This window comes from Mangifera indica, chromosome 2 (genome assembly GCF_011075055.1).
Source record: "Mangifera indica cultivar Alphonso chromosome 2, CATAS_Mindica_2.1, whole genome shotgun sequence".
Lineage (NCBI taxonomy): Eukaryota > Viridiplantae > Streptophyta > Magnoliopsida > Sapindales > Anacardiaceae > Mangifera > Mangifera indica.
The window spans coordinates 7,227,665-7,299,753 of record NC_058138.1 but is presented as its reverse complement, the minus strand read 5'-3'; the positions used below and the strand labels follow the sequence as shown (position 1 = coordinate 7,299,753).

Below are 72,089 nucleotides of genomic sequence, written 5' to 3'. Positions count from 1 at the left end.
GTGTTTTTTTCCCTAAAATTTAGCAACAACTTTTCCTGTATCTTTTCAACCTTCTAACTCTTACCTAATGGTTTTTATACAACATACCACATTCTCACAACATAAAAACACCACCATTCATTGCTAAAACACATAACATCATAAAATTGCAAGCAAAACCACCTATAACTCATTCTTTTATCAACACATCAACCCAAACCATTACCCCACAAATACAACCATAAAAGTCCTTCATTCATAAATCATTGAACTTTTAATTAGCAATAATAGCATAACTTCTCGGTGAAACAGGTATAATAATCCAATCCACTAAAATTATAACCTAATTTTAAAAAACTATAATTCATCCTTCAACCACACAATAACATGCTCTCACTAAGTGGTTATGTTCAATTTGTGTGTCATGAAATCACCTTTCCACCCATTATCAGAAAATTATTCACAATTGTAAAAGGCATTGACATCGAAATAAACTAAACTACATATTCATCTAAAAGAAGAAAGTCTCTTACCTTTCTCTGGCAAAACAAAAGTTCTTCATGTAACTTGATTACTTTCCTTCGACTTCCTTTTGCATCCTAAGCTACAAGACTTACCAAAATCCTTTCACATGTTATGCTCTTTCTAAAAATATTAGGGTAAAAAGTGAGTTAAACATATCTATGACCATTTTTATTTTCACTCTAGACAACGATACATAGGTGTGTGTGTCATTACACAGTAAAGCCATGTTTTGAAATTCCCATGAAACGTATCCTTATCCCAAATTAAAATTTTTTAACAATACATTGGTGTGCATACCCATTGCACGAGCATGTATAATGTCCAAACTTGGTCAAATAACATATCTCACCTGGAAAAGACCATTTTATGCTTTGCCATGTCACACATGGGCATGTAGCCTCCTTAGGTAATTTTGCATCCTAAACTTTACTCATAGTAAATAAATTCTTACACATAATTACTCAACTCGAGCAAAAGACAAAGATAACCTTGGTCATACCTACAACTGTTACATTGGCAGCAGAAGATAAAATGCTTGATAAGTTGGCCTCTCTATCTCTTACTAGTCTTTTAATCCTTTTCACAAATCTATCTTTGGGCAAAGAAAGGTTAGTGAAAATTCGATTGTTTCTTTCCATTCAAATTGTGTAAATAATGGCCCATAGACTAAGCTTACCTGTAAAAAAACTTTAACTAACATCCTTTCCAATCTGAAAAAGATTCCTTTAATAAAGGAGCTATAGTTGGGCAAAGAAAAAGGGCATACAACTTGTCAAAGACATTGCCTAATGTAGCATTGTAAAAACTAATGGAATATTTATCTATGAGATAAGCCTACCTAAGAAGATTAGTCAAGAAAAGATTGAGGATTTTTGATAGGCATTATTTGTATTGAAAGTGGTGTAAACGTATGTGTCTCAAATTATAAAGGTAATTCAAAAATATTATTATGAGGGCTAGCTTAATTATTAGAGAAAAGTTACAGGGGTAGCTTGGTCTTTTTAGAGATAAGATATTTACTTATCCTAACCCTAGATATATAAACTTATAACCAAAGGTGTCATTCTTTCTCACACAATTGCATTCTCACTTATTCTTTATGCATGTTAAAGCTTATTAGAGTTTAGTGATTTTGCCTCTTGAGTTTTATCGACAGTCTTTCTTTGATGGAAGTCAGGTTCTATTTGAATTTGTTAGGTGATTTCTCCTCTATTAGAGTTTGGTGATTTCGAATTAGTTGTATTTGGTTAAGAGTTGTGCTTTTGTATTTGTATTCAAACTTTGATATACTAGTGAATTTGACTAGAGGAATACCTCTATCTTGGATGTAAGATTTCTTTGTGAAATCCAAACTAAGTAAAATTGCCTCATTGTTCCTGTTTTCTTTCTCTTACTATAGTATTGCTCAAATTGAATAATCTTGGACTAGAAATTACAACAAGTGGTTTCAAAGCCACAAAAGATTCTTTGATCTATATTCTGTGATTTGTTTTTCGTTTATATTTGTTATGATATCTAATATCTTAAGAAGTGCCTTGAATTTATTCTTTTTATTGTTTGTTTTTGTTATATCTTAGTGCTCTTTAAGAGATATTTGAATATTTTCGAAAATAATTTTTGTTCTAGAAAGGTATCTTACTTTCTTGGTACTACTATTTTTTTCTTTTGGTATTTATAGGAATAAAGAAATTAACAAAATAAACTAAAGAATAAAATGGGATCATCTAGAGTAGAAATCGAGCAATTTACTGGTAAAAAAGATTTTAATATCGGGAGTGAAAAGAGAGGGTTATTCAGGTTTGTAAAAAATGTGTTAAAGTTTTAGAAGGCCTAAAGGTTTTGCCTTTTGAAATGATTGACTCATAGAAGGCTGAGGTAGTTGAAGCTGCCTATAGTTTACTTATTTTACATTTATTTGATAATATTCTTAGGTAAATAAACGATGTTGATACTACTGCAAAATTATGGTTGAAAGTAAAATCTCTTCATATGACTAAATCTTTGACTAATAAAATTTATGTGAAAGAGCAGACATTTGGCTTTAAAATGCATCCTAGTAAAAGTTTGGAAGAAAACTTAGGTGAGTTTAATAAGATTACTATTAATCTTGCTAATATAAAAGAAAAATTTTTTGATGGAAATCATACTATCATTAAATTGAGCTCACTACTTAAAACTTTTAGGGATGTAAAAACTATTATCAAATATGGTAAAGAGTCTCTTTCCATAGAGGATGTCCTAAGGGCTCTTAAGTCTAAAGATTTAAAAATAAAAATTGAAAAGAAAACCATAGGTGAAGGTTTGAGAAGAAATCTTAGCATAAAGATAAAAGGAATAATAGGTTTAAATCTAAATCTAAAAGGGTATGTTAGAATTGTCATAAAGAAGGTCACATGAAAAAGAACTATCCTGAAAGAAAGAAAACAAATTTTGCATCATGACAAACATGAAATTGTAAATGGTTATGACAATGTTGAAGTGCTTGTTTTAACTGAGGGATTACCAAGTGATGAATAGGTTATAGATTCAAGGTGCACTTTTCACATGACACCTAGAAAAGACTAGTTAATAGATTTAAAACACATAAATGGTGGTAAAGTCTTAATAGGTAATGATGAGTCATGTGAGGTTACTGGTATAAATGTAATAAAACAAAAACTGATATATGATTTCGTTAAAATTCGAAATGATGTTAGATTAGTTCCAAAATTAAGAAGAAATATGATATCTTTAGGATTGTTAGGTTCCTATGGTTACTCTTATAAATCTGAGAAAGGTGTGTTTAAAATAATGAGAGGGGTTTTAGTGGTAATGAGAGCAAAACTGATTAATGGGCTATACATCCTAGAGGAATATGCTATACTAGATTCATTGTAATCGAAATATGATAAATTAGATGAAACTGGATGGTGGCATAATAGATTATGACACATTAGTCTTATAGGGTTGCAAGAACTCTATAAACAAAATCTAATAAATGCTAACAGAATTAATACACTAGAGTTTTGTGAAATTGTGTCTCATAGATCAAAACATGTGTTGGATTATATTCATTCTGATCTACGAGGTTCTTCTCAGGTATAAGCTTTTTGTCTAATGTTTATTATTTTTAACCTTTTTAGATGATTATTCAAAAAAGGTTTGGGTTTATTTTCTAAAGAATAAAAACCAAGCTTTTGAATTTTTTAAGGAATGGAAAACTATTGTTGAAAATCAAACTAATAAAAGATTAAAAGTCCTAAGAATTGATAATGGGCTTGAATTCTATAATAATCGATTTACTGAATATTGTAAATAATCTGGAATCTTAAGACATAAGACTCGTATAAATACTTCTCAACAAAATGGTCTTGCTGAGACGATGAGCAAACCCATTCTATATAAAGTAAGATACATGTTAGCTGACTAGGTTTAAGTAAGAAATTTTGGGTAGAAGTTCTTACTATTGCCTATTATCTGATTAATAGATCACCCAATTATGCCATTAACTTTAATGCTCTTATAGAATTGTGGTCTAATAGGACACCTAAATTAAATCATTTAAGACCATTTTGTTGCCTAGCCTATATCCATGTAATCAAGATAAAACGAACCCTAGAGATTTAAGAACTATTTTCTTAGGATATCCTATGGGTACTAAGAGCTACAAAGTTTGGTTGATCGATGAATTGAAATGTATAATTAGTAGAGATATTGTGTTTAATGAATTTCCATTTTATAAAGATTTGTTTAAATCTAATAAATCACAGTCTAAACATGTTCACATTAAGGTGAAAAATATAGAGTAAATTTGATAGTGGTAAGTTAGGTGATAGACATGGTTTGGGCTCAGATCTAATTCATACGTCAAAGTATGAGGATAAAGGTTTGAAGCAACAACCATCACAGAGTCAGAGTTAGAATCAAAATAGTTTAGACATTGATAGACATTCTGATCTCTCTGATTATCAATTTATCTGGGATAAGTCTAGAAGAACTATTAAGTTGCCACCTAGATATGTTTATGCAAATTTTATTTCATATGCATTTCATATAGGTGATTCTATAGAGTTAAATAAGCCATTAAATTTTAAACAAGTTTGTATGAGTAAACATAAGCATGAATGGTTAAATGCTATAAAGCTTAAATGAATTCTCTACATAAGAATAACACTTGGTCTTTCATTAAAAGTGTTAGTGTATGTCTTAGGAACCATTCGTATTTTGTTTATGGTATTTCATCTTATATATATATGTGTGATAATTTATTAATAAAAGAAAAAGTATGTATACAAACTGTTCAGATAATTCACTTAGCAAATAAAACTAAATTACCAAAATATCACATATCAAGTATATTTAACGTTTCCATTGAATATCATGAGATGATATTAGTAGGGGTAATAATGATAGTCATGTCATTAAGACATTAGCATGGATTAACAATTAGTGAACCGTTTTTTTATGGTGACCAATAACGATAAGTCATATAGTTATTAAATTAAAGTTAATGACTTATCATATGATTGTACTAGTGTACAAATTAATCTTTTGACACAAGATATCATGGTCAGATATGTGTGGTTCATATGACAAATAAATATGAGGCTAATTATATTCTATATAAAAGCATGTTGGTCATACGTTGTTTATATTCGGAGACGAATGATAATCAAGATGAGATCCATTGACTCATAAATATTAGATTCTAAATATCTACTTATTCAATCTAGATCCAAGTTTTTGAACGAATGTCAATAAATATTTGAAACCAAAATCTTTTGCCAAAGTATATTGTTAGTCATACGAAGGGTGTTCGTGATGACATATTTTGAATATATCGACTGATGGCTCGTAGAGAATTGAAATTTGGGTTTTAATGAACTAAGAGCCCAAAATCAATCAAGATTAGACAACGAAAAGATCTTACGTATACAAAACGTATGATTAGAAATTTAGGTTTGATTGAGTGTATCTTTATCGTGGTTTAAGGGTTATAGCAGATTGCTAGATGTTTACTATAGTTGTTGAGTTTTTGGATCATTTGCAAAAGGTTCATATCTATACCACAGTGAACCTAAAGGGTTACATTAATAAACCAAGCATTTTCATAGTTAAGATTGATTATCAAGGATTGACTAGCACTTTCCAAAGGATAATAAAATAAAAATAATATAAAGTGTTATAAGGGTGCAAAAGTAACATTTAAAAGTTAAGATGTTAGTGAGATGAAATTAGGGCGACTAAAGTATATGATTGATATACATGCATGGTCATAGTTTAAATTGAGAATTTAAATGGACCAAATAACAATTTCATAATTGTTAATTATCCATCACTATATAAATGGGCATTTAACTCATTTTATATACAATTAGTTCATTTCAACTAAAACTTTCTCTCACAAATGCACAAAGCTCTCCCTTCTTTCTATATACCCTGGTAGCTTGGTAGCTTTTTGCTTGCTTGGTGCAATGTTTTAGAGGTCTTGCAATTGAAAAGTTTGTCTTCATAAAAGAAGAAAGCTAAAAGTAGGTAAAATCCTAAACTTTCCTTCTTACCTTTATCTATGCTTTGATTCTTGCTTGATTTTAACATGCATGTCATTTTTGCATCACTGTCTTCTTACCATTCTTTCAAAAAGGCCTATCAACCAAAAAGTTATTGGATGTAAATGGGTTTTCAAAAGAAAACCTATTGTTCTAGGGTTTGTAAATGGAAGGTTTAAGGCTAAGGTAGTTACAAAAGGTTTCCCCAAGTAGAAAGTATAGACTATTAGGAAATTTTTTCACCCCTTGTTAAACATTTATCAATGAAGACTTATGTTATCTATTGTAGTGTCATTTGACATAAAATTAGAATAATTAGATGTTACACTTATCTTTTTGCATGGTAACTTAAAAGAGTAAATTTTCATAGAATAACTAGAAGGTTTTGTAAAACCTGGAATATAAGGTATGGTTCTTTTTGCTTAAAAGATCTTTGTATGGCCTAAAACAGGGGCTAAGACATTGATATAAGAGGTTTGACGACTATATACTTTTTATTGGCTTTCCTAGATGTAGTTTTGATTAATGTGTTTATTTTTATAAAACTAAAAAAACAGCTATGTCTATTTGTTGATTTATGTTGATGATATGCTTATAATTTCAAAATAGATGGATGATTTCCTAAAATTAAAGAAGTTGTTAAAAGATAAGTTTGAAATGAAAGATTTAAGTCTAACTAAAAGACTTTTAGGCATGGACATTAACAGAGATAAGATTAAAGGTTTTTTTAACTCTATCACAATTTGTCTATGTGAAACAGGTCATATAATTGTATGGTAGACTTGACTCTAAAATTGTTAACACTCTTGTGAGAGCTTATTTCAAACTAAAGTTGTTTTGCATGATCTATCTATTGCTAAATCTGAATGCATGAAAAATATACCTTATTCAAATGTTGTAAGTAGTATAATGTATGTTATGATAGGATCTATACTTGATATTGCATATACAATCAGTCTAGTGAGTTGATTTGTTAGAAAACCTAGTAAAGAACACTGGAATGCTATAAAATAGGTGTTAAGGTACTTGAAAAGCTTATATGATTTTGGTCTTATATATTCCACTAATAAATCTAACAAATTTCTTGTTCAAGGATATTGTGACTTTGGTTATATTGTAGATTTAGACAAAAAGAGGTCCTTAATAAGTTATATCTTCACATTTAATGGTAGTGTGATAAGTTGGAAAAGTTGTCTTTAGCATAGTGTTGCTTGTCCAAAACAAAAGTTGAATTTGCAGCCTTGATAGAAGTAATCAAAGAAGTTTTATGGCTGAAATGAATAACTAAAAAGTAAGGACTGAGTAATGGCACACCTGTGGTGTATTGTGACTCCTAAAGTGCAATACATCTATCTAGAAATAGTCATTTCATGAAAGAACCAAACATATAAATGTTAAGTTGCATTTTGTGGGAGAGGTTTTGTCTAATGAATAGGTTGTGTTAGAGAAAATTTTATCTATAGTTAATCCTGTATATGTGTTAACTAAAACTATACTAATTAACAAGTTTAAGACAACCTTGAACTTGTTATATATTGGTAGTGTCTAGGTTTTAGGGATCTAGAAGTGTGTTTCTCTTTTTTAAGTCATGCATTAGTTTTCGACAATATGGAGTTTGTAAATGTATGTGTCTCAAACTATAAAGACAATTCAGTAATATTACTGTGAGGGTTAACTTAGTTATTATAGAAAAGTTATAGAGGCAATTTAATCTTTTCAAGGATGAGATATTTACCTATCCTAACCTAGATATATAAACTTACGTATAACTAAGGGTGTCATGCTTTCTCACACAATTGCATTCTCCCCTATTCTTTGCGTCTATCAAAGCTTTGCTAAGGTTTGGTGATTTTGCCTTTTAAGTTCAATTGGTAGTTTCTCTCTGGTGGAAGTCAAGTCTTATTTGACTTAGTTAAGCTTTGTATATTATTTATATATTATTAGTTGTATTTGGTTAAGAATTATGCTTCTGTATTTTGTATTTGAACTTTGATATACTAGTAGATTCGACTAGAGGAACACATATGCCTTTAATATAGGATTTCTTTGTAAAATCTAAACCAATTAAATTGTCTTGCTGTTATTTCTTTCTTTCTCTTGCTTTGATATTACTCAAAGCAAATAATCTTATACTAAAAATTACAACACATGGTAAAGATATATTAGACTAGCTTCTACAATGAAACTCAGTAAGCTTAGAAGAGATAGAAATGTAAGTATTATATTCATGAGCGAGTGAGTTTTTTATTTTAAGCCTTTTGTTGCTTAATGGAATAAATTTGGTCTTTAATCTTGAGATTTTGGTAAGAGATAGTACAACTTGAACTTGGTAATTTTTGATTTATTTGAAAATTGCATCGGTGGTCTAATTCATGGCTTTGTAACACAAGAACAACAAACTATGAAAACAAATTCATGACTAGACTTTGCTCCATTAAGAGCTATTATTGCACTAGCCAATGGAGATAAGTCCAGTTAAATTAAGTGTACTTTTGACTTTCGATTAAAAAAAGCAAAGAACATCTCATCAATTTAATTAATCTGTGGAAAGTTAAAACAAAGTGAAAAATTTTCTGGCAAAGTTGACTAAAAGAACTATAAAAAAAAAAAAAATACATAAACATGCACGAAATTGTTATTGTTGTTATCAATTATATGTTGGGCTTTTGAATCCCTTCCTATGTGAAGAAATCCAAATTTATTTGATAGAAAAAGTCTGCCCACTATATTTATAAATTAGGGCAAAATAAAGGCTTAATATATACATAAAAATAACACACAATAGTTAGGAAAAAAAAAAAGTAAAGAGAAAAAGAGAAATAAACATTATCTTGGGTTTTTAGTGCATATTTGTGGGAAATTTTCTTCTTCACTCAATTTCTCCGTCAAATTACTTTGAGTTTTTAACTATTATGGAAGACACATTATTCTATATTTTGAATGGTAGAGGTCATATTTTGTTTTTCAAATAAGTAGTTATCTATGTTGAAATGTGACTAGCTATCTGATGCAATTCTATTTAGATAGCTCTTAGAAAAACATCTCTTTATCTTTTGTCTATTGCTGGATTGCTTTAAAATTTTGTTAGTATTTTAGGAATGTTTGATTTGTTATTGATTCTTGTAATGTAAGATATAGGCTTTTGAGTTTACTATGATATTCCTTATTTTTCCTACAAGTGTGCTACTACTTTGTTTTGTTGTTTTAGAGATTTTTGTACTAATTCATAGGCTAAAAATAGTGTCCTATTATTTTGGATATAGTGGATTGGTTTATTTAGGTAAGGCCCCTTGATTTCACTCTTCACATTGAATAAGTTTCCATGTTAAATTATGGTGTCTTTTCTACTATATTTGCTTTTGATTGCTTGGTGTGATAAAATCATATTTTGGTGGATTTTTTGCTGTCATATAGTTCAATCAAGAAGGGGAGATTTTGATTTTAGTATTGTTAATTCAATTATTTTCGTTCCAACAAGTGGTATTAGAGCCTTGGTTTCCATTGTGATTGATTGACTTAGTTGAATGATGGAGTTGAACTTTAACAAGATGATTTATTTAAATGACACTAATTATCATGTTTAGAAGATTAAGATGAAAGATCTTTTATTATGAAAAATTTATATCTCCCAATATTTGCTTTTAAAATGCCTGAGTGTAAGAGTGATTTAGAGTAGACATTTGAACACGAACAAATGTGTAGTTTCATTAGGCAATATGTTGATGATAATGTTTACAACCATATTTGCTGTGAGACACTTGCTCGTCCTTTGTGGAATAAATTTGAATCGTTGTATGCTTCAAAATCAAGTAACAAGTTATTCTCTCTTAAGAAGATGATGCAATCGAACTATAATGAAGGAACCACTGTGGTGGATTACTTGAATAAGTTTCAAGGGATTGTTAATCAGTTGTCTGACATGAATATTAAATTTGATGGTGAAGTTATTAGGTTATTGCTACTTATGACTCTTTCGGATAGCTGGGAAACCTTTCATGTCTCACTTAACAATTTAGCTTTAAGTAGAGTTGGTTCCATGGAATCTGTTAAAAAGGAGGTGAAAAGAAAGTCTCAGGGTTCATCATTATAGTTAGATGTTTTAGTTTTCAAAAATAGGGAGAGAAAATTGAAGTCAAGATCAAAGTACAAGAATCTTAAGTGTCGTCATTGTGGCAAAAAATGACATATCAAGAAATTTTGCTATAAGTGGAAAAGAGAGAACAAAGACAACAAAGGTGATTAATGGCAAGAAAAGAAAAATGCACAGAATAATGATGAGTTGCTATTGATGGGTTTAATGATCTCATTATTATTTATGATAAGAATGTGGTTAATATTGTTTCCTAAAAGACTACTTAGGTGATAGACAGTGGTGTCTGTTTTCATTTTACATCCGAAAATCAATTCCTCATTTTTTATACTTTTGGTGACTTTGGAATGTTGAAGATGAGCAATAATGGCCAAGCACATGTTATTGGTACAAGAGATGTTTGCTTGGAAACTAGCGTTAGGACACGGTTGATACTTAAGAATGTTTGACATTTAGTTGAGATTCATCTGAATTTGATTTTGATTGGTAAGGTTGATGATGAGGGTTGTTATAACACTTTTAACGAGGTCAATGGAAGCTCAAGAAAGGTTCTCTTATTGTGGCTCGAGGTAAGAAATTTTCTAGTTTGTACTTGATGTAAGCTTTCATTGCTAGAGGCATGATGAGTGTGATGGAAGATGAAAATTTGTCAAGATTATGACATTAGAGACTTAGTCACGTGAGTAAAAAAAAGGGTTAGTTATTTGACAAAGAAGAATCTATTACTTAGAGTGAAACGTCTAAGGCTTGATAGGTATGCACATTGTTTTGTTAGGAAACAAAGAAAGGTCTTATTCAAAAGTCATTCACCTTCCAAAAAATCTGATTTACTTAAGCTTATTCATTTAGATGTTTATGGTCCATTGTATTTTGTCACCTTTATTGATGATTGCTCAAGAAAGGTATATGTTTACGCCTAAGTGACAAAAAACTAGTATTTGATAAGTATTATTGATCACAGGGTATCAGACAACAAGAGACACCATTTAAGATTCTTCAGTTGAATGACCTAACAAAAAGGATGAATAAAACACTAATTGATAAGGTAAGATGTTTGCTTTAAAAGCAAAATTACCATGGTCTTTTTGGGGTGAATACAATTGTATATGTGAAGAATCTATCTCATAGCATTTCTTTGAAAGGTGATGTCCCTAATAAAGTTTGGTTTGGCAAGGATATTTCTTATGACCTATTAAGTGTTTTTAGTTATAAGACAATTGTGCATGTTCAAAAAATGAAAGGTTAAAGCAAGATTCCGAGACTTGCCAATGCATTTTTCTTAGTTATGACCAAGATGAGTTTCGGTATTGATTATATGATCTAGTTGAGAAAAAACTTGTTAAAAGCAGAAATGTGATATTTGTTGAGGATCAGACTATTAAAGACATTGAGAAGATAGACAATATAGTTCCTCAAGGTAGTGGCAAGATAGTTAATGTGGATCTAATACCTTATTATCTTCTCTAGGTTCAGTTATTGGTGGCATTTAGTATGGTATACATGATGATGCTCCTGCAAGTGAGGTTGATGATTTGCAACACGCACCTATTATTTCTCGAGCCGATTCACTTCAAAGGTTAACTAGGCAAAGGATAATATCTACAAGATATTCTTCTAGTAAGTATATGTTTCTTACTAATGGGGGAGAAGTAGAATATTATGAAAAAACTATAGAGAGTGAGTAAAAGAGACATTGGATTGGTGTCACGAATGATGAGATGAAATCCTTATATGACAACAACACATTTGAGTTAGTAAAGCTTCCTCAAAGTGAAAGAGTTTTGAAGAACTAGTGGGTTTATAGGTTGAAACAAGATATACATACTTTAGTTTCACAATACAAAGCCAGATTGGATGTCAAAGGCTTTAGTCAGAATAAAGGGATTGACTTTAAGGAAATCTTTTCTCTAGTTGTGAAAATGTCTTCCATCAAAATTGTTTTAAGTTTACTTCTAGTCTTGATTTGGAGATTGAGCAAATGAATGTGAAGACTATTTTTCTTCATGGTGATTTGGAAGAAGAAATTTGCATGGTGTAGCCTGAAAGTTTTTAGGCACTAAGAAAAGAGAACTATGTTACAACTTAAAAAAGAATTTGTATGGCTTAAAGTAGGCGTTGAGACAATGATACAAGTAGGTTGATTCTATTGTAGGAGAACAAGGCTTTGTGAAGACTACTTGTGATCACTATGTCTTTGTGTAGAAGTTCTCAGACAATAATTTTATCATATTGTTGTTATATATTGATTACATGTTAATTGTTGGTCATAGTGCTTCTTGTATTGATAGGTTAAAGTGTGAGTTGTGTAAAAGTCTTTTGCCATGAAAGACTTAGGGCTAGCAAAACAAATTTTTGACATGCAAATAATTTGTGATAGGAATAGAAAGAAGTTATGGCTATCATAAGAGAAGTATATTAAGAAAATGTTTCAAAGGTTCAACATGGACAAGTCGAAGTCTATAAGCATTACTTTGCTACTCATTTTAAGTTGAGTACTAATCATAGTCCCTCCACAGAGAAATAAAAGGAAGATATGCATAAAGTTCCTTATACTTAATTGGTTGGTAATTTGTTGTATGCGATGGTTTGCACACGTCCAAATATAACTAATGCAATTAGTATAGTTAGTCAATTCCTCTTCAATCCTGGTAAAGAACATTGGAATATAATGAAGTGGTTTATAAGATATCTCTGAGGCACTTTTGATTTAAAGTTTTGCTTTGGGAGTGAGAAACCTATTTTTGTTAGGTATAAATATTCATATATGGCAAGGGATATTGATTCTAGAAAGTCTACTTTTGGTTATTTGATTACTTTTATAGGTAGAGCAGTATCTTGGCAATCCATATTGCAAAAGTGTGTTACATTGTCTACCATTGAGTTAGAGTTCATTGTTATAACTGAATCATGTAAAGAGATGTTATGGATGCAGTGATTCTTGCAAGAGTTTGACTTCGTGCATAAAAGATATGTGTTGCTTTATGACAACCAAAGCGTTATTTATCTTAGTAAGAATTCAACTTTTCATGCGAGGTCAAAACATATCAATGTGAGATATCATTGAATACGTAATGTCCTTAATGACAAGTTGATTGAAATGGTTCCAACTTGTTGATGAAGTCATTACCAAGAGAGAAGTTTGAGACTTGTCGTATGATCGTTAGATTGACATCTTCTTCCACATAGTCAAGAAAGGGATAATTGTTAGGTTTTTGGGTTTCTTCCTATATGGAAATAACCAAATTTATTTAATAGAAAAAGCTCGACCCATTATATTCATAAATTAGGCAAAATAAGGGTTCAACATATACATATAAATAACACATAAAAGTCAGAAAAAAAAAATAAAGAGAGGAAGAGACAAAAATGCTATCTTAGGTTTTTAATACTTGTCTGTGGGAGATTTTCTTGCTCTTTCAATTTCATAGTTGGATCATGTTGCCAATGGCTCACAAGTATATGAGTCAGCCAAGTAATATAGAAAGATGTCAGTACTACAGAGATTGGTTGTCGAATACTAGCTTGTTTTGTAGTTTAAATTAGCTAGAGAAATAAAAATACTATGGATTATGATTGAATTAAAGATAATAAAATAAAACAACTAACTAAATCGAAATTAACAAAGGAAAATAATTCCCTAGCAAATTAAAAGTGAAATATCAATTATAGAGAAGCCTAGAATTTATGATTTCACTATCAATTACTCAAAAATCAATAACGAATCCAATTAAAATCGATAATAAGATGAATTGTTGATGGTTGATTATTTTATTTTACCCAATTCCTCTCTCAAGGTTAATTAGGACTGTTAAGATTAAAAGCTTACCTACTTTCGTGGTATGATGTTAATCAAAACCCATTAATTTCTATGACAATCAATTTGCCCACAAAAGATTTTTATTTATCTCTAAATAAAACCCTAGGTTTAGTAAATGCATGAACTAATTAGGTATGTATTTCTCAATATCACACTCCAATCTACAAACAACCATGACATTGAGCCCTAACACTAAGCAAGAAGTTAAAATCACAATTACTAAATCAAACATTCATCATCATTAATTAAAAATCAAAACCCATTACATAATCCTTGAGAATTTATAGATTTATCATAAACCCTAGCAAAGGAAATTAGCTATTCATAGCTATAAAGTTCAAACTACAAGATAAAGTTCAAACTACAAGATAAAGTTGAAGAGAGAGACATTTTGAATCAATAAAAGAAGATAATAAGAGAGATAAGAAAAACTCTAAGGTCTTCAAATCTTGATTCTCTTGGGTCTTCTATCTTTAATCTTAGATCTTCCCTCTTCTACTTGTTTCTTGAAGTTTTCTCTCTCTAAAAATCTTTTGAGTTGTATATTTCGTCTCCCTTTGGAGAAGACATAATTTTCTTTTTATACCTGTCACTTAACCCTATTTTCTGTTTCTTTTTTTTTTATTTACGCCCAGTAATTATAGGCACCAATTATGACCATAAGACTGCCCATAATTACTCTCTGCCTTCTGATGTAAGCCCTTCTTATTTGCTTCTTTAAGCTTCCATTTTCACTCTAAAAGAGGCTTGAATGACTCCAAATCATCTACAAATATAATTCAAAGAACAAAATAAGATAAAACCATCAAGATTAAATAAAACATAAAGAATTTGACAAAATGGACCAAAATTCACTTTAAAACTATACTATTATAACCCTATTTATGTATATTTCATACACACATCAAACTCCCCCAAACTTAAGAACTTGCTTGTCCTATAGGAAAAAGGAACAAAAGTGAAACAAAAGGCAAAATTGAAAGGATCAATAGGGTTTAGGTAATTGAATTCTTAAAGTGACCTTAATGCAATCGAAAGCCAAAACTTGCTCTTCAAAAGCCCTAAGTGCAAGAGACATTCTATCTCGGATCCAAAGAAAACAAGAGTCACAAAAATCAAACTGAAAATGTATGCAATGATCAGTCTCACTAAAACTGTTGCACTTCAGATAGACATATACGTACTTAGCAATCTTCATGATCTCTAAATAAATTCAACCAAGTCTTATAGGCAAAATCAAACAACCTATCTCCACTAATGAAGGTGTAATGCATTTCAAAAGGATCAATAGGTCTTTATTTAGGTTGTAACGTCGCTAGGGGTATGGGTTCAAGAATAAAGGGATAAATAAGTTAACAAATGAATATGAGTATACTATTAATGAGAAAGTAAAGATTTACATGATTACAAAACAAAGAATAGGGAAGAAATGTGAATATAAATTGCACTAATAATATGTGAAAAGATTTTTTTTTCTCTTTTTTTTATTTTTTTTTCAGATATCTCTTTTTTTTTAACTACATGTATGAATATTTATAATTCTCTCAAAATCCCCCAAACTTATTTCTTTGTACATGGGGCATATAGAATGATAATGCCATGACTTTCTCATTTTTCTTCATTCTTCCTTTTCAATTGATCTAAAAATCACATGCAAATCCACTCATCTCATCAATAATATAACTCATATAAAGGGTATGTTTAATATATTTATTAGCTAGATGGGTGATTAAGGGTTAAAACAAAGAAAATGCAAAAAGTTGTAAATAAAACACAAAAGAAAATGGCTCAAAGGGCTAACAAGAGATTAAACATTTATAAAAGTTAGCTAAGAGAATAAGGCAATTTGAGGTACACAAAGAATCAAAGAAATGCCTATATCATATCCCTTGTCAATGCATGCAACTTTTATTTCGCCTCGAAAGATTGAGTGACAAGTTCTAGGACTCGTGAGACACTAAAAAAATATGTCTAAGCACGGATAAGCCCTCTTTAAGTAAGCAAAACAATTTCGAAAAAGATGACCACATGCATAACAAACTCTGAACGACAAATGCAACAATCATAACTCTATCACCAATCATGAATGTCTCAACACTCTTTACCTTTTACGAACAAAAAGTGGGTTCGATTGCCAAAGATGCTCTAATCATTCATATCACTTAAAAATATTTTCACAAATGTGTCTTTTAAGGTACTAAAAGTGAATTTGCAAAATTTAGTCCAAAATCAAAGAAGGGATAAACAAATGGGGGCTTGATTTAAAACTGAAAATAGAAACTGCATAAAAAAAATAAACCTAATCTAAGAATTGAAAATGAAATTGCAAAATTAACATTAAAGACTCCCCCTACACTTAAGACAAACATTGTCCTCAATGTTTATTCAACATGTAATAAAGAAAACATAATGAAGCATGGATAAGAGAAGAAGAAAAAGATGAAAACTCTTTGGCTCCATATAAGCTCATGTGATGAAATTGGATGAAAATGCAAACATTGTCCCTAAAATTAGAATGAGTAAATTATGAACAAAATTGCACTATATAGCAAAAGAGATCCCTAAGAATCATATCCAACTAATGAAAAGGGAAAGGTAACAACATTATGGACAATTATGGATCCACATATGCAACAATCTCCATCAGCCAAAAAAAATCAAATGATGAATAAATCAGCAACACTTTTCCAATAAGCTTGACATTGCAATTATAACAACTTGTACATCAAAATTTTCATCAAATCTTCACATTAATAAATCACATGCAACTCAACAAATTGAACACCAAATCATCATTAAACTAGGAAAGAAATGTGAAGAAAAATTAGAGTTGGATGCGTGGCCTTAGCATGAGGAAAAATTGAAAATTTGAGGGAATAAGTGAAGTCTTTCTTAAGGGGAGGAAATGTGGGGCTGTTGTTAAAGCTGAGAAGAAATTTGAAGGCTGACACGTCAATTTGAAATGTGCGAAATAGTGGGGCTGTGCAGAGAAGAAACGAATTGCGATGAAGCTGGAACAACATGAAATGGAGGAAGAACCTGTAATGTTGAACAGAGCAGGCTGACGCGTCAATTTGTGTTTGGAATGGCTGAAGCAGTGAGGCTACATAGAGAAGAAACAAGTGCGTTTTGTTGAAGCTGGAGGTGACGATTTTTGCTTCAGAAATAATGGAGGGGTTGACGCATCAATTTGTGGTTGAAATAGGTAAAGTGGTAGGGCTATACAGAGAAGAAACAAGTGAGTTTTATTGAAGCTGGAAGTGACGCACTGCAGTGTGGAAAAAGTGGGGCTGATGCGTCATGATTCAGTAAGAAAAGGAGGTTGTGTGGTGAAAATTGGAAGAGAAGATGAGAGCAGAAAAGTGTTGTTGTCAGGAGAACGGGGAAGAAAAGTGTAACGCTGAAATGGGAGAAATAAAACAAAGACTAGAGTTTCAAATGCATGTATATATACGAAAAAGAAAATAAATAAAATATAAATATATATAATATGCATAGAAAGAAAAAAATAAAATAAAGTAAAAGACGAAATAAAACTAAAATAAAATAAAATATAAATATAAATAAGTAAAAAAAATGAAAGATAAACAACCCAACACACTCTTCCTCATTTTTTTTTCGAGAGGCCAATTATGGGCACTTTATGCCCATATTTATTGCCTATAAACACTTTTCCTCTTTTTTTTTTTCAGAGACCACTTATGGGCACTCTTGTGCCCATATTTCTTGCCTATAATCACTGCTCTCTTTAGCTCAAAATAGAATTTATGAAGAAATTCAAATTTCACACTCTTCATTAACCAATTCAACACCACAAAGAAATCACAAAATCCAATTAATGCAATCAATGGTAAAAACACAATTAATCAAACAAATCACAACCAATGAAAACATCAAATTGAGCAAAATTTAATTGTAATCCCTTTTTAACTTGAAAATACTCTTCATGTCCATACTTGTACTCCAATTGCTACACATTCCAAAATCAACCTGAAATAAACAAAAAGAACAATTTTAAACTAAATGTGGGGAAAATTATTTATCAATAAACTAAAAGAAAATTCTTTAAGAGAAGAAAAACTTGGGTTACCTCCCAAGAGCGCTAATTTATGGTCCTTAGCTTGACCGATTGTGAGACTTAAATTGGGGGATTGGACAGTGGTTGAGACGCTTCCACTTTCACTTGGTCACCAACAAAATACGGCTTCAGCCTCTGCCTGTTGACCTTAAATGTTCCAGAATTTTCACTCCACACCTCAACGACCCCATGGGGAAATACCTTTAAGATTTGAAAAGGACCGGACTAACTTGACTTAAGTTTTCCTAGAAAAAGCTTCAATCTTGAGTTGAAAAGCAACACTTGATCACCTTCTTTGAAGTCTTTCTTTAAAATATGCTTATCATGCCACCTTTTGGTTCTTTCTTTGTATATTTTGGCATTCTCATAAGCGTCCAATCTAAACTCTTCTAACTCATCTAGTTGGAGGAGACGTTTTTCATTGGCTTTCTTTAAATCAAAATTTAGAAACTTAGTACCCCAATAAGCTCGATGCTCTAGCTCCACTGGAAGATGACATGACTTACCATAGACAAGGCAAAAAGAGAATGTACCAATTGGAGTTTTAAAGGCTGTGCGGTATGCCCAAAACGCATCATCTAATCTCAAACTCTAATCTTTCCTTGAAGCACTTACGGTTTTCTCAAGTATGCTCTTGATCTCTTTATTTGAAATCTCCACTTGCCCACTAGTTTGAGGGTGGTATGGTGTTGCAACCTTATGGGTAACTCCGTATTTCTTTAATAATTTCTCAAATAGGTGGTTACAAAAGTGAGAATCATCATTACTAATAATAGCTCTTGGAGTCCCAAATCTTGCGAAGATATATTTCTTTAAAAACCTCACCACAACCCTAGCATCATTGGATGGACTTGCTAATGCCTCAACCCATTTAGAAACATAATCTACAGCAACTAAGAAATATTTATTCCCATACGACGTAGGAAATGGCCTCATGAAGTCAATGCCCCACACATCAAAAATTTCAATCTCAAGTATACTGTTTAAAGGCATTTCATTCCTCCTTGAAATGTTTCCAGTTTTTTGGCACCTATCACATGTTAAAACAAATTTCCTCGCATCTTGAAAAAGAGTTGGCCAATAGAACCCACTTTGGAGCACCTTAGCTGCTGTCTTGGTGGCACTAAAATGACCTCCACATTCAAGAGAATGACAATGGGTTAGAACACTTTCCATCTCATCTTGTGGTAAGCATCGTCGCACAATCCCATCAAAACATCTTTTGTAAAGCAATGGCTCTTCCCAATAATAGTTTTTCACCTCCCATAAGAACGTTTTCTTTTGTTGGTGATTCATCTCTGAAGGTAATACACCACACACAATATAATTCAGATAATCTACATACCATGGTACTACCTAATGAGATATCTCTAAAAGTTGTTTATTTGGAAAAAAGTCATCAATAGGTAGACTTTCGTCAAAACCTTCACACTTATCTTGCTCCAAACAGGACAAATGATCAACAACAACATTTTCTGTCCCCTTTTTATCCTTTATCTCTAAATCAAACTCTTGAAGAAGCAATATCCACCTAATCAACCTCGGTTTTGCATCCTTCTTGTTTAGGAGATATTTAATGGCTGAATGATCTGTGTAGATTATGACCTTAGACCCCACTAAATAAGACCTGAACTTATCAAAAGCAAACACAACTACAAGAAGTTATTTCTCAGTGGTGGTATAATTGACTTGTGCTTCATTCAAAGTGTGACTAGCATAGTAAATTGCATAAACTTTTTTATCTTTCCTTTTCCCCAAAACGGCCACTACAACGAAGTCACTAGCATCACACATCACTTCAAAAGGTAAACTCCAATCTGGTGCTTGCATAATGAGAGCTGAAATCAATACGTCTTTTAACCTACAAAAAGAATCAAGACAACATTGGTCAAAATTAAAAGGAACATCTTTAGCAAGTAAATTAGACAAAGGTTTGGCAATTTATGAGAAATCCTCAATGAAATGCCTATAGAACCCAGCATGGCCAAGAAAACTCTGAACTCCTTTTACTGATGTTGGCAGGGGCATCTTCTCAATTACTTCTACTTTTGCTTTATCTACCTCAATTCCCCTTTGTGAGACTCTATGCCCAAGAACTATCCCTTCTTTCACCATAAAATGGCATTTCTCCCAATTAAACACTAAATTGACTTTTTCGAACCTCTGTAAAACCTTAGATAAGTTAAGCAAACAATCATCAAAGGATGTTCCATACACAGAAAAATCATCCATAAACACTTCCATAAATCGCTCAACAAAATCAGAAAATATAGATATCATACATCTTTGAAAGGTAGCAGGTGCATTGCAAAGACCAAAAGGCATATACCTATAGGCAAATGTGCCATAAGGGTATGTGAAAGTGGTCTTTTCTTGGTCTTCTAAGTGAATAAGGATTTGAAAGAATCCCGAATACCCATCTAGATAGTAAAAATAAGAATAGTTTGCTAGTCTCTCCAAAACTTGATCAATGAAAGGAAGGGGAAAGTGATCCTTACGGGTGGCACTATTAAGTTTTCTATAATCAATACACATCCTCCACTCGGTGACTGTCCTAGTTGGTATTAAATCATTATTCTCATTCTTGACAATAGTCATACCCCCTTTCTTTGGTACCACATGTACTAGACTTACCCATGAGCTATCATAAATAGGATAGATAATCCCTGCATCCAATAATTTAATGATTTCATTTCTCACCACCTCTTTCATGATAGGATTTGATTTTCTTTGATGTTCAATGGTAGGTTTGAAATCATCAAGCATATGGATGTGATGCATGCAAATGGTAGGGCTTATTCCTTTGATATCATGAATGTTATAACCAATGATTTTTTTATATGCTCTAAGTTCCTTAAGCAACTTATCTTCTTGTTCATCATTTAATTCAACATTTATAATCACAGGATAAGTAGAATTAGGGCCATGAAAAACATACCTCAAATTAGCAAGAAGTGGTTTAAGATCTACCTTAGGTGCATTTTCCACTTTAAGAGAAGAAAGAGAATGGTTACTTGTCTCGAGTTCTTCATACTTGAAATTCAAAATAGAAGCAACCTTAGGATTTGCTTCCATAAGTTGAGCACAGGCTGCAATTTCCATATTTTCATCTTTAACTGAAGCTATATGAATAATGCACGACTCAAGTGGATCCTTAGGATATTTCTTGATAATAACTTCTTTCACACAATCATCAATAATGTTAACTCTACAACAAGAATTCACAATATTAGGTTGCTTTGACATTCGAAAAACATTGAACTTTACTTTCTCATCTCTAATCTCAAAAATGAGTTTTCCATTTTTAACGTCAATGATTGCTCCTGCTGTGGCTAAGAATGGTCTTCCCAGAATAAGAGGAACTTGAATATCCTCCTCCATTTCCAAAACCACAAAGTCTACAGGGATGTAAAATTTTCTAACTTTAATTGGCACATTTTCCAGTATCCCTGTAAGATACTTTATGGATCTATCCACCAATTGCAAGGTCACTTTTGTAGGTTTTAATTCTCCAAGCTCTAATCTCCTACAAATAGATAAAGGCATTAGACTTATACTTGCACCAAGATCACATAAAGATTTTTCAAAAGATTCTTTACCAATTACACAAGGGATAGAAAAACTCCCCGGATCTTTAAGCTTTGGTGGCAGCTTATTTTGTAAAATGGTACTACATTCCTCTGAAAGAGCCACCGTTTCAAATTCTTCAAGTTTCCTTTTATTTAAGAGGATATCTTTGAGAAACTTGGCATACGTCGGCATTTCAGTTATAGCCTTCATAAAAGGAACATTGAGATATATCTGCTTGAAAACATCCAAAAACTTTCTAAACTGTTGATCAAGCTTTACCTTTTGGAACCTTTGAGGAAAAGGCAAAGGTGTTAAATATGTTTTGGATAGAACTTGCTTTTCAGGGGCTTCTTGGATATTTCCTTCAACCTTTTTCTCCAATGTATCTTCTTCACTAGACGTTTCAACGTCTTTTTGCTCATCAAGCTCATTTTCAACCTTGCCTATAGGTCCACCTAATTGTTTACCACTTCTGGTGACAATTGCCTTACAATGCTCCCTTGGATTTTGAGGTTGGCTAGGTAGCTTTCTCATTTCCCTAGAATTGGAAGTACTTGATTATTAGCCCAATTGTACTTCAAGCATCTTATTATGTGTGGCTAATTGATCCATCTTAGCAGTAAGTTATCTAAGTGCTTCATCTTGAGCATCGACTTTTTGTTTTTGGGCAAGAATGAAATTCTCCATCATCAATTCTAGATTTGATTTTTGCTCTTGAGGAGGCTAAGGATGATGTAAAGGTTGGGGGTTAGTGTTTCTAGTTTGGAACCCTGGAGGTGGCTGCCTAAAATTCTGGTTTGGGTTAGAAGTATTGGTTTGGTTTGACCATGCAAAGTTCGGGTGGTTCCTCCAACCTAGGTTATATGTATTTGAGTAAGGATTACCCTGTCCCCTTTGGTTGTAATTGAGAAAATTCACTTGCTTATTTGTAGGCTCATGTGTATAGTAAGTACCCATTTGGCATTCAAAGCTCGCATGATCTCCTCCACAATTCTCATAACTAGAAGTTCTTACAACCTTCATATCTAATCTCACCAATTTCTTTGTCAATGCATCCAACTTAGCATTCACCATAGTAATTCCATCCACTTCATGTACTCCCAAATGTCTTCTTTGACTAGCTCTATCATTAGGCCATCGACAACTGTTGGAAGCCATTTCTTCAATCAAGTGCAAAGCCACGTTGGATGTTTCACCCATTAATGACCCATTAGCAACTACATCCAAAATACTTTTTAATGAGTAAGAAAGACCATTATAGAAAGTTTGAACAACTAGCCAGTCAGGCAAACCATGATGGGGACATTGTCTCTATAGATCTTTGAACCTTTCCCAAGCTTCATATAAAGACTCATCATCCCTTTGGTAAAAAGTGGCAATCTCATTTCTCAATTTAACCTTTTTACTAGGTGGAAAATATTTTGTAAGGAAAGCTTCAGAAAGTGCTTGCCAAGTAGTGAATGCACTAGATGCACTAGAATCCAACCAAGATGTTGCCCTATCCTTTAAAGAAAATGGAAATAGCCTCAATTTGATTGCATCTTTAGAAACCCCATTCATTTTGAAGGTGTCACATATCAGAGAGAAACGTGACAGGTGGACATGTGGATTTTCATTTTCTAACCCTCCAAATTTGTTTTGTTGCACTATCTGAAGAATAAAAGGTTTAATCTCAAAATTATTAGCAACCACAATAGGCCTTACTACACTAGAATAACCATCATGTGCAGTAGGTACAGCATAATCACGAAGAGCTCGTTGATTGTTGATGTTATCTTCCATGGCAACTTTTTGTCTTACTCGTCTCTCTCTTCTACATCTTCTAAAGGTTCTCTCGATTTCTAGGTCAAAATCCAATAATTCTAGAATTTGAGATCTAGTCATAAGCCAATAGAGTACCTACAAAGAAAGAACAAAGACAACCAGAGATCAAATAGAACAAAAATAAAATAAAATAAAACTCTAGTCTAGCCGAACTACAAATTATACTAATATCAACAAAGCACCAATCCTCGATAATGGTGCTAAAACTTGTTGCTAATGGCTCATAAGTATACGAGTCAATCAAGTAATATAGAAAGATATTGGTCCCACAGAGATTAGTTGTCGAATACTAGCTTGTTTTGTAGTTTAAATTAGCTAGAGAAATAAAAATGCTATGGATTGGGATTGAATTAAAGATAATAAAATAAAGCAACTAACTAAATCGAAATTAACAAAGGAAAATAATTACCTAGCAAATTAAAAGTGAAATACCAATTATAGAGAAGCCTAGGGTTTATGATTTCACTATCAATTACTCAAAAATCAGTAACGAATCCAAATAAAATCGATGATAAGATGAATTGTTGATGGTTGATTATCCTATTTTACCCAATTCCTCTTACAAGGTTAATTAGGAGTGTTAAGATTAAAAGTTTACCTACTTTCGTGGTATGTTGTTAATCAAAACCCATTAATTTCTATGACAATCAATTTGCCCACAAAAGACTTTTATTTATCTCTAAATAAAACCCTAGGTTTAGCAAATGCATAAACTAATTAGGTATGTATTTCTCAATATCACACTCCAATATACAAACAAGCATGACATTGGGCCCTAACACCAAGCAAGAAGTTAAAATCACAATTACTAAATCAAACATTCATCATCATTAATTAAAAATCAAAACCCATTACATAATCCTTGAGAATTTATAGATTTATCATAAACCCTAGCAAAGGAAATTAACTGTTCATGGCTATAAAGTTCAAACTACAAGATAAAGTTGGAGAGAGAGACATTTTGAATCAATAAAAGAAGATAATAAGAGAGATAAGAAAAACTCTAAGGTCTTCAAATCTTGATTCTCTTGGGTCTTCTATCTTTAATCTTGGATCTTCCCTCTTTTACTTGTTTCTTGAAGTTTTCTCTCTCTAAAAATCCTTTGAGCTGTTGTATATTTGGTCTCCCTTTGGAGAAGACGTAATTTTCTTTTTATACCTGTCACTTAACCCTATTTTATGTTTCTTTTTTTTTTTTATTTATGCCCAGTAATTATGGGTACCAATTATGACCATAAGACTGCCCATAATTGCTCTCTGCTTTCTGATGTAAGCCCTTCTTATTTACTTCTTTAAGCTTCCATTTTCACTCTAAAAGAGGCTTGAATGACTCCAAATCATCTACAAATATAATTCAAAGAACAAAATAAGATAAAACCATTAAGATTAAATAAAACTTAAAGAATTTGACAAAATGGACCAAAATTCACTTTAAAACTATATTATTATAACCCTATTTGTGTGTATTTCATACACACATCAGATTGCTATGATTTTTGGACTTTTAGTAGGAAACACATTGTTCTTTATTCGGAATGGTGGAGATCGCATTTTGTTTTTCAAGTAGTTATCTATGTTGAAATGTGATTGGTTGTCTAGTGTAGTTCTATTTAGATGACTCTTAGAAAAAAAATTTGTTTCTCTTTTGTTTACCGTTGGATTGCTCCCACATTTTGACAGTATTTTAGGCACGTTTGTGGCTATAGTTGAAATGGTGAAAATTTGTTATTGATGCTTGTAATATGAGATAGAGGCTTTTGAGTTTGCTATGATATTCTTTATTTTTCTATAGTTGCGTTATTGCTTTGTTTTGTTGCTTTAGAGGGTTGTATACTCATTCATAGGTTGAAAACTGTGTACTATTATTTTGGATATAATGGATTGGTTTATTTAGGTAAGGCCTCATGTTTTACTCTTCACATTGAAGATGTTTTCACGTTAAATTATAGTGTCTTTTCTACTATATTTGCTTTCGATTATTTAGTGTGATAGAATCATAGTTTGGTTAATTGTTTGTTATCACATAGTTCAATCAAGAAGGTGAGATTTTGATTTTAGTCTTGTTAGTTTAATTTTTTTCTTCCCAACATTATAAACCTCCTAGGGCTATTAATGCAAAATAGTTGGAATTTTGGTTACATGCAAATAATGTTTGTGGACATACTACCCTTACCAATCTTTATAACAAGAAATCTCATTGTTAGCATAACAACATCAATCATAACATGAAGATAATTCCAACAATCAATTATATCTTAATTTTAGTATTCAGTCAATATAATTTCAATAATCCATTAATATAATTTCAACAATCAATCAACATTCATACTTTATATATATTTTTATTCTTGTATATAAATACCTCTTTGTTCAAACTTTAATGCATGAAATAAAATTTAAAACAATATTTTATATTGCTAACATACATAATAACAATAAAAGATATACTAAGCAAGATCTAATTACATGTCTAATAGATCTAAACTCACTTTTAAGTTAAAAAAAAAAAATAATGCCCTCATGTTTTGTTTGTGGAAAGTCAGGTCATCATGCTATCCAATGTAGGAAAAGAGGGAGAAATAACAATCCTCCTAAATCAAAAGCTAATTTGGTTGAAGAAGATTATATGATTGTTACGGTCATTTTTCAAGCTAACTTGTGACTACAGTGAAAGAATTAGTGGCTAATAGACTCATGTGCTACTAGGCATATTTGTGTAAACAGAGATACTTTTACTACTTACACTACATTAGAAGATGGAAAGGACATGTTTATTTGGATGATTCTCAAACAACTAATGTTTTTGGTTTAGGAAAGGTTCTTCTCAAATTGACATTTGGCAAGTCATTGTATCAAATGATGCATTACTTATGTCTAACATTCGAGCAAATTTAGTTTATGTGGCCCTGATAGGAAAAGTGTCATTTGAATCTAACAAAATAGTAATGAGGAAGAATAATATCTTTGTGGGGTAAAGGTTATTGGAAATGCAATTTGTTGGTCTTATTTTCAGACTTAATAATGCATGCATGAATAACTATCAAATTTATGTTGCATCTAAATTAATAAAGAAATCATACAAATTTGTTCAAAGAGAAACCGATTTATTGAACTTAATCCACACTGATTTAGGAGACTTGAGCAAACAATGACCAGAGGTAGTAAAACATATTATGTGGTCCTTCTAGATGATTTTTTCTAGAAATATTAGAGTGTATTTGATTAGAAACAAGGATGAAGCATTTGACATGTTTTTAGTGTATGAAGATATGATGCAAAACCAATTAAATAAAAAAATTAAAAGGATTGGATTAAACAGAGGTTGAGAATATTTTCCTTTTAATAAACTTTGTGAAATATGTTGGAGACTTAGGTGTTTTGATCATAAAAAAAAAAAGTTAAAATTACTAATTTATCCAAGACATGATTTAAATCATTGCCAATTTAGACAAAACATGAAAAATGCAAGAATCCAAGTTATGCATGACCATGCATAGCTTATTTTGAAGTTGTGCAAACAAAGGTACGAGACCGTGCATGGTTCCCATTCATGGCTCTAAAATTGTGGGTTCAATCAAATATGTGTAGCACAGTTGTGCATAACACATTTAAGGCTGGTCACAAGGGAGTCTCTCTCCTGCACAAGCGCTTGTTCATGTCTCAACTAAAGTTAATTTAGGTTTTTTAAAATGCCCTAATGACTAATATGATCCAGTGAAAGATAAATAGAATCTTCTAAAAAATTAAACAATAAATTCAAACAAATTAATAACATATAAGATATTTAAATGAAATATTATAGTTCTGAAATATATGTTTTTAAAGAAAGTAAATCTAACATTTCACTTCTTATGTTCTTTCTCTTCTTACTAATTGAACTCTGTCAATTGATATTAAAATTCTAAATTCACCTCCTATGATTCTCCAACTTATAGGTCATTTGGGTAAAGCTTATTCAATCAAGATTACTAGATTAAATAATCAATTATGACATACTTAGAGTAACTTATATGAATAATTTGATTGTGGATAACAATCACATTTTTAGATTATTCAATCATAATTCAAAAGTTAGTAGGATTTGTTTTTTTCTAATTCTTGGATAATTAGATTATTGGAAACCAAAGTATTACACATATTGAACATTTTAATAGTTATAATGAGATTATGAGTATTAATCCAATAATCATAAGTTGTACTAAATATACAAGAATTTATGATTGCATAATTAATTATTTCTATACTTATAATCCAATAATCATAAGTGGTCTATGGGAAGAAATAAAGAATCTACCTTTAAATTGATGGGTTACAATCTTATCTGTGAAAGCCTGATAAAAATGGTTAATGTGGTGATGTGATATTTTGATTAAACTTGTCTCACCGAATTATGGATATTTATTTATTTTTATCTTTGATTTCTAATTCAATAAAGTTATATATACACTTTTGAATATATAATCGAAAACACGGACGATATGTTATTATATACCCAATCACATTATGATTGTATGATAACACTTTCATTGAATATTCAATTATGCATATACTAAAAAGCATGTGTACGTAGTATTGTTGTTTCCAATTAGTTAATTTTTAACATATTGATTAACTGTTATTCCAGGTCATGACTAAAATAAATATAGTAATTAGCCATTTGTTGATGACACACACCAAATGTGTATCCATTTGTGTACACAAGATAAAGAAAATTTTAAGAAAAGCAATTAACCATAGAGCAATTGTCATCGAGGTGAAACACTTGAAAGGGTTACCTCATTCTTGGAGGAGGAAACTTTAGCTTCAAATGAAGACTGAGCTAAATTGACAACTCTACCAACAGAAAATGCAGGTTCAGTTGGTTTAGGAAGGACTATTGTATCCATTGCCAACATGACCACTAAAGATGACATGGTAGGCCTGTCAATTGGATCTTCCTGAACGCACAACAATCCAACATGTATGTATTTCAATAATTCAACCGAAACACATGATTGCACCAAAACAGGATCCATTAGCTCTAATGCACGTCCTTTGCACCATAGCTTCCAAGCCTGAAATATCATATATTCATGTTGTAAACCATTAACTAAGATCATTATACATTCAATGTGAAGATTAAGAATTGGAAGATACATAATTAAGTAGGCTTTGGCCATGTTCTGAAAGATAGAATCTGTTCTTTTTCCCACTCAAAATCTCAAGCAGAAGAACTCCAAAACTGAAAACATCAGATTTAACTGAAAATAATCCTTCCATAGCATACTCAGGAGCCATGTAACCACTGTTAGAAATTGGAAAACCAAAATAATTAAGATTCAATCTAATGGAAAAGTATTTGCTTGTATTCATGTTCTTGTTTGAGAAATCATGGTGATTGTAATGCACTTACTATGTGCCAACAACTCTCTTGGTGTTAGCTTCATCTTGATTTCCACCAAATATTCTGGCCATTCCAAAGTCTGATATTCTTGGATTCATTTCATTATCTAATAAAATATTGCTAGTTTTGAGATCTCGATGAATTACTTTGAGTCGAGAATCCTCGTGCAAATACAATAGACCTCGTGCAATGCCATTGATGATCCTTATACGCCTTTTCCAGTCTAGTTCTGGGCTCTTAGTTGAATCTAAAAATAAAATTAATATAAGTTTCAAACATGGCTTTCCATTAACCAGTTACAGCCAACATTAGCAAGTTAAATTTAAACCCCTTCACGATCACTTGCACGCTTAATAAAATCATATTTTACCATTTTCCACTAATGAAAGGGCTTGTTGGGGGCTCCAGCTTGGAACATAAGCATGCTAAGTAGGTGAGGAGATTTAAGGATTATCAAAATAAATAAATAAATAAATAAAGTTTTACAACAAACCAAAGAGAAGAAAATCAAGGCTTTTGTTGGGCATATATTCATAGATGAGCATCGATTCATTCCCCTCCAGACAGCATCCCAAAAGTCTCACAAGATTTTTGTGTTGTAATTTGGAAATTAAAGTAACTTCATTTTTCAACTCTTTTAGCCCTTGCCCAGATGTTCTTGAAAGCCTTTTCACTGCAATTTCCTTACCATCCACTAATATTCCCTGAAGTAATTAGGAACTTTGTTATAAAAAATAAGAAAAAGTGAAACATTGCCTACTATGATGAAAATGGATCCCCAAATATAAAACTAATTGTTGACAAGTGGATTTGAGCTTAGCTGCATGGTTTTAAAAATCGAATTGGATTAACTAGTTTGATCATCATCCACTAGCAAAAACAATTATGATTTGCTTGAAAACGATTTTTGAAGTTAGATTGAACTAGACCAAGTAGTTTGAATGATTGGATTGAGTAAAAAACTAGACTTTACTCGGTCAGTATAAAAAATAAATTTTTTAATTTTAATTTTTAGGACTTGAACCTAAGATATTATATATCAATTTCGAATATGTATATCATTATGTTTAATTAATTCAAATTATATATTTAATGATAAATTAGATAAAATCATTTTTATTATTATTTTTAAATAATTAACTGATCTGACTATTGGTCAAACAATTCGACCATCAGTTGGACTAAACCACTTTTCCACCATGTTGATGTTTGGTCTATATTTGAAACCATTGTTTAGCTAGCTGAAACTTAATTGTCAAGTCACTTGTTGAGCTTGAAAAAAGTGCCATGCCCTGAGCTTGAGTCACGAAAAACACAACTCAATTGCCTCACATACCTATGGCTCATGAATGCAATAAATAAATAAATAACAATGTCATGAGTGATGACGAAAAAGATGTCATCTTATCTTTTGAAATTTTATATAATGATTTTTTAAAATTTATATTTACTAATAAATGAAAACATCATAGTGAAATGAAATGCTAAAGAATCTTTTTATTAGGCTCATACCCAATTGCAAAAAATCCTATACTAGGAAGAGATATTCAACAACACACTTCACTTATTATAAATCATAAGGAAGTTTACTTTCTTTCTTTTGCTACACAATTCAAATTGACTCCAATGTTTTTTATTTGAAAACAGAAATTTTCAATTAAAAATATTATTTATAAATTCAAAACATGTACATTATCGTTTTAGAGTAGAAACAATATTCTATTTATAGTACCGAGTTAAGCTTGTGCAACAGTTGTTATATTGAGTTGCACTCAATCTTATGATTTTTAGACTCATTGGGCTCGAGCTTAGCTCTCTTATGTCGAATATGTTCAAACAAATCCTAATATGAGTTTAACTCAGTTCAAATTCATCTCGAATATCTACTCATAGGACAATAAAAAATAAATAAATTATCCTTTTATACATGAAATATGAGGATGGAATAACAAAAGGAGAATGATTGTTTTTTGTGAATCCCAATTAGTTATACATAGGTCAAAGGACTATTTCTCACCTAAGGTTTAGCCCATTTCCAAACACACACCTGTGGGGGTTTAAAAAACCTAACACCCATTCATCTCTAAATTTTCACTAAAATTACATTAAATATAATGGTAAAACTGTTATTTTAATAATAATTAAAAAATAGATAATTTTATCTTATTTCTCCCCAGGTTTTAAAAACTAAAAATTTTACTCTTGCATAAAGTTTTCAATTTTTGGAAAGTCACATTTCTCTCCAAATGTAGGTTTTTTTTTTAGCTCTTTGACGAAGCATCGTCCTTCATTGCCCTAGCAACACTTCATTGTCTAGATGAAACGTCATCTTTTCTGGACTATGAAAGTGTCAACAAGACAAAGGTTTTGTCCTTCGAGAGAGAAACGCCAAAGAGTGAATGCTACCATTCGCTAGAAATGGTGGCCAAATTTCAAGATATCAAACCTAAGGTAGAAAGTCAAATTTTTAAAACTTAATCCTAACGGGAAATTGTTAGTTTTCTAAACCAGGGGGAAAAAATGAAACATAATTTTTTTTTATTTTAATTTTATAGATAAAATTACAATTTTATCTTTAACCTTAACAAAAAAATTTTAAGTGTGTGAAAATGGAGTAAACTATGGGAGGGTATTTGAGTTTTTCAAATCCCATGGGTTTGAATTTGTCTTTGCACCAAACCTTGGGTGGGAAATAGTCCCTTGGCCTTATATACATATTTGTTAATAAATAGAGTTACCAGACATTGGTGGAGATGAAGAGCATAAGTCAACCATTCATGTACATTATGTGCTTAAATGAATCCTAGTCTTTTCACCAAATTTAAATCAATTATACGAACCTTGTACACGGGACCGAACCCACCTTCTCCAAGCTTATTTTCATCAGAAAAATTTTGTGTGGCCTCTAGTATAATGCCTAATGAAAAATGGGGAAACTCTTGAGTTTCCTGTCCTTGTATTATATCATATGAATCATCACCTCCAACACTGCCCTCTTCCAAGCGAAGCAATTGAACTACATGATTGCTAGTTGCTTTCTCCTCTGCAAGATACACTTAATTTTACTAAACTGGATAAAACAACGACGGCTAATTAATCCTCTTATATTACCAAACATTTTTAAGATCTTGTGACATTATTATTGTAGGCTATTGGCCCTTTGGTAGTGTGTCTGCATAGATAGCATAGATGTGGCAAAGAAAGAGAGTTCAAATGGACAAGAAAGGAGAGGGAAACCGAACAAAAAAGACAAGGGTTGGGTTAGCGTAAAAGATGTAGAAAAATGTTTTATGACAAACTTTGCGTCGTAACTGAAAATTTCTTTGTTTGAATAATCTAGTCTTTAAAGAAAATAATGATGATAAGTGCTAGAATGCTATGTTACATTAACATTATTGTAACACCAAATACAACAATTATGATGTGATTAGAAATGATAGACTCTACTGATGACAAATGATACATTCCACACATACATATGTATTCAGGATTATTAGGTCTTTCACACTTAAAAGGTTAGTCTATACACTTGTATGCTAACATTTGACCCCTTTTCCAACCTATGTGGGAAAATTTTTAAATCTCTCTTACATATAAGGTCACTAGTTTAACATTCTTTACAAACAATCTCTTGGATGAGCTATGGGCCACTGATTGTAGCTTTACATCAACTAGTCATTCTCATAGACTCTTGAATAGAGTAGTTACAACTCAATTTTAATATTACTGTTAGGTGCTACTAAACCTCTCATACCGAAAAAGTAGTTCAAGGGGTAAGGGTTCGCTTCACATTAATTGCAAACTAACACGTATATCTTTTCCAAGCAATGTAAGAGAACAAGATCTTCAAAAGTTTAGGTATAGATTGATGCTACATGTAAAACTATATATATGAACAAATTGATGTGGTGAAACTTTTGCATTGTCAAATCATTTAACTATATTTATCACCATATATTGAGCTGATTTTGTATATAAATTTACCTATTTGCTTTTTGTCATATCATCAGTTTCTAAGAATGAAAATCTACTGTTTTTTATTCTTTGGTTAAATAATATGAAGAAAGTTAATCCTTTCTTTATGCAGAGTTAAAAAATTGATTACCTTTATCTCTTTTGTGTCTTCTCCACAGAAGGAAAGAGCCGAGCACTACTACTATAGTCAACGAACCCGTCACGCCAATTTCAATCCATATTTTTGTTTGTCCTTCCAAACAAATTTTTTTTTTAATTTACAGTTTAAAGTTATTTAACCGATATCAAAATATTATGCACAAGTATTTAAAGCTGGTAATTACGAGTATAACACAAAAATTGAAAAGAGAATAAAGAAAATAAATCACGATCATGGGATATATTAACTTATCACTAGAAGAGGTTCCTTCTATGGCTCCATGCGATTAATTATTTAAGTAATTAGTAAACTGTATCCTCCTAACGTTACCTTCAGAAGGAAGAGGAGGTGAGGGTGGAGACCGAAGTGGTGGAGGTGCCGGTGGCATTATTTCATTGTAGAACTTGTACAGTTCGTAGCGGGCATTACAACTCGGAGACATCACTCTTGCTCCTACATATGTTGAATACCTTCCCAATGTTGACACAGCGCCTTCAAGACATGTATTGCAATCAAGTTTTGACAGGTCCGGCGTGCACTGCACTAGAACATACAGTGTACGAAGAGCATCTAAATTAACCTTTCTGGTTGCAAACATTTTAGAAGTATTTAGAGCCTCAACCGTAGCCTTGGTCAACAAACTTTTAAGTTTCTCACCAAATATCTCTGCACTGCCTGCAATATTTTGCGTATTCCGATAGCCATGACTGGGATCTTTGCTCATGATAGAAAAGAAGGACTCGTTTGAATAGCGGAAAAAGCATTCGTCATACCATATTATGCTTTGTTCTCCAATTGGGCAAAGATCAGTTAAGTTTTTGGTTGCAACAGTTACACAGCGTTCACAGATGTCCAGACTGACATCGCCGCGGCAAAGAAAGAGGGCATACAACTTGTCAGGGTCATTGCCTGCGGTAGCATTGTAGAAACCGATGGAATATTTATTGTGGAGATAAGCATCTCTGAGAAAATCAGTCAAGAAAATATTGAGCTTTGTTTTATGGGCGCTGCCTGTGTTGAAAGTGGTGTTCCAGCAATCATGACCAACATATCTTGGACTAGCTTCTACAACAAAACTCAGCAACCTTAGAAGAGAAAGAAATATAAGTATCATATTCATGAGAGAATGAGTTTTTTAATCCAGGCCAAATGTTGCTTAATGGAATAGATTTGACCCTTAATCGTGAGATTTTGGTAAGAAATATTACAGCATGAACTCCGCAATTTCTAAATTATTGGAACATTGCATCGGTGGTTAGATTCGTGCCTTTATAGCAAACTCTGAAGGCAAAAGCGTGACTGCACTTTGCTCCATTAACAGCTATTATTGCACAGTTAGCGGAGCAAAGTCCAGTCAAATTAGGTGTACTCGTGTCTATCGGTTAAAAAGACAAATAACATCTCATTATTCAATTAATTTGTGGAAAGTTAAGACAAAGTTAAAAAAAGAAGCGGGGGGGGGGGGGGGGGGGGGGGGGGGGGAGGGGAGGACCACTTTGACTAATAAAGCAGAAAATGCGTAACGTGCAAGGCGTTGCTACTATCGATATCAATAAAGCTGGCAATTTTTTATATAATTTGTTAATTTAATATTATACGATATAAAAATTATCAAATTTGGATTAAGTTTTTTGACATAAAATTTATTTTGAGTTAACCCAACATGATTTAAAATTAAATGAGATAGTGTTTGAGTTCATACGATAGTAACACAATATGATCCAAATCGATTTGAATTTTTTAGAAATTTACTACTTTAATAGAATTTGTTAGAGATAAATTATTTGAAAAATAATATCAATAACAGTTGAAATCTTTATAAATTGTATATAATTATTTCTTTATATAACTATTATCACTCATTATTATTTATTTTAATTTAAATATTTTATTTTATTATTAAATAGTAATAATTTTATTTGATTAGTCAGATTATAAAAGTGTTCTAAAGGTTTTACTCATATTATAATTATATGTTATATCTTTATAATAAAAATTTGAAATTTTTACATATTGTATATAATTATATCGTTGTATAATTATAATTACTCATATTTTTTATTTAAATAATTGATTTTATTATTAAATAGGTAAATTTTTGATTTGATTAATTAGATTATTGACATATTTTAAAAGTCTTATTATGTAAGTTTTTAGATCATTTGTCAACAAGACAAAATATTATAGTGTGTGTTTCATTACTAGTAGGTTTGACTAATTTAATGAAGAAATTAAAATGATAAAAACATTTTAGAGAGTAAAAACAATAGAAAATTTCAGATCAATTTCGGTGGAGTCGGGTCAACATGAATATTAAAGGGTTGGGTTAGGTTAAAATATTTTGATACGATTTTAATTTAGATCGGGTTAGAATTGAAAGTCTTTGACACAAAATCTAAACTAACACGATATGAATATAATCCGATGATACGAATTGCCAGGTCTAGTTATCAATTGTAAGCCTCCAAAGCCACTATCGCAAAACAGATTGAATTATGATTACATGCAAATAATGTTTGCGGACAGACAACCTTTAGCAATCTTTATAACAATAAATCTCATAATAACAACAATAGATGCACTAAGAAATATCTAATTACGTGCCTAAAGGATCTAAACTCAACTTTAAGTTTGAAAAAATAAAAGAAAACTCAATGTTTTGTTTGTGGAAAGCCATTGTGCTATTTAATGTAGGAAAAGACCGAGAAATAACAATCGTCCTTAATCGTAAGCTAATTTGGCTGAAGAAGATTATATTATTGTTGTGGTCATTTCTCAAGCTAATCTTGTGACTGGCGTGAAAGAATTAATGGCTAATAGACTCATGTGCTACTAGGCATATTTGTGCAAACAAAGATACTTTCGCCACTTACACTCCATCATGTGATGGAGAGGAACATGTTTATTTTGATGATTCTCAAACAACTAATGCTTTTGGTAAAGGAAAAGTTCTCCTCAAACTCACGTTTGGCAAGTCATTGTACCAAATGATGCACTAGTAATGGCTACCATTAGAGCAAATTTAATTTATGTGGTCCTGCTAGGAAAAGTTGGGATTAAAGTTTCATTTGAATCTAACAAGATTGAAATGAGGAAGAATAATATCTTTGTGGTATAAAGGTTATTGGAAATGCAATTTGTTTGTCTTATTTTCGGACTTAATAATGCATGTATGAATAACTGTCAAATTTGTACTGAATCTAAATTAACAAAGAAATCAACAAACTTGTTAAAAGAGAAACTGATTTATTGAACTTAGTCCACACTGATTTAGGAGACTAGAAGCAAACTATCACCAGAGGTGGTAAGACATATTATGTGGTCCTTATAGATGATTTCTTCTAGATATTTTAGAGTGTATTTAATTAGAAACAAAGGATGAAGCATTCAACATGTTTTTAGTGTATGAAGCTAAGATGGAAAACCAATTAAATGAAAAACATTAAAAGGATTCGATTAGACAGAGGTTGAGAATATTTTCCTTTTAATAAATTTTGTGAAATATGCTAGTGTCTTAGGTGTTTTGATCATAAAAAACAAAGTTAAAATCACTAATTTATCCAAGATATAACTTAAATCATGACCAATTTCAACAAAATATGAAAAATGCAAGTTCCAAGTCATGCATGACTATGCACAGTTCATTTTGGAGTTGTGCATATACAAAGGTATAGGACCATGCATGGTTCCTGTTCATAGCTCTAGAATTTTGGACTCAATTAGATATGTGATACGCAACTGTGCATAACACATTCAAGGCCAGTCACAAGCAAGCCCCTCTCCTACACAAGCTCCCGTTCATGCCTCAACTAAAATTAAGAAGGGTTTGTGAAAATACCCTAATGGCTAATATGATTCTAAAAAAGGGTGAATAAGATCTTCTAAAAAATGAAACAATAAATTCAAACAAATTAATAACATATAAGATATTTAAATAAAATATTGTAGCTTTTAATGAAAGTGAATCTAACATTTCACTTTTTATATTCTTTCTCTTCTTACTAATTGAACCCTTTGATTCTATCCAACTTGTAGGTCATTCATGTAAAGCTTACTCAATCGAGATTATTGGATTAAATAATCAATTATGACATAAGGTAACTTATATGAATAATTTGATTGTGGACTACAATCACATTTTTGAGATGACACTTAATTCTGTATATAATTAAAAACATAGATGATGTGTCATCGTACACTTAACCACATGATGATTGTATGATGACACTTAATTGTGTATTCAATTGTACATATACTCAAAAGCGTGTGCACGAAGTATCACTCTTTCCAATGAGTTCATTTTTAACATACTAATTAATTGTTATTCTAGGCCGTGACTAAAATAAATGTTGGAATAAGGTAGTGAATGTGAAATTTTCCAAAACATACATTCTTATCTTTCTATAAATGAACAAAATTTTCAGAACAATAAAACTATGAGTACCTATTTTTTATACACAAATATGTATATATTTATTTGTGTTGTTATATTATTAGATGATTTTGAATTAAAGATAAAATAATATTCAATCATAAGATGACACATATAAGTATATACATATTTGTCTACACAAAGTTGATATGCATAATATTGCTTTTTCCAGAAAAGCAATTAGCCATAGAACTATTGTCATTGAGGTGTAACACTTGAAAGGGTTACCTCATTCATAGAGGAGGAAATTTTACCTTCTGATGAAGATTGAGCTAAATTGACAACTCTACCAACAGAAAATGCAGGTTCAGTTGGTTTAGAAAGGACTATTGTATCAGTTGCCAACATGACCACCAAAGATGACATGATAGGTCTGTCAGCCGGATCTTCCTGAACACACAGTAATCCAACATGGATGTATTTCAATATGTAACATCCCTCCCTAGAAGTACTACCCATCGAAGGAGAAATGTTACGAATTAATATTCGAAGCGTATATTTTTTTTTCTTTTTAAAAATACTTTAAAATAAATGCATCATTAAAAGTGTTTAGGAAGCATTCCAAGAAAATTAAAAATCTGGAAGCGAACAAAAGATGTATATACTCATCTGAAAGTATCTGAAAACAGGGAGTAATCATATGTAACTGTACCATAATCTCAAAAGTCAAAAGTCGACAAGAACATGCCACGGTATGCATGTATTATAAACCAGAGATAACCTGCTCCAGCCGGATCTACCTACGCTGACCTGACCCTGCCTCGCAGCTACCTCGATCACCTGTACCTGCAATCAGGAAAGAAAAAGGGAGTGAGTGATAAAAACACTCAGTAAGGGGAAAGAATCAAATATACTATCTCCTTTCCTGTTTTGTCTCACTCTCGAGACTCAACCTCACATCATAACCTCTATAAGAGATTTAAGGGGTATTATAGTTCATTCTTTACTATTTGGAGTCATACTTTGTTCCATCTGGTGTCTATTTGGTACTTTCTGGAAGCTAACTATAGGGATTTGACGCTTTTCTAAGCTCAAACTCTCTTCTTTTCTCTCACTACACCATTTCTGAATCTGAATCAAGCTCTACTGCGAGCATGCTCTACTGTGAGCAGACCCTACTGTGGGTCTATGTCCTACTATGGACGTGCCCCACTATGGGCGGTGTAGTGTAAAGTGCCCCCTCATAGTTTATAGCATGCATGCGGGTCTTATATCTTACTAATTTTACTTCTATTTAAATTTATTCATAACTCATCAGACATTACTTTTGGGACGACCCCTAAATCTTGAGTCCCAAATTCTTTTTCTTGCTTTTTCTTTTCTTCTTTTCTTTCCTTTCCTTTCCTTTCCTTTCCTTTCTTTCCTTTCTTCTTCCTTTTCTCTCTTTCTTTCTTTCTTTCTTTCTTTCTTTCTTGCCCAGAATTAAGAAACACTGTTCACAAAACAGTCATTTAGCAGGGCAGCCTTCTTTTTCATACAATTTAACATCCCAAACGGTTTCTAATTCATACAAGCTATATATCGTTGAAAAGAGGATTCAAAGATCTTTCCAACGAGCTATAATAGCACTCATAATTCATCAGTTAAGACAGTCAAAACGTAAGCTAAATTCAGTGATAAAATTACGAAATACTGTTCACAGAACAGACATTTAGCAGGGCAGCCTTCTTTTCATACAATTTAACAGCCCAAACGGTTTCTAATTCATACAAGCTATATATCGTTGAAAAGAGGATTCAAAGATCTTTCCAACGAGCTATAATATCACTCATAATTCATCAGTTAAGGCAGCCAAAACATGGGACGAACTCAGTGGCAACAACTGTAAATATCATGCAACTTTCTGCCTTAAACAAAATCACACACATAGACATCCCAGATGACAAAACAACATTCCTCAACTTCAAAATCACCATTTATAACATAGATCCAAGGAATCAAAAGCTTAAAACATGCAACATATCAATAATGATTCCCCTTACCTTGTTTCAAGCCAGATCTTTGCAAATTGGTTTCGTTCTCTTTGTTTTGCTTCCTTTATCACCAAGACCACTTTAAATCAATACCAAAACACACTAACATAATCACATAACATGCATATAAACATAGATAAAAGGGAAAAGAAGGAGATCTTTGGTTACCAAAGCTTCCAAGTGCTTCATTTTCTTTTTCTTTCCTTATTTATCTTCCAAAAGCCTTCCAAATTACTCACTGTGCAACAAAGAAAGGAAGAAGGCTGTCTTCTTCTCTGGAAGAGACGAAAGAACGATGGAAAAAGAAAAAGGAAAGCAAAAGGTAAAGGGAGCAGGTTATTGACTTTTCTCCTCCTTTTCTTTTTCAATATATTATTATTATTATTATTATTATTTACTTTTATATATATCTCAAAACACACATACAATTGGAAATATCTCTAAACAGGGTCAAAAGACATAATTACCCCTGAAACATATCTGAGGGTATTACACAATAATTCACCCGGAACACATGATTGCACCATAACAGGATCCATTAACTCCAATACACGTCCTTCACACCATAGTTTCCAAGCCTAAAATATCATATATTCATGTTTAAGCCATTAACTCAAATCATTGTACATTGAATGTTAAGATGAAGAATTGGGACTTACATAATTAAGTAGGCTTTGGCCATGCTTCAAAAGATAGAACCCACTATTCTTTTTCCCACTCAAAATCTCGAGCATTATAACTCCAAAACTAAAAACATCAGATTTGACAGAAAATAATCCTTCCATGGCATACTCTGGAGCCATATATCCACTGTTAGAAATTGGAAAAAAAGAAAAAGAGTCAATCCATTGGGAAATGATTTGCTTGTATTCATGTTCTTATATGAGAAATCATGGTAGAAAGTAAAGAAATAATTTTAAGGCACTTACTATGTTCCAACAACTCTCTTTGTGTTAGCTTCATTTTGATTTCCACCAAATATTCTAGCCATTCCAAAGTCTGATATTCTAGGATTCATTTCATTATCTAATAAAACATTACTAGTTTTGAGATCTCGATGAATTACTTTGAGTCGAGAATCCTCATGCAAATACAATAGACCTCGTGCAATGCCATTAATGATACTTATACGTCTTTTCCAGTCTAGGTCTGAGCTTCTAGTTGAATCTGAAAATAAAATAAAAACAAGTTTCAAACATGGTTTTCCATTAATTAGTTACAGTCGGCATTACCAAGTTTAGACCCTTTCATTAGCACCTGCAAACTTAATAAAGTCATGTTTTACCAGTTTCCACTCATGGAAAGGCTTGTCAAGGCTCTAGTTAGGAACTTGAGCTTGCAAAATAGGTGTCAAGACTTACGGATGATCAAAAATATAAAATAATAAATAAAGTTTTAGAACTAACCAAAGAGGAGAAAATCAAGGCTTTTGTTGGGCATATATTCATAAATGAGCATCGACTCATTCCGCTCCAAGCAGCAGCCCAAAAGTCTCACAAGATTTTTGTGTTGTAATTTGGAAATTAAAGTTACTTCATTTTTTAACTCTCTTAGCCCTTGTCCAGAAGTTCTTGAAAGCCTCTTCACTGCAATTTCCTTACCATCCACTAATATTCCCTGAAATAATTGATAAATTTGTTATAAGAACTAAGAAAAAGTAAAAAATTATATGTGATATTAATGAAAATGGATTACCAAACATAAAACTAATTTCCAAGGAGTAGATTGAGCTTAGTTGGCTCAAATACAATTGTCACCTTGACTTGTTGTGCTCAAAATAAGCAATCATGATTTGAGCTCGACCCTTAGATATAAATGCTATCAAGCTCAAGCTATGAAAGACTCAACTCAATAGCTTCGCATACCTATGGTGCACTCATGAATGAATACACACACACACACACACGTATATATACACATATATATATAATGACTATTTCCCACCCAAGGTTTGATGTGAACTTAATTTTTCACTTGTTAACTATTGAAAATCCAAATGCTTACCTATATGTTAAATTTCACTGTTATCGTCAGGGGTAAAATTATCATTTAATAAAAATATTTTAAAAAATTATAAAGTCACCTATTTTCCATCCAAGTTTAAAAATTAATAATTTCCTTCTATCCAAAGTTTGAAAAATGACTATTTTCCCTTTAGGGTTTACATTTTCTCCTTTGCTACTTCTCCGACAACTAGAGCCAACTAACCTCCTCCCTCCCATCTCCCAAACGAGGACAAATCATCAGCCAACTTGAGGTCAATGATTCATCCTCGTTTGAAAGATAGGAGGGAGGAGGTTGGCTAGCTCTGATCATTAGAGAAGTGGCAAGGGAGAAAATTGTTAGTTGTTAAACTTAGGGAGAAATGTGCTAAATCTATAGTTTTTTTAAATATTTTTATTAAATGATAATTTTATCCTTGATAGTAACAATGAAATTTAACAAATTTGTGGGTATTTTGATTTTCGATGGTTAACAAATAAAAAGTTGGGTTTGCATCAAACCTTGGGTGGGAAATAGTCATTTGGCCATATATATATGTATATATATATAGTGACAACTTAACCAATTATGAATGATGACTAAAATGAAGTCATCTATCTTTTGAATTTATAAATAATTATTTTTTAAAATTTATGTTCACTAAACAAGTGAAAACTTCATAGTAGATTTGGGTTCATTGCCAATTGCTAAAATCTAACACTAGATAGAGACATTTTAATTACTCACTTCATCCATTATAAATAAATTCATTTTTTCCTTTTTCTATATAATTCAAATCTACTCCAATGTTTTTTTTTTTAAATTTGAAAACGTAAATTAGAAAAAAAAAATACTTAGTTATATGTTCAAAACATGTGCGATGTTGTTTTAGAGTCAAAACAACATTTTATCCAGAGTGTCAAACTAAGTTTAAGTTAAACTTGAGCATTAATCTCTATATCGAGTTTGAGCTCAATCTCATAATTTTCAAAACTCATTAGGTTCAAGATTGACCTCCTTATGTCGAGTTAAGCTTGAACAGGTCCTAATTTGAGTTTTACTAAGGTTTGAATCCATCCCTGTTCACAGGATAAATTTTCTTTTTATACATGTATTGTAAAGAGGGAATCAAAAAAGGAGAAAGATTACCTTTTGTGAATACCAATTAGTTATACATATTTGCTGAAATAGAGTGACCAATCATTTGTGGAAATGCAGATCACAAGTTAGCCACTCAATTACCTAATGTGTTTAAAAAGATCAATGTCTCTTCACCAAACTGAAATAAAAAATTATACGCACCTTGTACACGGGGCCAAACCCACCTTCACCAAGCTTATTTTCATCACAAAAATTATGTGTGGCCTCTAGTATGATGCTTAATGGAAAATGAGGAAACTCTTGAGATTCTTGTCCTTGTATTATATTATATGGATAATCACCTCCAGCACTATTCTCTCCCAAGTGAAGTACTTGAACTTCATGATCATTGGTTAATTTCTCCTCTGCAAGGCACACTTAATTTTAAAGAATGAGATAAAATATTGAGGGCCAATCAATCCTCTTATTTTACCAAAATATTTTAAGATCTTGTGATATGTAACATTTATTTTTACATTGTAGGTTATAGACACTTTGACAGCGTCTTCACATAAATAGCCATAAATGTGGCCAAGAAATAGAAATTCAATGGCCAAGAAAGGAGAGGGAAATTGAATAGAGAAATCAAGGGTAGGGTCATAGTAAAATATGTATATATATATATACCCATTAACTCTAAGGTAGAGTTGTTGCATTCTCGAATTCTAATACAACAATTAAGTGCTACTAGACCTTTGTCACCTAAAATCTAACTCAATGAGTGAAACTTTTCCTCACAACCACTGCCCTTTTTTTCCAACAAATGTGAAACAATCCGTCAGTCTAGCACCATCACATTTAATTGAAGTCACATCATTTACCCTCTTTATACTGTTTATCTTTTCTCACCACTAGGCATCTTTCACAATTAAATAAATTTCGGTGATGAGCGGTGATTAGGTAGTGAAAATGATGTTCATAAGCTAGTAGCAACTATAGCGGTCATATTGTCTTATTCTTTTTGAAAATGCAGGTCAATGTTGTCTTAATCTTTATGCAATAAGTTATTATTCTTACATAATATTATTATTTTAAAAAATTAAACAAATTCTCATGAGATACTATATATCAAGGTTTTCATAATCAATCCGAGATAAAAATCACTTTAATTACTAGTTTTGATTAAACTGGTTAGACCGAAATTACAATTTTATATAAAAATATGAAAAAATTTATCTTTAATTAGTAATTATATATATTTTACATATTAAATTTTATATTATACATATTTTTCTGTTCTCACAATTAACAAAATACATGTATTATTGAAAATAAATATAATAAGTAATAACCATTAACTTTGCATCAAAACAAAATATATGCGTTAAACAAATCCAATTCAACTAACATATGCATTATTGATTATTGAACGCCCAAACAAAACACAAATAAATAAATTATATAAACTGATGTTATAGTACCTGATTAAAAGATTTTGAAGTTGGCGAAAAAATAAACTATTACATCACCCAATCACAAGTTATCACATCAATTTGTATGATAAATTTGTACAATCATTTATCAAAAAAAATTGTACAACTTATTTATACACATAATTTATTCAATTCTTATTTAATATTACAGGCAAGTTTGGTGATACCTCTTTTCTTTAGCTGTTTCAAGGCAATTTATTAACCAACACATTTTTCCTCAATATTGTTGTGACCCTCCAAATTGATGGCAACATATATGTTAACAAATTTATGTGGAGAAATTTTTTCATGATTTGTCAAATCATTTGACTATATTTATAACCACTTATCGCGCTGATTGTGTATATAAATTCACTTATGCACTTTTTGAAATATCATGAGTTTCTATGAATGAACATCTACTGTTATTCTTAGGATAAATAAAATGAAGAAAGTTAATCCTTTCTTAATGTGAAGCTATAAATCAATTACCTGTATTTCTTCTGTGTTTTCTCCACAGAAGGAAGGCAAGCAGTACTTTTATCATCGCCGATCCTGTCGCTACTGTTGCAATCCATATTTTTTTTCTTCCTTCTAAATAAAAATAATTTTTATTTACAATTTAAATTTAATTAACACCCATATCAAAATATGATGCACAAGTATTTAAAGCTCGTAATTACGGGGAATAGCAAAAACATTTAAAATAGAATAATAGAAATAATATATATCAAAATTATACTGACTATTTTTCAATTATGAAATAAAATAAAGATTTAAAGGAAAATTTTGTGAATTTTTATGTTTTAATTATATATATAATTAGAAATTTAATTTCTCTTTGGATTAACTCTGTCTTCTTACCCTAAATGTATGAGCTCTAAGAAAAAAAGGCAAAATTGTATTAATTATTATTTAAGTAATTAGGAAAACTGGATTCTAACGTTACCTTTGGAAGGAAGTGGAGGTGGAGGTGGAGGTGGAGGTGGGATCGTATTTCTAACGTTACTTTTGGAAGGAAGCGGAGGTGGAGGTGGAAGTGGAGACAGAAGTGGTGGAGGTGCCGGTGGCACACTTTCATTATAGAACGGGTACAGTTCGAAGCGGACATTACAACTTGGAAGCATCACTCTTGCTCCAACTTGTCTTGAATACGATCTCATTGTTGAGATAGCGTCTTCGAGACATGTATTGCAATCAAGTTTTGACAGGTCCGGCGTGCACTGCAGTAGGCCATACAGTGTACTAAGAGCGGTAAAATTAACCTTTCTGGTTGCAAACATTTTTGAACTGTTTACAACCTCAGCTGTAGTCTCGGTCAACAAACTGTTAACTTTTTCTGCAAATATGTCTGCATCGTCTGTAATATTATTCACATTATACAATATAGCGTTGGGATATTGGCTCATGATAGAAAAGAAGGACTGGTTTGAATAGCGGAAAAGGCACTCATCGTACCATATTATACTTTGTTCCCTAGAAGGACAAAGATCAGTAGTTAAGTTTGTGGTTGCAACATTAACACAGCGTTGACAGGTTTCCATATTGACATCGCCGCTGCAAAGAAAGAGGGCATACAACTTGTCAGGGTCATTGCCTTTGGTAGCGTTGTAGAAACCGATGGAATATTTATCGTTGAGATAAGCCTGCCTGGCAAGATCAGCCAAGAAAAGACCGAGGTTTGTTTGAAAGGCGCTGTCGTTGTTGGAAGTGGTGTTCGGGCATTCATGGGCAAGATATCTCGGAAGTGAATTAGCTTCTTCTACGAAACTCAGCAAGCTTAGAAGAGAAAGAAATATAAGTATCATATTCATGAGAGAATTAATGAGTTTTTTATTCCAGGCTTTCCGCTGATCTATAATATAAGGCCAAAAGACTTATTCTCACCCAAGGTTTAGAGAACTTAAATTTTTAATTACCTATCTATTAAAATTCTTTATTAGGATTAAATATAAAATCATCATTTAATAAAAAAATTTTGAAGGACTTAAATATTATCTTATTTCATCCCTAAGTTTAAAAAAATAACAATTTTCTCTACCAAAAGTTTGAAAAGTTTCCCTTTCCCCCTTTTTTTTATCTCTTTCTTTAGTGACGGCATCCATTTTGTAAACACAACTGGCTTTCACCAATTGCTTCTTCCATGAAATGTTGACACTTGACGATTTTCTTTGTGGCTAGACAAGGATGATGACATCTTCATCCAAAGAAGAGACGATGTCTTTGTCTCTTCAAGTTGGACAAAAATGAATTATCTTCATCTAGCTTAAAGAGACAAAGACAACTTCGCCTCTTCATCAAACAAAGAAAGTTAGCCTTCATTTGACAACTTTGTTACAGTGGGAAGGTTGATGGTGGGAGAAGAAGATGGTGGTAGGGCGGCCGACAATGGGAACAAATAATGGTCACTAGAGAAAGAAGAAAAAACCCTAGAGGGAAAAAACAAAATTTCCAAATTTAATCCTTGGGGAAAATTGTTAATTTTCCAAAACAAGGGGAAAATGATAAAATTTGTAAGGTTTAATGGTTTGATGGTAAAATGATGACTTTACCTTTATCTCTAATAGAAAAATCTAAAAGAAGTTAGGTTATAGTTGACTGTTTAGGTATTTGAAACCCTACAAATGAGTATTTGTCTTCATATCAAACTTTTGGTGGGAAATAGTCCTCTGGCCTTAATATAAAATACAATAAAATAGTTCCAAGAGAGATTTTCAATTATTTTTAACGTTATATAAACTCGTTCTTCAGTCAAGATCTAGATCCTAGTTGAACTATCATTCAGTATTCCAACTATTTTAACTTACAAATGACAATATTCAACAATATATTAACATAAATTTATCATAAATCATTTATTTTATCTAGTATACAATCTTTGATTTTTAATCATTAAAAAAAAGTACATAAGTTAAGGGGTATAAATCAATACTAACTTGTATGAGAATGAGTTTTATGTAAGATCTTTGAAAAAAATTTGTTTTTTAGTGTTCAAAAGACTGACTCTTCCTTATGCTTATAAAGATGAAGATAAAGGTACTTTAGAGAGCCATAGTTGTGATATATATGTTGAGTGTGTAAAATATGACAAAATTTTCAATTTCACTTATTTTTAACGTTGCATAGATGGCCAGTCAATGAAATAAAGTCAAGTCGAGTCAAATTAGTCTTCTCGTGCCTTGTGGAAAACGGCAAAAAACATATCTCATCAATTTAACTAATTTGTGACAAAGCAAAGAAAATTCTGACAGCGTTGACTAAGTTATAACCATTTTCATATTTGAAGGACAAAAGGGTGTAGAAATAAAAGAAAAGGAGGGAAGAAGGGGGATAAATCAAACGTTTTCAAGAAGGGAAGATATTGCAGAGAAGAAAAGGTGCACTTTGGAGAGGCAAATTTAAGCGATGTGATCGGGAAGTCTCAGTCAAGAACTAAAGTAGCCGCTTACCGTCGATTTTTTGTTGACTTCAATGTTGGTATTTTGCAAGCACCGAGTTTGAGTTTGAAACAATTAATTGAGACGATTCTTTATCTGCAACAACTAATGGCAATACCCACTTTTTGAAAAAATTAGACTAATATGTAGCAATTAATGTCACTCACTACTTTATTTCTCTTATTTAATATATAAAAAAAACTTATAAGTACCAAATATTAATTAACTAAAAGTTAATTATAAACTCGTATTACCGGATATACGTTTTAAAAATTATTATCTATATAAATCGATTTACTTTTTTATTTGAATCTATTTTATCTAATTTGTATCCCATCCAACTAGCCCGTTTGAAAGAGCTCACGAGAAAACAACTCTAAATTTAATTATTGAAAAGAAATTATTTGTCAAAAAACCATATATTTTATCTTTTTTTTTAAATCAGTTATAAATATTGTCTTTTTTTAATTATTGACGGTAGTATATGCTTTATTTATGAGAAGAGTTCACTTAAAATAAAAGCTCTATGAATTATTAAATGTAATTTTGAAACCAAACGCTACATCTCTCATCCACGAGAACAATTCAATGAAAATGAAATGATTAAATGTAATTTTGAACCTTTCAACAGCAAGCTTAATGTTATTGGTTGATCGACTTATAAATTCTTTTATTTATATATGTTAGTTGTATGTCATTTAATTTAGGAAAATTATTTGTTTTAATCATTTTTTTTAATTTGTTAATACAATTTAACCCCCACTTTTGTACAATTTTAGTCAAAAAAATGCAAACTACCAAAAGTACCCCAAATATATAGTGACAGCAAGCCCACTTTTTTCCCTTTAACCGACCTAACCCATCCTATCTAAAAAATTTTCTCTTTGCTCGATTTTGTTGATTTGTTTTTCGTCAAGAAAATTATTATTTTTAATTAGAAATAGTTAATATATGTAAAAATAATGGTTTTAATAGATTATTTGAATAATACGTTGATTGAGATTGACGAAACCTGCAATTTTTGTCAATGCTACCGATGACGGTGTAGTGTGCCTATACTGCACCTAGCACTGTGCTAGGCTAAACGAGTAAACTAAGCACTTAAGGGGGCAAATAGATATTTGTAAGACCTAGCCTACAACTATTTGGGGTTGTAAAGATAGCTTGGGCAAGCCTAGAGGGCAAACAGATATTTCCATAACTGACCTATCGCTAGTTAGGGATGAAAATGGTCCGGCATGCCTGGGGCAAAAGAAGATTTGCCAGACCAACCCACCTTCCCGGTGGTGTCATTAACAATGGCAATAGATTCGTAACAGAAATAGTTAAAGCTATTAACGGAAATTAATATTTAAAACACTATTCATAATACTGTTTACATATCCGTTAACTAACACTGTACAATTACTGTCAGCCATTAAAATAACACAAATATATCTCTTATTAATATTATCTTTGATGATCATGTCACTCTAAACCCAATTATAAATACAATTTCAACCATCTTAGAATGAAAAATGTACATGCGATCAAAACACTACAACAATTTAATAAAAACTAGTAGGAAAAAGACGTTTTGACAAAAACAGATGCATTGTCATATATTTCCAAATTTAACAAAAAAAATTCTAAGTTCCTGTGAATAGTAAACTATAGCTGTTTCAATAGTTTTAACGGAGAAAATCGATTAGTTTTAACAGAATTTGAAAATTTTGCTACTCCTGCAGACGCCTATCCTATACATCCTACTCAATATCGTACCTAGGGTTAGATTAAAATTAAGTCAAACTCAAGCTCGACTTGATTTATATATAGCTGAACTCGAGCTCGTGAAAGTCAAGCTCGAACTAAACTCAAATTTGGTTTGACTTATTTTTTGTTATTAAAACGACGTCGTTTTAATATATATTAGTCAAAACGATATCGTTTTGTATCAAAATTTTTAATTAAAAAACTTGGCGAGTAGCTCGAGTTCGACTGAGCTCGTTTCGGGCTCGTTTGAGTTGAGCTCAAACTCGAGCTCGAACAGGCTCGGTTCGAATCCAGCCCTAATTGTACCCCAAATCCCTCTGAGCCAACCTAGCCCCAATCTCTCATACACCCATCCTATTCATCCTAACCCCATCCTACTCACACCATCTTTCTAAGCGGAAATTTCTAATATTTTCAGATTTTTATTTTTTCAAGTAATTTAAATACAAAACATGAATTAAACTTAATCTAATATAATTTTTATATAAAATAACTAATATTTTAACTACAAAATAATAACATTGATCAAGAAATAACAAATTAAAAAGAAGATCACAGGGTAAAGGATATTTTATTATTTATGGATTTCAAATGTTTTACCAAAATAAGAGTATAAACATTTAGTTCAATACTTATTTAGATTAAACTGAGTTTGATGTAAGATTTCTATGAATCTGCTTTGATCTTTGAAAGAGTAGGCAGATGAATTTGTGTTTGATTTTTAAAGTTGAAAATAAGGATAAATCATGTACTAAATTGAACTTTTGTCTAAAATAGTATAATTATTAAAACGGGGGCTAAATTTGTGTAGGCAAATTAAAATAGTCAAAATAATTAATTTCCCTTTAATTTACGGAATTGGCGTACAAAAGAAGTTACGAAGTATTGAACGATATGACAATGTTTATAAAATGATTCATTATTTGTGATTCAGAATTTGAGATTGTCGAAAACAACTTATTCAGCAAGAAAATGAGAGAAAAAGCCAAAGAAAAACCCTAACCCCAGACGAAAGACAGTATAAAGAACAAAAAGATAGAGAGAAACAGAATAGGTTTTATTAAAAAAGAAAAAAGGAAAAACTAAAGTACAAAATACAGATGTTTTGCCCCTTATATAGTTTAGATTTAATGGCTAACTAACATTTCAAAAATAGAAAGGAATTTTCATTTTTTAGGGAACCCTGATGAAGATTTTGTGTAATGCCCTTTTTCGAAAGCATACCCTTACTGATAATTATCCCAAAATAACATGTTACGTGTGAATAAATCCTTAAATGAAAACACCCATTTAGTATATGTGAATAAATAATGCCATATATTTATTAATATTAAATAAGCATGTTAAAATATGTCCCAAAAATAAATTTAGCAATTATTAATAAAGCTTACTTTTCATAAAAATTTAAATAAGATAATAGTAGCCAAATATGTAACTCAACGGGACTGACAGTGTGTTGATCCACTCATCTCCTTGTTAGCCCTGTTGTCTCTCCTACCTATAAAATACAGAATAAAAAATACTGAGTATAAATACTCTGTATGTTCTCATGATTTTAATGGCATTTCCTATCAACCTTTCCTTCAACAGAGTTTCATTGTCAAACATGTATCGAGCACAATGACTAGACACTCATCTCGAGTACCTCTTATGAGCATTTGTCTCATATGCACACCAAATTAAACACCCATCTCAAGTACATCCTATAACCATAACCAGGATGGACACCTGTCTCAGATGTTGCTTATCTTCTCTTAAAATAACTATTATTCTCATTTCACTTTCATGGATTGAGATGTCTCATCAATCAGTTTATGCATTCTCAATACTAGGACATCTCATCAACTAGTCTTCGACGCGGCTCACCCATAGTTACATACAATTATACCACGTTTTTGGACTTGACCCTTACAATCTCCTCATGAATATCCTTGATAAACTCTCACCGTCTCACGTATCCCTAACACATCCTTCTAGACACCTGTCTCAAGTGCCTTTTACATCTTCGTATTGGACAGGGCATCCGTCTCAAATACCTCTTGCATCCATATTCATCAAATTTGAACATCTGTCTCAAGTGTCACTCACGTCATCCTCATATATCAAATTAATTTCATTTTCCCTTTATTTGAAACCAAAAAATCTCATCAATCGGTTTGATTATTCTCAAAACTAAGACATCTCATCAATTGACCCTTAATACGACTCATAATTACCTACTCTTACATTTAAGTTTATGTTTTCGAGCTCAGTCTCTTATAGACTCTTATGCTCACTAAATTCGTCCCACATTTATTAATAATGCTAACATTACCTTCCCAAGATTCCACTCAAACACGAAAAGCTTGGCATGGATGCATTATGCACTGCTGGAGTATATTTTAATTGGTGCAGGTGCATCACAATGTGTGGTTGCACACATGGCATCCCAGCCCAAGCAAATGCAATTTAAATGGGGTAGGTTCACCCTAACGTGTGCGGGTGCACACACAATATACCTGCCTATGGAGTGTTTTTTAAAATAATGCAAGTGCACCCTAATCTGTGTGAATGCACATATAGCATACCAGCCCCCAGAATACATATTTGGCATGCAACAATACATACAGGGAAATTGAAATTTTTAGCACTTTTTTATTCCGTGTATATAAAATTATCACCTATCCTAAAGCTTTTACAAATATACCACAACAGTACTCATCTTCCCCAAAATACCCTTCTTCAATATTTCATGCACAAATTCTCTCTCTTCTTCTCTGCAACTTTTTTCTCTCTTCTTCCTCTTCTTCCAAAGTGATAAAAGAATCACTCTCTCTTCTCTCTCATCTTCAAAAACAAAAGTAGGAAAGAAAATACTAAAATTTTCAGATTAAGAATTCTCCAAAGTAAGGATTTAAAAAAAAAAGAGCAACCTAAAAAAAAACTCAAACACATCCATTTTATACCATGAAAGAAATGACCATGGGAGAAGATCATTTAGTATGTTTTAATTGGAAAAAAAAATTAACATTTAAGGATTAAATATAAAAAAAAAAATTTACGTTAACGGAAAAAAAAAAAAAAGGTTAAGGTTGCTGGGTTTCCAGGGGTTGGTGTAACGCCAACCCCTGGAGATATATACATATAAGGGTTGGCTATATGTATATATATTATTAAATTATATTATTATATTAATATAATATATAATATATTAATATAATATATTATAATTAATATTATAATATAATATATATTATATTATATTATAATATATAATATAATATAATATTATATTATATATATAATATAATATAATATATTATATTATATAATATTTTATATTAAATATATTATAATATATATTTTATATATTATATATATAATAGTAAAGGTTGACGGAATCGCCAACCCTTAGCGGCGCCAAGGGTTGGCGATTCCGCCAACCTTATTAACTTTATATATATTATAATATATATATATATATATATATATATATATATATATATATATATTAATTATAATATATGTTATATTACATTAATTATAATATATTATAATCATATTATATATTAATATATTATATATTATATTTAATATTTATTTATTATATTATTATAATATTATAATATATTATTTTATGATATATAATTATAATATTCTATTATATTATTTTAAATAATTATATATGTATAATATTATAATATATAATTATATAATATAATTATAATATTCTAATTAAAATATAATATAATATATCATATATTAATATATAATATAATTACATATATATAATTAAATAATTATATATATATATATAAATCATGTTTTGCTTTATAAAGGGTGGGCCCACCCTACATTAATGCTACAGGCCAATTTCCCTTATCGCCAACCCAGACTCCTTTTACATATATTTTATAAAATATAAAATTATATTATAATATAATATTTATAATTATATAAATTTTATTATATATAATATGTAATATATTATAATATATAATTATAAAATATATAATATTATATATAATATAATAAATTTTATATTTTATATAATATTATTATAATTATATTATAATAATATTATTATAATATAATAAATAAATATTAAATATAATATATTATATATTAATCTATAATATAATTATAATTATATTATAATATATTATAATTAATGTAATATAATACATATTATATATATATATATATATATATATATATATATATATATAATATTTAATAAGGTTGGCGGAATCGCCAACCCTTGGCGGCGCCAAGGGTTGGCGATTTTGCCAACCTTTACTATTATATATATAATATATAAAATATATATATTATATTATATATAAAATATATTATATTATATTATATAAAATATAGTATAATATATATTATATTATAATATTAATTATAATATATAATATTAATATATTATATATAATATTAATATAATAATATTATTTGATAATATTAATATTAATATAATAATATAATTTAATAATATATATACATATAGCCAACCCTTATATGTATATATCTCCAGAGGTTGGCGAAACCCAGCAACTTTAACCTTTTTTTTTTATATTTAATCCTTAAATGTTAATTTTTTTTTTCAATTAAAACATACTAAATGATTTTCTCCCATGGTCATTTCTTTCATGGTATAAAACGGATATGGTTGAGTTTATTTTTAGGTTGCTCTTTTTTTTTTAAATCCTTACTTTGGAGAATTCTTAATCTGAAAATTTTAGTATTATATTAATATTATAATTATAATATATAATAATAAATAATATTATTATAATTATATTATAAAAATATTATAATAATATAATAAGTAAATAAATATTAAATATAATATATAATATAATTATATTATATTATAATATATTATAATTAATATAATATAATATATATATATTTATATTATAATATAAATATTAAATATATATATAATATATAAAATATATATTATAATATAAAATATTATATAATATAATATATTATATTATATATATATTATATTATATTATATTATATATTATAATATAATATAATATATATTATATTATAATATTAATTATAATATATAATATTAATATATTATATATTATATTAATATAATAATATTATTTGATAATATTAATATTAATATAATAATATAATTTAATAATATATATACATATAGCCAACCCTTATATGTATATATCTCCAGGGGTTGGCGTTACGCCAACCCTGGAAACCTAGCAACCTTAACCTTTTTTTTTTTTTTCCGTTAACGTAAATTTTTTTTTTATATTTAATCCTTAAATGTTAATTTTTTTTTTCCAATTAAAACATACTAAATGATCTTTTCCCATGGTCATTTCTTTCATGGTATAAAATGGATGTGCTTGAGTTTTTTTTTATGTTGCTCTTTTTTTTTTAAATCCTTACTTTGGAGAATTCTTAATCTGAAAATTTTAGTATTTTCTTTCCTACTTTTGTTTTTGAAGATGAGGAAGAAGAGAGAGTGATTCTTTCATCACTTTGGAAGAAGAGGAAGAAGAGAGAGAATTTGTGCATGAAATATTGAAGAGGGGTATTTTGGGAAAGATGAGTACTGTTGTGGTATATTTGTGAAAGCTTTAAGATAGGTGACAATTTTGTATACACGGAATAAAAAAGTGCTAAAAATTTCAATTTCCCATACATTATTTAAAAATTTTCTGCAGGTCTCGTCCCTCCCAGACGCACAAAGGCACAGCCGCTGGAGCTTCCGCACCTGTCCAACCTGCGCGGTGCTCGTCCGTCTTGCACGCTGTATACCGGCAGCAGAGCACTTACCGACGTTCACGGGGCACGATCGCCACCTGTGCTGCAAGCCTGGACCTTGGCGGCGCCGGACGGTGACCCAGCCAAGGTTCGGCCATGGCCTTCCGACTCCCAACCTCCGAATCGCACAATATCAACGCCACAGTGTGTGTGTGTGTGTGTATTATGCATCAGATTTGCTTATACAAATACCATAACATTTTGCAATTCCATATATGCTTACACAAACACTGCAGCAGGTTTTCTAAACCATAGATTCCAGGTGCAGAGACTAGCAGTTGATGGCCTACCTCTCCTCAGAAGATCACGATGACCTTCCCACGACAGAGGCTTCCACGGTGATTTCCTTCCCTGGCAGGCGCACAGCAGGTTCTCCTCTCTCTCTCTCTCTCTGAGTTCGGGCGCTGTGGGAATCAGAAGATGGTCGTTCCCCCATTCTTTTGCCGTTGCCTTGCAATATAAAACCGAAAATGGCTCCCTATGGCAACTCCCTCTTATTTCCTTTTGTTCTTGTCGTGATTGGTGGAATTATCATTCACGGGTGTGAGATATCATTGAATACGTAGTGTCCTTAATGAAAAGTTGATTGAAATGGTTCCAACTTATAGATGAAGTCATTACCAAGAGAGAGGTTTGAGACTTGTCGTATGATCATCAGATTGACATCTTCTTCTATATAGTCAAGAGGGGGAGAATTGTTAGGTTTTTAGGTTTTTTCCTATATGGAAATAACCAAAATTTATTTAATAGAAAAAGCTCGACCCACTATATTAATAAATTAGGCAAAATAAGGGTTCAACATATACATATAAATAACACATAAAAGTAAAAAAAAATAAATAAAGAGAGGAAGAGACAAAAATGCTATCTTAGGTTTTCAATACTTGTCTGTGGGAGATTTTCTTGCTCTTTCAATTTCATAGTTGGATCGCTATGATTTTTGGACTTTTAGTAGGAAACACATTGTTCTTTATTCGGAATGGTGGAGATTGCATTTTGTTTTTCAAATAGTTATCTATATTGAAACGTGACTGGTTGTCTAGTATAGTTCTATTTAGACGAAAAAAATCTATTTCTCTTTTGTCTACTACTGGATTGGTCTCACATTTTGACAGTATTTTAGGCACATTTGGTGCTATAGTTGAAATGGTGAAAATTTGTTATTGATGCTTGTAACATGACATATAGGCTTTTGAGTTTGCTATGATATTCCTTATTTTTCTATAGTTGCATTATTGCTTTGTTTTGTTGCTTTAGAGAGTTGTATACTTATTCATAGGCTGAAAACGGTGTACCATTATTTTTGATATAATGGATTGGTTTATTTGGGTAAGACCCCATGTTTTACTCTTCACATTGAAAAAATTTTCACATTAAATTATGATGTCTGTTCTACTATATTTGCTTTCGATTTTTTAGTGTGATAGAATCATAGTTTGGTTAATTGTTTGTTACCACATAGTTCAATTAAGAAAGGGAGATTTTGATTTTAGTCTTGTTAGTTTAATTTTTTTCTTCCTAACATTATAAACCTCCCTGGGCTATTAATGCAAAACAGTTGGAATTTTGGTTACATGCAAATATTGTTTACGGACATACTACCCTTAGCAATCTTTATAACAAGAAATCTCATTGTTAGCATAACAACATCAATCATAACATGAAGATAATTCCAACAATCAATTATATCTTATATTTAGTAATCAATCAATATAATTTCAAAAATTAATCAACAATCATACTTTATATATATTTTTATTCTTGTATATAAATACCTTTTTGTTCAAACTTTAATGCATGAAATAAAATTTAAAACAATATTTTCTATTGCTAACATTCATAATAGCAATAAAAGATATATTAAGCAAGATCTAATTACATGTCTAATAGATCTAAACTCACTTTTAAGTTAAAAGGAAATAAAAAAGCCCTCATGTTTTGTTTGTGGAAAGTCAGGTCATTATGCTATCCAATGTAGGAAAAGAGGGAGAAATAAAAATCCTCCTAAATCAAAATCTAATTTGGTTGAAGAAGATTATACGATTGTTATGTTCATTTTTCAAGCTAACTTGTGACTACATTGAAAGAATTAGTGGCTAATAGACTCATGTGCTACTAGGCATAATTGTGTAAACAGAGATACTTTTACTACTTACACTACATTAGAAGATGGAAAGGACATGCTTATTTGGATGATTCTCGAACAACTAATGCTTTTGGTTTAGGAAAAGTTCTTCTCAAAGAAATTATACAAATTTGTTCAAAGAGAAACCGATTTATTGAACCTAATCCACACTGATTTAGGAGACTTGAGCAAACAATGACCAGAGGTAGTAAAACATATTATGTCCTTATAGATTATTTTTTCTAGAAATATTAGAGTGTATTTGATTAGAAACAAGGATGAAGCATTTGACATGTTTTTACTGTATGAAGCTATGATGCAAAACCAATTAAATAAAAAAATTAAAAGGACTGGATTAAACAAAGGTTGAGAATATTTTCCTTTTAATGAACTTTGTGAAATATGTTGGAGTCTTAGGTGTTTTGATCATAAAAAAAAATTAAAATTACTAATTTATCCAAGACATGATTTAAATCATTAACAATTTAGACAAAACATGAAAAATGCAAGAATCTAAGTCAGGCACAACCATGCATAGCTTATTTTGGAGTTGTGCAAACAAAGGTACGAGACTGTGCATGGTTCCCATTCATGGCTCTAAAATTGTGGGTTCAATCAAGTATGTGTAGCCCAATTGTGCATAGCACATTTTAGGCTGGTCACAAAGGAGCCTCTCTCCTACACAAGCCCTTGTTCATGTCTCAACTAAAGTTAAATTAGGTTTTTTAAAATGCCCTAATGACTAGTATGACCTAGAGAAAGATGAATAGAATCTTCTGAAAAATTAAACAATAAATTAAAACAAATTAATAACATATAAGATATTTAAATGAAATATTATAGTTCTGAAATATATGTTTTTAAAGAAACTAAATCTAACATTTCACTTCTTATGTTCTTTCTCTTCTGACTAATTGAACTCTATCAATTGATATTAAGATTCTAAATTTACCTCCTATGTTTCTCCAACTTATAGGTCATTCGAGTAAAGCTTATTCAATTGAGATTACTAGATTAAATAATCGATTATTACATACTTAGAGTAACTTATATGCATAATTTGATTGTGGATTACAATCACATTTTTAGATTATTCAATCATAATTCAAAAGTTAGTAGGATTTGCTTTTTTCTAATTCTTGGATTATTAGATTATTGGAAACCAAAGTATTACACATATTGAACATGTTAATAGTTATAATGAGATTATGAGTATTAATCCAATAATCATAAGTTGTACTAAATATGCAAGAATTTATGATTGCATAATTAATTATTTCTAAACTTATAATCCAATAATCATAAGTGGTCCATGGGAAGAAATAAAGAATCTACCTTTAAATTGATAAGTTACAATCTTATTTGTGAAAGCCTGATAAAAATGTTAATGTGGTGATGTGATATTTTGATTAAACTTGTCTCACCAAATTATGGATATTTATTTATTTTTGTCTTTGGTTTCTAATTCAATAAAGTTATATGTATAATTTTGAATATATAATTGAAAATACGGATGATATGTTATTGTATACCCAATCATATTATGATTGTATGATAACATTTTCATTGTATATTCAATTATGCATATACTAAAAAGCATGTGTACGTAGTATTGTTCTTTCCAATTAGTTTATTTTTAACATATTGATTAGTTGTTATTCCAGGTCGTGACTAAAATATATACAGTAATTAGCCATTTGTTGATGACACACACCAAATGTGTATCCATTTGTATACACAAAATAAAGAAAATTTTCAGAAAAGCAATTAGCCATAGAGCAATTATCATCGAGGTGAAACACTTGAAAGGGTTACCTCGTTCTTAGAGGAGGAAACTTTAGCTTTTGATGAAGGTTGAGCTAAATTGACAACTCTACCAACAGAAAATGCAGGTTCAGTTGGTTTAGGAAGGACTATTGTATCCGTTGCCAACATGACCACTAAAGATGACATGGTAGGCCTATCAGCTGGATCTTCCTGAACGCACAACAATCCAACATGCATGTATTTCAATAATTCAACCGGAACACATGATTGCACCAAAACAGGATCTATTAGCTCTAATGCATGTCCTTCGCACCATAGCTTCCAAGCCTGAAATATCATATATTCATGTTGTAAACCATTAATTGAGATCATTGTACATTCAATGTGAAGATTAAGAATTGGAAGATACATAATTAAGTAGGCTCTGGCCATGTTCTGAAAGATAGAATCTATTGTTCTTTTTCCCACTCAAAATTTCAAGTAGAAGAACTCCAAAACTGAAAACATCAGATTTAACTGAAAATAATCCTTCCATAGCATACTTAGGAGCCATATAACCACTGTTAGAAATTGGAAAACCAAAATAATTAAGATTCAATCCAATGGAAAAGTATTTGCTTGTATTCATGTTCTTATTTGAGAAATCATTGTGATTGTAATGCACTTACTACGTGCCAACAACTCTCTTGGTGTTAGCTTCATCTTGATTTCCACCAAATATTCTGGCCATTCCAAAGTCTGATATTCTTGGATTCATTTCATTATCTAATAAAATATTACTAGTTTTGAGATCTCGATGAATTACTTTGAGTCGAGAATCCTCATGCAAATACAATAGACCTCGTGCAATGCCATTGATGATGCTTATACGTCTTTTCCAGTCTAGTTCTGAACTCTTAGTTGAATCTAAAAATAAAATTAATATAAGTTTCAAACATGGTTTTCCATTAACTAGTTACAGCCAACATTAGCAAGTTAAATTTAAACCACTTCACGGTCACTTGCACACTTAATGAAATCATATTTTACCATTTTCCACTAATGGAAGGGCTTGTTGGGGGCTCCAGCTTGGAATATAAGCATGCTAAGTAGGGGCAGAGATTTGAGGATTATCAGAAAAAATAAATAAATAAATTAAGTTTTAGAACAAACCAAAGAGAAGAAAATCAAGGCTTCTGTTAGGCATATATTCATAGATGAGCATCGATTCATTCCCCTCCAAACAACATCCCAAAAGTCTCACAAGATTTTTGTGTTGCAATTTAGAAATTAAAGTAACTTCATTTTTCAACTCTTTTAGCCCTTGCCCAGATGTTCTTGAAAGCCTTTTCACTGCAATTTCCTTGCCATCCACTAATATTCCCTGAAGTAATTAGGAACTTTGTTATGACAAATAAGAAAAAGTGAAATATTGCCTACTATGATGAAAATGGATCCCCAAATATAAAACTAATTGTTGACAAGTGGTTTTGAGCTTAGCTACATGGTTTTAAAAATCGGATTGGATTAACTAGTTTGATCATCATCCACTAGCAAAAACAATTATGATTTGCTTGAAAATGATTTTTGAAGTTAAATTGAACTAGACTAAGTAGTTTGAACGATTGGATTGAGTAAAAAACCAGACTTAACTCAGTCAGTATAAAAAATCAATTTTTTAATTTTAATTTTTAGGACTTGAACCTAAGACATTATATATCAATTTCAAATATGTATATCATTATGTTAAAATAATTCAGGTTACATATTTAATGATAAATTAGATAAAATCATTTTTATTATTATTTTTTAAATAATTAACTGATTTAATTATTGGTCAAACAATTTGACCATTGGTTGGATTGAACCACTCTTCCACCATGTTGATGTTTGGTCTATATTTGAAAACATTGTTTAGTTAGCTGAAACTTAATTGTCAAGTCACTTGTTGAGCTTGAAAAAAATGCCAGGACTTGAGCTTGAGTCACAAAAAACACAACTACTCAATTGCCTCACATACCTATGGCTCATGAATGCAATAAATAAATAAATAACAATGTCATGAGTGATGACGAAAAAGATGTCATCTTATCTTTTGAAATTTTAAATAATCATTTTTTAAAATTTATATGTACTAATAAAGGAAAACATCATAGTGAAATGAATTGCTGAAGAATCTTTTTATTGGGCTCATACCCAATTGCAAAAAATCCTATACTAGGAAGAGATATTCAACAACACACTTCACTTATTATAAATTATAAGGAAGTTTACTTTCTTTCTTTTGCTACACAATTCGAATTGACTCCAATGTTTTTATTTGAAAACAAAAATTTTGAATTAAAAATAACTATTTATAAATTCAAACCATGTACATTGTCGTTTTAGAGTAGAAACAACATTCTAGTACTGAGTTAAACTTGCGTAACAGTCACTATATTGAGCTTGCGCTCAATATTATGATTTTTAAACTCATTGGGCTTGATTTAGCTCTCTTATGTCGAATATGTTCAAACAAATCATAATTTAAGTTTAACTCAGTTTAAATTCATCTCAAATATTTATTCATAAAACAATAATAAATAAATAAATTATCCTTTTATACATGAAATACGAGGATGGGATAAAAAAAGGAGAATGATTGTTTTTTGTGAATCTCAATTAGTTATACATAGGTCAAAGGACTATTTCCCACCTAAAGTTTAACCTATTTCCAAACACATACCTGTGGGGGTTTAAAAAACCTAGACACCCATTCATCTCTAAACTTTCATTAAAATTCTTGTTAAATATAAGAGTAAAATTGTTATTTTAATAGTAATTAAAAAATAGATAATTTTATCTTATTTCCCCCCAGGTTTTAAAAACTAAAAATTTTACTCTTGCATAAAGTTTTCAATTTTTGGAAAGTCACATTTCCCTCCAAATGTAGGTTTTTTTTAGCTCTTTGACGAAGTGTCGTCCTTCATTGTCCTAGCAACACTTCATTGTCTAGATGAATTGTCATCTTTTCTGGACTATGAAAGTGTCAACAAGATGAAGGTTTTGTCCTTTGAGAGAGAAACACCAGAGAGTGAGGCTACCATTCGTTGGAGAAAGTGGCCAAATTTTAGGATATCAAACCTAAGGGGGAAAGTCAATTTTTCAAAACTTAATTCTAACGGGAAATTGTTAGTTTTCCAAACCAAGGGGAGAAAATAAGTTATAATTTTATTTATTTTAATTTTATTGATAAAATTACAATTTTATCTTTAAACTTAACAAAAAATTCTGAAGTGTGTGAAAATTGAGTAAACTGTGGGAGGTTATTTGAGTTTTTGAAATCCTGTGGGTTTGTGTTTGTCTTTGCACCAAACCTTGGGTGGGAAATAGTCCCTTGGCCTTATACATATTTGTTAATAAATAGAGTTACTAGACATTGGTGGAGATGAAGAGCATAAGTCAACCATTCATGTATATTATGTGCTTAAATGAACCATACTCTTTTCACCAAATTTAAATCAATTATACGAACCTTGTACACGGAGCCGAACCCACCTTCTCCAAGCTTATTTTCATCAGAAAAATTTTGTGTGGCCTCTAGTATAATGCCTAATGAAAAATGAGGAAACTCTTGAGTTTCCTGTCCTTGTATTATATCATATGAATAATCACCTCCAACACTGCCCTCTTCCAAGTGAAGCAATTGAACTACATGATTGCTAGTTGCTTTCTTCTCTGCAAGATACACTTAATTTTACTAAACTAGATAAAACGACGACGACTAATTAATCCTCTTATATTACCAAACATTTTTAAGATCTTGTGACATTATTATTGTAGGCTACTGGCACTTTGGTAGTGTGTCTGCATAGATAGCATAGATGTGGCAAAGAAAGAGAGTTCAAATGGACAGGAAAGGAGAGGGAAACCGAATAAAAAAGACAAGGGTTGGGTTAGAGTAAAAGATGTAGAAAAATGTTTTATGAGAAACTTTGTGTCGTAACTGAAAATTTCTTTGTTTGAATAATCTATTCTTTAAAGAAAATAATGATGATAAGTGCTAGAATGCTATGTTACATTAATATTATTGTAACACCAAATGCAACAATTATGATGTGATTAGAAATTATAGACTGTACTGATGACAAATGATACATTCCACACACACATATATATTCAGGATTATTAGGTCTTTCACACTTAAAAAGTTAGTCTATACACTTGTATGCTAACATTTGACCCCTTTTCCAACCTATGTGGGAAAATTTTTAAATCTCTCTTACATATAAGGTCACTAGTTTAACATTCTTTACAAACAATCCCTTGGATAAGCTATGGGCCATTGATTGTAGTTTTACATCAACTAGTCATTCTCATAGACTCTTGAATAGAATAGTTACAACTCAATTTTAATATTACTGTTAGGTGCTATTAATTACAAACTAGTTCAAGGGGTAAGAGTTCCCTTCACATTAATTACAAACTAACACGTATATCTTTTCCAAGCAACGTAAGAGAACAAGATCTTCAAAAGTTTAGGTATAGATTGGTGCTACATGTAAAACTATATATACGAACAAATTGATGTGGTGAAACTTTTGTATTGTCAAATCATTTAACTATATTTATCACCATATATTGAGCTGATTTTGTATATAAATTTACCTATTTGCTTTTTGTCATATCATCAGTTTCTAAGAACGAAAATCTACTGTTTTTTATTCTTTGGTTAAATAATATGAAGAAAGTTAATCCTTTCTTTATGCAGAGTTAAAGAATTGATTACCTTTATCTCTTTTGTGTCTTCTCCACAGAAAGAAGGAGCCGAGCACTACTACTATAGTCACCGAACCCGTCACGCCAATTGCAATCCATTTTTTTTTTTTGTCCTTACAAACAAAAATTTTTTTAATTTACAGTTTAAAGTTATTTAACCCATATCAAAATATTATGCACAAGTATTTAAAGCTGGTAATTAAGAGTATAACACAAAAATTGAAAAATAATAAAGAAAATAAATCACGATCATGGGATATATTAACTTATCACTAGAAGAGGTTCCTTCTATCGCTCCATGCGATTGATTATTTAAGTAATTAGTAAACTGTATCCTCCTAACGTTACCTTCAGAAGGAAGAGGAGGTGAGGGTGGAGACCGAAGTGGTGGAGGTGCTGGTGGCACTATTTCATTGTAGAACTTGTACAGTTCGTAGCGGGCATTACAACTCGGAGACATCACTCTTGCTCCTACATATGTTGAATACCTTCCCAATGTTGACACAGCGCCTTCAAGACATGTATTGCAATCAAGTTTTGACAGGTCCGGCGTGCACTGCACTAGAACATACAGTGTACGAAGAGCATCTAAATTAACCTTTCTGGTTGCAAACATTTTAGAAGTATTTAGAGCCTCAACCGTAGCCTCGGTCAACAAACTGTTAAGTTTCTCACCAAATATCTTTGCACAGCCTGTAATATTTTGCTTATTCCAATAGCCATGACTGGGATCTTTGCTTATGATAGAAAAGAAGGACTCGTTTGAATAGCGGAAAAAGCATTCGTCATACCATATTATGCTTTGTTCTCCAATTGGGCAAAGATCAGTTAAGTTTTTGGTTGCAACAGTTACACAGCGTTCACAGGTGTCCAGACTGACATCGCCGCGGCAAAGAAAGAGGGCATACAACTTGTCAGGGTCATTGCCTGCGGTAGCATTTTAGAAACCGATGGAATATTTATCGTGGAGATAAGCCTCTCTGAGAAAATCAGTCAAGAAAAGATTGAGGTTTGTTTTATGGGCGCTGCCTGTGTTGAAAGTGGTGTTCCAGCAATCATGACCAACATATCTTGGACTAGCTTCTACAACAAAACTCAGCAACCTTAGAAGAGAAAGAAATATAAGTATCATATTCATGAGAGAATGAGTTTTTTAATCCAGGCCAAATGTTGCTTAATGGAATAGATTTGACCCTTAATCGTGAGATTTTGGTAAGAAATATTACAGCATGAACTCCGCAATTTCTAAATTGTTGGAACATTGCATCGATGGTAAGATTCGTGCCTTTATAGTAAAGGCGTGACTGGACTTTGCTCCATTAACAGCTATTATTGCACAGTTAGCGGAGCAAAGTCCAGTCAAATTAGGTGTACTTGTGTCTATCGGTTAAAAAGGCCAAGAACATCTCATTATTCAATTAATTTGTGGAAAGTTAAGACAAAGTTAAAAAAAAAGGGACCACTTTGACTAAAAAAGCTGGAAAAAAAAAGCAGAAAATACATAAACGTGCACGGCGTTGCTACTATGATTTATATGATTTGTTAATTTAATATTATACGATATAAAAATTATCAAATTTGGATTAAGTTTTTTTGATATAAAATTTATTTTAAATTAACCTAATACATTTTAAAATTAAATGAGATAGTGTTTGAGTTTATACAATAGTAACACAATATGATCCAAATCGATTTGAATATTGAGAGATTTACTATTTTAATAGAATTTGTTAGAAATAAATTATTTGAAAGATAATATCAATAATAGTTGAAATCTTTATAAATTGTATATAATTATATATTTAAATAATTACTATCACTCATATTATTGTTTATTTTAATTTAAATATTTTATTTTATTATTAAATAGTAATAATTTTATTTGGTTAGACAGATTATAAACGTATTTTAAAGGTTTTACTCATATTATAATTATATGTTATATCTTTATAATAAAAATTTAAAATTTTTATATATTATATATAATTGTATTATTGTATAATTATAATTACTCATATTTTTTTATTTAAATAATTGATTTTATTATTAAGTCGGTAAAATTTTGATTTGATTAATTAGATGATTGACATATTTTAAAACTCTTATTAAGTAAATTTTTAGACCATTTGTCAATAAGACAAAATATTATAGTGTGTGTTTCATTACTAGTAGGTTTGACCATTTGTCAACATGAATATTAAAGAATTGGGTTAAAGTTAAAACATTTCGATGCGATTCTAATTTGGATCGGATTAGAGTTGAAAGTCTTTGACACAAAATCCGAACTAACACGATACGAATATGATCTGATGATCCGAATTGTCAGGTCTAGTTATCAATTGTAAGCCTCCAAAGCTACTATTGCAAAACAGATGGAATTATGGTTACATGCAAATAATGTTTGCGGACACACAACCTTCAGCAATCTTTATAACAATAAATCTCATAATAACAACAATAGACGCACTAAGAAATATCTAATTACGTGCCTAAAGGATCTAAACTCAACTTTAAGTTTAAAAAAAAGAAAGAAAACTCAATGTTTTGTTTGTGGAAAGCCATTGTGCTATTTAATGTAGGAAAAGAGCGAGAAATAACAATCATCCTAAATCGAAAGCTAATTTGGCTGAAGAAGATTATATTATTGTTGTGGTCATTTCGCAAGCTAATCTTGTGACTGGCGTGAAAGAATTAATGGCTAATAGACTCGTGCTACTAGGCATATTTGTGCAAACAAAGATACTTTCGCCACTTACACTCCATTATGTGATGGAGAAGAACATTTTTATTTTGATGATTCTCAAACAACTAATGCTTTTGGTAAAGGATAAGTTCTCCTCAAACTCACGTTTGGCAAGTCATTGTACCAAATGACGCACTAGTAATGTCTACCATTAGAGCAAATTTAATTTATGTGGTCCTGCTAGGAAAAGTTGGGATTAAAGTTTCATTTGAATCTAACAAGATTGAAATGAGAAAGAATAATATCTTTGTGGGGTAAAGGTTATTGGAAATGCAATTTGTTTGTCGTATTTTCGGACTTAATAATGCATGTATGCATAACTGTCAAATTTGTACTGAATCTAAATTAACAAAGAAATCAACAAACTTGTTAAAAGAGAAACTGATTTATTGAACTTAGTCCACACTGATTTAGGAGACTAGAAGCAAACTATCACCAGAGGTGATAAGACATATTATGTGGTCATTATAGATGATTTCTTCTAGATATTTTAGAGTGTATTTAATTAAAAACAAAGGATGAAGCATTCAACATGGTTTTAGTGTATGAAGCTCAGATGGAAAACCAATTAAATGAAAAAAATTAAAAGGATTCGGTTAGACAGAGGTTGAGAATATTTTCCTTTTAATAAATTTTGTGAAGTATGCTAGAGTCTTAGGTGTTTTGATCATAAAAAACAAAGTTAAAATCACTAATTTACCCAAGATATAACTTAAATCATGACCAATTTCAACAAAATATGAAAAATGCAAGTTCCAAGTCATGCATGACTATCCACAGTTCATTTTGGAGTTGTGCATATACAAAGGTATAGGACCATGCATGGTTCCTGTTCATAGCTCTAGAATTTTGGACTCGATTAGATATGTGGTACACAACTGTGCATAACACATTCAAGGCCAGTCACAAGCAAGCCCCTCTCCTACACAAGCTCTCGTTCATGCCTCAACTAAAATTAAGAAGGGTTTTTGAAAATACCCTAATGGCTAATATGATTCTAAAAAAGGGTGAATAAGATCTTCTAAAAAATGAAACAATAAATTCAAACAAATTAATAACATATAAGATATTTAAATAAAATATTGTAGCTTTTAATGAAAGTGAATCTAACATTTCACTTTTTATATTCTTTCTCTTCTTACTAATTAAACCCTTTGATTCTATCCAACTTGTAGGTCATTCATGTAAAGCTTCCTCAATCGAGATTATTGGATTAAATAATCAATTATGACATAAGGTAACTTATATGAATAATTTGATTGTGGACTACAATCACATTTTTGAGATGACACTTAATTCTGTATATAATTAAAAACATAGATGATGTGTCATCATACATTTAACCACATGATGATTGTATGATGACACTTAGTTGTGTATTCAATTGTATAAATACTCAAAAGTGTATGCACAAAGTATCACTCTTTCCAATGAGTTCATTTTTAACATACTGATTAATTGTTATTCTAGGCTGTGACTAAAATAAATGCCGGAATAAGGTAGTGGATGTGAAATTTTCCAAAACATACATTCTTATCTTTCCATAAATGAACAAAATTTTCATAACAATAAAAATATGTGTACCTACTTTTGGTACACAAATATGTATATACTTATTTGTGTCGTCATGTGATTGGATGATTTTGAATTAAAGATAAAATAATGTTCAATCATATAATGACACATATAAGTATGTATACATTTGTCTACTCAAAGTTGGTACGCATAATATTGCTTTTTCCAGAAAAGCAATTGGCCATAGAACTATTGTCATCGAGGTGTAACACTTGAAAGGTTTACCTCATTTATAGAGGAGGAAATTTTACCTTCTGATGAAGATTGAGCTAAATTGACAACTCTACCAACAGAAAATGCAGGTTCAGTTGGTTTAGGAAGGACTATTGTATCAGTTGCCAACATGACCACTAAAGATGACATGGTAGGTCTGTCAGTTGGATCTTCCTGAACACACAATAATCCAACATGGATGTATTTCAATAATTCACCCGGAACACACGATTGCACCAAAACAGAATCCATTAACTCCAATACACATCCTTCACACCATAGCTTCCAAGCCTAAAATATCATATATTCATGTTGTAAACCATGAACTCAAATCATTGTACATTGAATGTTAAGATGAAGAATTGGGACTTACATAATTAAGCAGGCTTTGGCCATGCTTCAAAAGATAGAACCCATTATTCTTTTTCCCACTCAAAATCTCGAGCATTATAACTCCAAAACTAAAAACATCAGATTTGACAGAAAAAAATCCTTCCATGGCATACTCTAGAGCCATATATCCACTGTTAAAAATTGGAAAAAAAAAGAAAAAAGACTCAATCCATTGGGAAATGATTTGCTTGTATTCATGTTCTTATATGAGAAATCATGGTAAAATGTAAAGAAAGAATTTTAAGGCACTTACTATGTTCCAACAACTCTCTTTGTGTTAGCTTCATTTTGATTTCCACCAAATATTCTAGCTATCCCAAAGTCTGATATTCTAGGATTCATTTCATTATCTAATAAAACATTACTAGTTTTGAGATCCCGATGAATTATTTTGAGTCGAGAATCCTCATGCAAATACAATAGACCTCGTGCAATGCCATTAATGATGCTTATATGTCTTTTCCAGTCTAGTTCTAAGCTTCTAGTTAAATCTGAAAATAAAATAAAAACAAGTTTCAAACATGGTTTTCCATTAATTAGTTACAACCAGCATTACCAAGTCTAGACCGCTTCACTAGCACCTGCAAACTTAATGAAGTCATGTTTTACCAGTTTCCACTCATAGGAAGGCTTGTTAAGGCTCCAGTTTGGAACTTGAGCTTGCAAAATAGGTTTCAGGACTTATGGATGATCAGAAATATAAAAAAATAAAAAAAGTTTTAGAACTAACCAAAGAGGAGAAAATCAAGGCTTTTGTTGGGCATATATTCATAGATGAGCATCGACTCATTCCGCTCCAAGCAGCATCCCAAAAGCCTCACAAGATTTTTGTGTTGTAATTTGGAAATTAAAGTTACTTCATTTTTTAACTCTCTTAGCCCTTGTCCAGAAGTTCTTGAAAGCCTCTTTACTGCAATTTCCTTACCATCCAATAATATTCCCTGAAGTAATTGATAAATTTGTTATAAGAACTAAGAAAAAGTAAAAAATTATATGTGATATGAATGAAAATGGATTACCAAACATAAAATCCAAGGAGTAGATTGAGCTTAGTTGGCTCAAATACAATTGTCAACTTGACTTCTTGTGCTCAAAATGAGCAGTCATGATTTGAGCTCGACCCATAGATATAAATGCTATCAAGTTCAAGATTTTTGAAAATAGAAATTTGTTTTTTAGTGTTCCAAAGACCAACTCTTCCTTGTGCTTATAAACATGAAACAAGGGTACTTTAGGTATTCAGCTAACTTTGTCGTATATATGTTTTTTTGGTAAAGCGTGTGGTAGATTTGTATAGTGGTCCCAAAAAGTGACAAATTTTTCAATATCCCTTATTTTTGACATTGCATAGATGGCCAGTCAACGGAACAAAGTCAAGTCAAGTCAAATTAGTTTACTTGTGCCTTGTGGAATAAGGCAAAAAACATGTCTCATCAATTCAACTAATTTATGACAAAGCGAAGAAATTTCTGACAGCGTTGACTAAGTTATAACCATTGACATATGGGTGGGTCTGAGCTCGGTAGTGTGGTTTTATCATATTTGAAAGACAGAAGAGTGTAGAAATAAAAGAAAAGGAGGGAGAGAAGGGGGATAAATCAAACGTTTTCAAGAAGGGGAGATGTTGAAGAGAAGACAAAAGTGCACTTTGGAGAGAGGCAAATTTAAGCGATGCGATCGGGAAGTCTCAGTCAAGAAGTAAAAGCAGCCACTTATCGTCGTTTTTTTGTTGAGTGAGTTCAATATTGGCAATTTGCAGGCACCGAGTTTGAGTTTGAAACAATGGATCTTTATCTGCAACAATTAATGGCAATAGCTACTTTTTGAAAAAGTTGAACTAATATGTGGCAATTAATGTCACTCACTTTATTTCTGTTATTTGTACCAAATATTAATTAATTAAAAGTTAATTCGTGTTATCTATATGAGTTTTAAAAATTATTTTCCGTATAAAATTAATTTACTTTTAATTTATATCTATTTCAACTAGTTTGTATCCAATCCAACTAGTCTGTGTGCAAGAAATTATTTGTCAAAAAACCATATATTTTATCTTCTTTTTTTTTTTGTCAGTCATATAAATATTGTCTTCTTTTATTATTGACGGTAGTATATGCTTTATTTATGAGAAAGTTCATTGAAAATGAAAGCTCTATGAATTATCAAGCCGTAGGCCAATGCCAGCCTCAGATATTCTTTTCATTTTGAAAACAAACGCTACATCTCTCATCCACGAGAAAATTCAATGAAAATGAAATTATTAAATGTAATTTTGAACCTTTCAACAGCAAGCATGATGATATTGGTTGATCGACTAATAAATTCTTCTATTTCTATAAGTTATATGTCATTTAATTTGGGGAAATTAATTGTTTTAATTATTTTTTAAATTTGTTTATACAATTTTAACCCCTATTTTTGTACAACTTTAGCCAAGAATACATAAACTACGACAGTACCCCGAATATATAATGACAGGAAGTCTACTTTTTTGCCCTTTTACAGACCTATCCCATCCTACCTAAAAAATTTTCACTCCACTCGATTTCAATGATTTCGACTCTGATTCTTCGATCTCATTCATTTGTTCAGTCGTAATCATATCATTTTTTCTTATTTTATGAGATTGTTTTAGATTCCGTTAGATATTTCGTTTTTTGGCTTGATAATCATGCTTTTCAGTTTGAAAATTGTTTCTTACTTGAGGGGAAATGTTTTTCTGTTTGTTTATTTTAAGATTTAAGCATGTTCGTTCATTTTTGTTGTTGGAAAATGAAGAAGCCAGAGTTTTTCGTCGACTTAGGCTTTGAGTGTCTTTTTTGTTTTGGTTAAGTCAATTATTGTTTTTTAAATTAGAAATAGTTAATATTTGTTTGAATAATTTTTCTGGTAGATTATATAAGTGACATGTTGATTGAAATGGGTGAAATTTAGATTTTTTGTTGTCGGTGCTAACAACGATGGTGTAGTGCACCTACTACTAGGGCTAGATACGAGTCGAACTGAGCCGAGACCAAATAGGGTCTAGCTCATTTTCGTCTTGTTTTCAGTGAACTCAAGTTTGGGCTCACCGAGCTCACTAAACAAATGTTCATGTTTGGCTCATTTCATAATTTTAATGTTTGAGCTTGGTTTGCACTTAGCTCAAGTTTGTGTGTTCTAGCTCGGGTTCGCTTTGGGCTCATATTTTAAGCTCGGTAGCTCGGTTTCGAACTAGTATTTCAAGAAACAAAGGGTGTCGTTTGTTCTAAGTTAAATGTTTTTTCATTTGAGTGAGCGACTTGCGAGCCGAGCTTAGCTCCTTAACCGGTATTCGGATTCAAACTCGTGTTCATTTTTTGCTTAAAATTCAAGCTCACGTTCATGCTCGAGCTCATTCAAGGCAAGCTCGAACTCAGGTTTATTCGAACAAAGCTCGTTTCGAGCCCAAACAAGCTCGCATTGAATCCAGCCTTAGTGGATAGGAACTATATGGGGAGTAAAATAAAAGTTTCAAAAAATTCGGGAGGCGGTTGCAAAAGAGAAACTTAAAAAAGTATGAAACCCTAGAGGGAGGCGGCCTTGGGGGAAGAGGGGCAATCACTTTTCAAAACTAAAAAATATGAGACTAAGAGAAAATTATCGGTTTTCAAAATTAAGGTATGAAAATAAGATAAAATTTTTGTTTTTTTTAATATTATTAGTTAAATGATATTTTTACTTTTAAAAA

General features: G+C 31.0%; 2 protein-coding genes and 1 non-coding gene across 3 annotated transcripts; 1 reads left to right on the top strand and 2 right to left on the bottom strand.

The window, feature by feature from the left end:
- Window positions 1-22,875: 22,875 nt before the first annotated feature.
- Window positions 22,876-22,982, top strand: LOC123209841. Its single transcript, XR_006501149.1, has one exon. It is a non-coding gene; the product is annotated as a small nucleolar RNA R71 (small nucleolar RNA).
- A 5,067-nt stretch (window positions 22,983-28,049) lies between these two features.
- LOC123208507 (cysteine-rich receptor-like protein kinase 6) lies at window positions 28,050-45,667 on the bottom strand. The gene is made up of 14 exons (XM_044626043.1): window positions 44,798-45,667; window positions 42,599-42,801; window positions 40,720-40,930; window positions 40,243-40,480; window positions 39,973-40,123; window positions 39,809-39,891; window positions 37,569-37,782; window positions 33,239-34,037; window positions 32,900-33,001; window positions 31,635-31,837; window positions 29,288-29,498; window positions 28,804-29,041; window positions 28,548-28,695; window positions 28,050-28,465 (listed from the first exon to the last, which is right to left on the bottom strand). Exons 1-14 carry the CDS (start codon window positions 45,660-45,662, stop codon window positions 28,157-28,159), a joined length of 3,975 nt encoding a protein of 1,324 aa, XP_044481978.1. The 5' UTR covers window positions 45,663-45,667; the 3' UTR covers window positions 28,050-28,156.
- A 13,070-nt stretch (window positions 45,668-58,737) lies between these two features.
- Window positions 58,738-69,807, bottom strand: LOC123208506 (cysteine-rich receptor-like protein kinase 15). The gene is made up of 12 exons (XM_044626042.1): window positions 69,778-69,807; window positions 69,111-69,321; window positions 68,634-68,871; window positions 68,361-68,511; window positions 68,026-68,278; window positions 63,800-64,383; window positions 63,467-63,569; window positions 62,213-62,415; window positions 59,872-60,082; window positions 59,388-59,625; window positions 59,173-59,279; window positions 58,738-59,069 (listed from the first exon to the last, which is right to left on the bottom strand). Exons 1-12 carry the CDS (start codon window positions 69,805-69,807, stop codon window positions 58,738-58,740), a joined length of 2,661 nt encoding a protein of 886 aa, XP_044481977.1.
- Window positions 69,808-72,089: the final 2,282 nt, after the last annotated feature.

What these genes read in the sequence shown, in the direction of transcription:
- LOC123208506 (XM_044626042.1), bottom strand. Translation starts at nt 69,807, where the DNA reads ATGTTTTTTGCCTTATTCCACAAGGCACAA. An exon ending in GCCAAAGCCTGCTTAATTAT is followed by an intron (nt 68,279 to 68,360) that starts GTAAGTCCCAAT and finishes ATGATATTTTAG; the next exon opens with GCTTGGAAGCTATGGTGTGA. An exon ending in TTTGAGTGGGAAAAAGAACA is followed by an intron (nt 59,070 to 59,172) that starts ATAGATTCTATC and finishes TTAATGGTTTAC; the next exon opens with AACATGAATATATGATATTT.
- LOC123208507 (XM_044626043.1), bottom strand. Translation starts at nt 45,662, where the DNA reads ATGAATATGATACTTATATTTCTTTCTCTTCTAAGCTTGCTGAGTTTC. An exon ending in AAGAGAGTTGTTGGCACATA is followed by an intron (nt 28,696 to 28,803) that starts GTAAGTGCATTA and finishes AATTTCTAACAG; the next exon opens with TGGTTACATGGCTCCTGAGT. An exon ending in GCCAAAGCCTACTTAATTAT is followed by an intron (nt 28,466 to 28,547) that starts GTATCTTCCAAT and finishes ATGATATTTCAG; the next exon opens with GCTTGGAAGCTATGGTGCAA.